Source organism: Centropristis striata, chromosome 6, assembly GCF_030273125.1.
Source record: "Centropristis striata isolate RG_2023a ecotype Rhode Island chromosome 6, C.striata_1.0, whole genome shotgun sequence".
NCBI classification, from domain to species: Eukaryota; Metazoa; Chordata; class Actinopteri; order Perciformes; family Serranidae; genus Centropristis; species Centropristis striata.
Window position 1 is genome coordinate 40,929,705 of NC_081522.1, and position 72,089 is coordinate 41,001,793.

Consider the following 72,089-nt stretch of genomic DNA (forward strand, 5'->3'; position numbering starts at 1 on the left):
GTGTTTGTTTTAAAATAAAAACATTTGTTTTACAAATTTAAAAAGATTTTTTTGCAAATCTCAAACCTTTGTTTACAAATCAAAACATTTTTTTACACACCAAAACTTTTGTTTACAAATACAAATTGTTTGTTTTTAGGAATCAAAAAGGTTTGTTTGCAATTCAAAACAATTATTTGCAAATCAAACTAAACCTACTAAACATCGCTGTAAAGTCCTCCGCTCGTCATGAAGCGTTCAGGGCCGAACGCCGTTTCTGTTCAGAGAAACGTGAAGAAGAAAACAGGAAAAAGTCCCGTCAACGAGCTGCTGGTGCTCATCTCACCTCCGGCCACACGGGGGCGCCAAACTCAACACAGAGAGAAACTTCCTTTAGTAACTTTAAGACAGATGAGAGCTTTTGGACTGTGAAAAGCCATTGTTTGACTCTGAAAAGTGTTTTTATTGTTCCCCGGATCAAATATTTGTCTTCATTTCTGCTCGGGAGCATTAAAGGAGAGGAAGGAGCAGAATGTCCCAACAAGGGTTGCAGCGGGTGAGAACTGTCACATTAAAGTCTAAAAAAATGTTTTCATTGGTTAAACAAACACTTTATTACAATTGAAGCGATTTCGAAAGTTTGTTTTCAAAGTCTCTCTTTTGAAAGTAAAGGAGGATCAGGTCCAGCTAGGAGAAAAAATAATGAGGAGAGGATTTATTCTCATTATGCAGTTTGATAATAAAGTCGAAATAACAAGAATAAAGTCAGATAACAAGAATAAAGTTGAAATAATGAGAATAAAGACGAAATAAGAAGAATGAAGTATAAAGTACGAGAATAAATGATGAGAATAAAGTGGAAATGACGAAAATAAAGTTGAAATAACAAGAATAAAGTCGTATTAACAAGAATAAAGTTGAAATAAGAAGAATAAAGTATAAATTACGAGAATATTTCATTATTTCTACTTTATTCTCTTTATTTATTCTCGTTATTTATTGTCGTCATCTCGACTTTATTCTCGTTATTTATTCTCATTATTTAAAATTTATTCTAGTTATTTCGACTTTATTGTCGTTATTTCAACTTTATTCTCATTATTTCAACTTTATTCTCATTATTTCAACCTTATTCTCATTATTTCAACCTTATTCTCATTATTTCAACTTTATTCTCGTTATTTCAACTTTATTCTCGTTATCTCGACTTTATTTTTGTCATCTCGACTTTATTCTCTTTATTTATTCTCATTATTTATTCTCATTATTTATTCTCGTTATTTCGACTTTATTCTCAAACTACATAATGAGAATAAATCCTCCTCTTATTATTTTTTTGGCCCTGATCCTCTTCCGTAGAACGACTAGAGACTCTATCTGGCTCATTTTTTCCCTCGTGGTCTGATAACCGTTTAACGTTTTCACACGTTTATATAATAATAGTACAACATATATATAGTATATAATATAGTATATAATAATATATAATAATAATAATAAGTCCAGTCGACCGCTGCAACTCTCAAACTCCCAAACCACACGACGACAGCGACAGCAGAGGAAAACGAGACTCTGTGGATATTTTCCAGTTGGATCTGAAGCAGTTTGGAGGTGAATGTGAGTTCTGCATGGTGCCTCCTCTGGTCGTAGCCGTTAGCTGGACGGAGGCTCGCGCCGCCTCTCTTTCAAGAAAAAAAACAGTCACAACACGGTAACTGTCACATTAAAGTCTAAAAAAATATTTTCATTGGTTAAACAAACACTTTATTACAATTGAAGCGATTTCTAAAGTTTGTTTTCAAAGTCTCTCTTTTGAAAGTAAAGGAGGGTCAGGGCCAGCTAGGAGAAAAAATAATGAGGAGAGGATTTATTCTCATTATGCAGTTTGATAATAAAGTCGAAATAACGAGAATAAAGTCGAAATAATAAGAATAAAGTCGAAATAATAAGAATAAAGTCAAAATAAAGAGAATAAAGTCGAAATAACAAGAATAAAGTTGAAATAACAAGAATAAAGTTGAAATAATGAGAATAAAGTCAAAATAAAGAGAATAAAGTCGAAATAACAAGAATAAAGTCGAAATAACGAGATAACGAGAATAAAGTCGAAATAATAAGAATAAAGTCGAAATAACGAGATAATGAGAATAAAGTTGAGATGACAAGAATAAAGTCGAAATAACGAGAATATTTCGTTATTTCGACTTTATTCTCGTTATTTATTCTCGTCATCTCGACTTTATTCTCGTTATTTCAACTTTATTCTCTTTATTTCGACTTTATTTTCAAACTACATAATGAGAATAAATCCTCTTCTCATAATTTTTTTTGGCCCTGATCCTCTTCTGTAGAACTAGAGACTCTATCTGGCTTCATTATTCCCCTCATGCTCCTAGAACCGTTTAACTTTTTGACTCCAGTCGACCGCTGCAACTCTCAAACTCCCAAACCACACGACGACAGCGACAGCAGAGGAAAACGTGACTCTGTGGATATTTTCCAGTTGGATCTGAAGCAGTTTGGAGGTGAATGTGAGTTCTGCATGGTGCCTCCTCTGGTCGTAGCCGTTAGCTGGACGGAGGCTCGCGCCGCCTCTCTTTCAGGAAAAAAAACACTCATCCGTCATTGATTGCGCCTCCCTGGTTGATTTCGTAGCGGTTTCTAGAGCCGGGTTGCTCCGTTTGGATTTGCTTGTGTACTTTGTTAACAGTGAGATTGATACATAATAAAGGTTTTGGTATGTTCAGTTGTATTTATTGTGCTTTTGAAGACAAAAAAAAAAAAAAGAAACATCCAGGTACTCTTATCCAGGTGAAATAATTGCAATTTGTAGCAGTTGTTACAGGGTGGCCAAATCAGATGTAATCAGCATATTAAAAATCATATGACATTGTTCTATTTTTACCATGATTATTGCAATACAAGTTGCATATTTAACTGTGTAAATAGTGTTCCACGTTCTCCTCATTGTCCTGTTTTCCCTCTAAAGTCTGAGAGAAAATCACGTTTTTCATTTAATAGACATCAGACTTCATTTATACAACACTATATTTAACACCAATATTGTTAATGAATTATTATCAAAACACCTCTGGGAATTTAACTTGTGATGTAAAGTATACTAACCCCTTTAAATGGGTTTGCAGTTCCTTTTGTCTTAGATGAATCACCTTGATATTCTAACTAAACACCAGTCACACTCACGTTAGCTTTTAAACTTTAAAGACGTTTCTGCTAGGAAAAAAAACAAAAAGAGGATCATTTCTGATAAAGTTTTACAGTTAAAATAAAAAAAACAATGTGACAGGAGTCTGGTAGACGTCAGAATGTCAAGGTGGCTTTTTATCCGTCTGAGATATTCTCTACAACATTGTGCAATAGTGCCGTTTTGTTGTAACTTCTGAATGTGAATTATCATGTGAAATATCTGCTAACTCTAAAAGCATCATCAGTCTTTAATGCACTGTTGTGATTTTATTTCTTAAGCCGACATTTTCTGGTCCAGTTCTTCTGCATTCCTCTCCTCACGCCGTCCTCAGAGCGATCCAAAAAGAACTCACCTGTGCTCATATAACAGACTGTATTTCCTACTGTGCCAAATAATGAAGCAATATTTTCATTTTACAATCAGCATCTGCATTCAACAAAGCTGTAGCCGACATTCGACCATGCATGAAGTTATTTAGCACTTGATGTGAATGTGCCTCAAGAATACAGTGTATTGTGTGAATGCTGTTTGAAATAAAAGCAATTCAACAGTAAGTCTGTCAGTCACGTGTTTGTCTACAATCTTATTTATACGCTGCAAAAAAAAAAGAAAAGTTGGGTGGCAACAAACTTAGATAAAATTTTAAGTTGGACAATTAAACTAAATATTTTAAGTTTTGTTTTTTAGTTTGCTCAACTCTGAATTCAGATTTTTGTCAACTCAACTGTAAGTTGTACTAACTTATAATTTTACATTGTAATAACTTTTAATCCTTACTTCTGCTAACTTCTGCAATGTGCTGAATTGGCACGATTGTAACGCCGCTATGAAATGTCAGCTAATGTTGCTACCACGATTTTGAGTTAGCATTGATACGCTAATGGCTACTCTTGTAGCCGTAACAAGCAGCGCCGCTAGCATCAGTTAGCCGCTAGCATCAGTTAGTCGCTAGCGTCAGTTAGCCGCTAGCATCAGTTAGCCGCTAGCTTTCGCTAATGATGGAATTTCACCGCTTTCCTGCATTTCCCAACAAAGAAATAAGAGTTATCAGAACTATTGTCCCTTGTTGTGAACCCCAACTTAAAGATATAAGTAACAACAACTCACCAACTTGTTTTTGAGCAGACAACTGGCTTCCTTTGTTGTGCTAACTTACATTATTGCCCTAAATGTCAGTAATTTATATTTCCAAGTTTTACCAACTTAAATCACTGTTTTAGGCCAAAAAATACAAGTTGGCTTTTTTGCAGTGTGGAAACATCGCAGGAGAAAGAACATTTAACCTCTCTGCACTGTATGATACACTGTAAACGATTGTCTTGTAAAATAGGGTTGCCAGTATTCTACTGTTAATTTTACTATTGTTACTGTTATAAAACCACATTCTGAATTACAGTACAATTTTTTTTACAGTAGACTAAAACACACAATAGTGCTGTATGAAGTCACAGTATAGTGCTGAAGCTAGTTGCAATATTGTTGCAGTAAACAATGCAGTCATTTTTTGTAAATAGAGAATATTACTGTCTGAAAGACAATTACTATGAATTAAACACTGTCTTCACTGTAACCTAGTTGATTAAAATACAGCCATTAAAAAAATGTGTACAAGAAGAGACTTAGAAAATATCAATCAGATAACCTTTATTTAAAAATTATCAGTGTCCATTTACTGAATACACCGAAAAGGAACAAACACCTAACAACACTGAACAAATAAGAACCAAAATGACTAACTTATTTGAAATAGAAATCTGCCTTACTGCCAAAAAATAAATAATAAAAAAGCATGCTAAATGTTACTGCTGTAGCTGTCCAGTCACATTAAGAGGACCAGATGAGACTGATTAATGAAACATTTTAATTAAAATAAAATAATAGTATGATAGCAAACAAACATCATCTAACAAATAAAATATAGTTCAACTTACCCTGTGATTTGCTCAAGAAATGCAGGATTAAAATACGGATGTTCCAAGAAAGTGTCATGTATAATATATCTTGTATAGTCAAGTATCTATATGCATATACAGTATAATGCCGGTACATTATATCATGTTATATCATATCTTGTATATATATATATATATATATATATATATATATATATATATAGAGAGAGAGAGAGAGAGAGAGAGAGAGAGAGATACACTGACTATATATGTATATATATATATATATATATACAGATGACTATACAAGATATACATACAATAAATAATATACTAAGAGAATAAGAAATAAGAATATGTGAATAAGTAGAATGTGCAAAAGGACAAGAATATTGTATAAATATGATATATAATATCATATACAGTATAATGCCGGTACATTATATTATGTTACATCATATCTTGTATATACATACATATATATATATATATATTTATATATATACACTTGACTATACAAGATATACATACAATACTAAGAGTATAAGAATATGTAAATAAGTAGAATGTGCAAAAGGACAAGAATATTGTATAAATATGATATATAATATCAATACAATTAATACATATCTCACATATGATGTGTAGTATATGTTCCAGTATTGGAGTGTTTTACAGATGCACAGTGCAGAAAGTGAAAATAGATTTAGTGCAGATCTTTTTGCACAAGAAAGAAAGAAAGAAAGAAAGAAAGAAAGAAAGCTAGCCTGCTGTATGATTGACAGGTCGGTTCTTTGCCCTCCAGTATCAAAACTAGGTCAGATCTGCTCTCAGCCAATCAGAAGAGAGAGGCTCGGTGGGGGGCGGGGCCAGCTGGGTAAAGTCCAGGAAGAGTATTTGAGGATAAAAACGCAGATAACCGATCAGACCGTAACACCTGCCGGACAGTCCGCGCTCCTACCGGCAGAACCAGCACCGTGGCACCGACATGGCCGGGAACAGAGACAGATCCACCGACCAGCTGAAGGACTGGAAGGAGACCAGAGGCTCTCAGGTCTGTCTTTACCCGCAACCAGTCGGTTTACTGGGCCAGGGGTCGTCTGGGGTAACGGGCTAGCAGGGACCCGAGCTAGCTGCAGCTAGCTGCTAGCATTCAGCCTGGCCCTAAAAACACGTTAAATTAACCTTTAAGTCCTGCTAAATGTTCCTTTTATTGGTCTTTTGTGTGTTTATTATTGCAAATGTTTCTCTAGGAAACCTTCCAGCACTTTCTACGCATTTGCTAACGCTACATGCTAAACTAGCTCTAAAACAAATAAAACCAGTTAGCATTAGTGCTAACTGTTATAGATAGATAGACAGACAGACAGACAGACAGACAGACTTTATTTATCCCAAGCTGGGAAATTCCAGTGTAGCAGCAGCATTACACACAGAGACAATAACAACACAATTAAATAAAAACAACAACCTAGGCATACTTCAAGCAATAAAATATAAAAATACAATAAAAATACAATACAAAATAAAGTGTCTAAAGAAGGAGTAGAATAGAATTCCAGTGCAGAATAAATATGAATATACAGTATAAAAATGTTGGTGCTATGAAACAAATAAGGTGCAATGAACAGTGTGCATAAAATACACATAAAGTGCATAGACAGTATGTAATGAACCAGGCTATTATTTGTTATTGTACAGTGTGATGGCATGTGGCAGGAAAGATTGTTAAAGTCCAGTCACAAACAGCTTTAAAGCAGAATAATAACTGTGCTGCTGGTGAACTTTCCCCCTGTGGGCTGATTATATAACCAGAGCACATCAGGACAAACAACACCAACTAAAGGAACCCTGCTGGTGTCCTTCAGCTTAGATTACAGCTTTTACACTGGTCAAATATAATTAAATAGACTTTATTGTCATTATATAGTTCACTATACCAGCTGTTCTCAACCTTGGGGTCAGGACCCCTATTGGGGTCGCAAGATGATTTCTGGGGGTCAACAAATCATTTTAGAAGTCAGCTCTGTCTCCACTGTGTTAAAGTGTTCATGTGTTAATGTGGTTTAGTCTTTTTGGTCACTTAATGTCTTTTTTTGGTCATTTTGTGTCTTTTTTGGTAATTTTGTTTCCTTTTTTTGGTAATTTTGTGTCTTTTATTTGTCATTTTGTGTCTTTTTTGGTAATTTTTTCTCTTTTTTGTGTCATTTTGTATCTTTTTTTGGTCATTTTGAGTCTTTTTTGATCATTTAGTGTCTTCTTGGTCATTTTGTGTCTTTTTGGTCATTTTGTTTCTTTTTTTGGTCATTTTGTTTCTTTTTTGGGTGATCTGAACTGTGTGTGTGAGATTGTGTTCAGTGAGTGGGGGTTGCAGACAACATGCATGTTAAATTGGGGGTCGCGACTCAAAAAGGTTGAGAACTACTGCACTATACAACAACATGTGTGAAGAATTAAAACAATGTTAAAACATTAAACACTTCAAATATAAAAAGACTTCAAATGTAAAAAGACTTCAAATATAAAAAGACTTTAAATATAAAAAGACTTCAAATATAAAAAGACTTCAAATATAAAAAGCATGTCTTCAATGAAATGACTGTAGGTGGTTATTGTTGACATTTTATTTTTTTAAATGTATTATTACTATTTTTCTTTTTTGTGTGTTGTTGTTGTTGTTTGTTTGTTCATTGTTGTCTCATTATGGCTACATGGGTGTATGTGTACTTATGTGTTTGTAAGTTAATAACAAGTTATGTATGTTAACCCTATAAAGCCAGGTGTATCATATTTGATACATACGTTTTTGAGACCTCTACATCATCAGTGTGATATTTTTCCCCCTGAAAAACCTGATGAATACATGAATTGATGATTAAAAAAACTGAGCAACAAATTTCACAAAAATACTAGATGTAATAAAAATGATTTGCTGGTTCCACTGGTGGATCTGTCATTGCTGCGTGAAAACTTCACATCAACAGATGTACGATGTTGTTTTATATGGAAAAAAATATTTTGTATGTTTGAGGAAAATGTAAAAAGGAAAGTCAAAGTTTTATTTGGTTAAAAATATTAGGTTTTATGTGATTATGTTAGTTCAAGAAAAGCAAATTGTGAGCAATCATATATGAAAATTGATATTGAATTTAAAAAAATGTTAGCCGGTTCAACTAACACTCCAGTTTTGAAAATTTAGAATTTTTTGGCAATTATGTCACGGTTCAGGCTTTATAGGGTTAATACTGGTAATAACAAGTTTATAAACTACATTACTATGTGTTATACATACATATATATATATATATATATATATAAATATTATTATTGTTATATAACTGAATATAGTAAATGAACATAGGGAGAAGGGATTTAATAAGCTTTGACTCCTTTTGAACACAAATAAGTGTTGAGTCTTGTTGTTGTTTCATTTTGTGTTGTTGTCTTGTATTTATTGTTGTTCGTTTGTTTTTAAATGTTCCTCTTTTATTTTGTGTTCAAATAAATAATCAATCACATTGAAAGTGCCACTGCATAAGGTGCATAGTTATGAAAAATCATAACACAAAACAACATGAGTAAAACATTTAAAAACACTGAGCTAAACAAGGACAAAACAAGAAGTTACTCAGTGTTTATTTTGGCTTTTTATCAGCTGTGCAGCGTTCAGGGTGTCTCACTGTTATCTTGGTACTCATGTTAAGTTAAGGGCAAGCAGCTGTGAAAATAATAAAAAAAAGGGAACAATTTATTTATTACATTAATGAGATATCAGCACACCCAGTTATGTGTTTCAGGTGCAATCCTGCACACAGCAGCAGCTTCTCTGGGCTTAAGGTTGTCTCATTAATATCTGTAAACACACAGAGGGAGATCTACTAATAGTCCTTGATTTGCACACGTGTTTTACTATCCATTAATACAAATTTCTAATTTGTAACTTGTATTTTGATTTTTACAAATACGTGTGCATTTGGAAATATATTGTGTATTTGTAAATACCCTATTTTCCATTTGTAAAAACAAAAAATGCATTTGTAAAACTGATAATTCTGTTTGAGAAGTGTGACTCTGCATTTGTGAATCATCAATCACACAAAATTACGAATAAAAGACAAAAAATGACAAAAAAAAGACACAAAATGACAAAAAATGACACAAAATGACTAAAAAAAAGACACAAAATTACTGAAAATAGACACAAAATGACTAAAAAAAGACACAAAATGACTAAAAATAGAAACAAAATGACTAAAAAAAGACACAAAATGACTAAAAAAGACACAAAATGACTAAAAAAAGACACAAAATGACTAAAAAAAGACACAAAATGACTAAAAAGACACAAAATTGCAAAAAAAGACAAAATGACCAAAAAAGAGATTGTAAATACCCAATTTTCCATTTGTAAAAACAAAAAATTGCTTTTGTAAAACTGATAATTCTGTTTGAGAAGTGTGACTCTGCATTTGTTAATCATCAATCACACAAAATTACGAATAAAAGACAAAAAATGACACAAAATTACAAAAAAAGACACAAAATGACTAAAAAAAAGACACAAAATTACTGAAAATAGACACAAAATTACTAAAAAAAGACACAAAATTACTAAAAAAAGACACAAAATGACTAAAAAAAGACACAAAATGACTAAAAAAAAGACACAAAATTACTGAAAATAGACACAAAATGACTAAAAAAAGACACAAAATGACTAAAAAAGACACAAAATGACTAAAAAAAGACACAAAATGACTAAAAAGACACAAAATTGCAAAAAAAGACAAAATGACCAAAAAACAGATTGTAAATACCCAATTTTCCATTTGTAAAAACAAAAATGCATTTGTAAAACTGATAATTCTGTTTGAGAAGTGTGACTCTGCATTTGTTAATCATCAGTCACACAAAATTACGAATAAAAGACAAAAAAAGACAAAAAATTACACAAAATGACAAAAAAAGACACAAAATTACTAAAAAAAGACACAAAATTACTAAAAATAGACACAAAATGACTAAAAAAAGACACAAAATGACTAAAAAAGACACAAAATGACTAAAAAAAGACACAAAATGACTAAAAAAGACACAAAATGACTAAAAAGACACAAAATTGCAAAAAAAGACAAAATGACCAAAAAACAGATTGTAAATACCCAATTTTCAATTTGTAAAAACAAAAAAGGCATTTGTAAAACTGATAATTCTGTTTGAGAAGTGTGACTCTGCATTTGTGAATCATCAATCACACAAAATTACGAATAAAAGACAAAAAATGACAAAAAAAGATACAAAATTACAAAAAAAGACACAAAATGACTAAAAAAGACACAAAATGACTAAAAAAAGACACAAAATTACTAAAAATAGACACAAAATGACTAAAAAAAGACACAAAATGACTAAAAATAGACACAAAATGACTAAAAAGACACAAAATTGCAAAAAAAGACAAAATGACCAAAAAAGAGATTGTAAATACCCAATTTTCCATTTGTAAAAACCAAAAAAGGCATTTGTAAAACTGATAATTCTGTTTGAGAAGTGTGACTCTGCATTTGTTAATCATCACACACACACACACACACACACACACACACACACACACACACACACACACACACCTCTTTCCTCAAAGACGCATTTTTGAGACGTTCTTGACCGGATCCACAAACAAACAAACGGCTCCTGATTGGCCCTCCTCAACCAGTGTTGTTGGAAAAATAGTTTTGTTGTTGTTTTTATTGCTGTTTGTTTTAGTTTTTGTTCCTCAGTTGAGGGGAAGTTGGTTGTCTGAGCCACACTGTAAAAAATAATCTGTTTAATTTACGGTGAAATACCGGCAGCTTCAGTTGCCAGAACTTCACCGTAAAAAATACAGTGAGTAGCAAAAACTGTCATTTAGACTGAGTCGTCCCTTTATTTTTAGGGTAATTGTGTCACTCATTCACACATTGTGGTATTTCTCCATATATTTTGCATGAAAATGTTATGTTTTTACAGCAAAACTGTGTGTTTCCTACAGTTTATGACAGAAAAAAGTAAAAGTTTTGTGCTATTCTTTGATTTACGGTAATTAAAAGTGTCTAATACTGACTACTGATATACAATTTTTAATTTTATGCCCTATTTCTGATGTATTTGACAGAGTTTTACTGTTATTTCTACAAACATTTTTTACAGTGCAGTGGCGTCTGGACTTCTCCTGACACGTCTCTCTTTTTTAAACAACTGGATTTTGTTGTTTTATGTGTGCTAAATAATACATAAATAAATAATTTGCAACAAGCTATAAGAAACAAACTAAGTAGATCATCTCCACCATCATCTCCATAACACCAAACATCTCTGTTCTGTCTGCAGGACTAGTGGCAATTTGCTGCAACAAAATTGTCACTTTCATTTATTATGATAGTTTCCATTATGTTTCTCTCACTTTAATTGTTTTTATTGAAGCAAAAATGGGTCAGTGAAGGACACAGACTCACCAACGCTGTCTGTTTGTATTTGAGTCCAACTTAACAGAACCGGACAGATGTTCTGATGTTCTGCAAGTCCACCAGCATCACATCAAGCCAAATAAAACACCTGATAATCAATAAAGCAACTGGTTTTATTAATCTATTACCAAAAAATATAATTTGCATTTGTAATATTGGTCATTTATATACTCAACTCAACTCAACTCAACTTTATTTGTAAAGCACTTTAAAACAACAACAGCCACAACAAAGTGCTGTACATAAACAAACAGAACAAGAGACAATAAAATAAAATAAATAAAACAGGAAATAAACACTAAAATAAATAGATTCATTGCTTTTTAAAAGACAATTTAAAAAACAATCAATAAAAGCAAACCATAAAACACTAAAAACAAGAGCAGAGTCTCATGCTGGTTAAAAGCCAAGGAATAAAAATAGGTTTTAAGATATATATATATAGATAGATACTATAATATGGATAATTGGCATCTGTTTATAGATAAAATATCCTCTATAACTCATCTGTAATAGTGTTGCACTGTGTATGAAAGAACTGCTTCTGTTTAGATTATTAGCTTCAGTTAATAAATCCAAAACTGCAAATATTGGTTGTTAGATGTAGAGATCAGCTGCCTCTTTATAAATATAATATCTGAACGTTGCTCTGTTATCGTGCTGCTATATTTAATTTATTCTGCGTGACCCTGAGTCTGTAATAAAGTTTTGATCGACCTTTGAACTTCTGATTTATCATTAACTAGGACAATGATTTATTTTCTCAGCACAAACTGTTAACATGAACTATGTTTGAGTTACTAAGATACTCTGCATGTATCGGCTCATAATAAATCTTTTTCTGCTATAATAATGGTTTCAGTAGTAGAAGTAGTAGGGTTGTATATATATACTAAAACTTTCAACTGGATACCGATACTCAGGAAAATACTCGATACCATTTTCGATACAGCCAGGATAAAAACAAAGACCCCAAAATTTAACAGAGATATTTTTATCAACAAGAAAAATGCAACATGTAAAAACTAACAGAACCACATGTTAAATATTTATAATAAAAACAGTTGTGCAAAAAGAAACTGCAACTATGATAACAAGCTTCAGAGACTCGATACTTTTGAAAATGAGTATCGTATCCTGATACAACGTTTCAGTATCGATACTTTTTTGACTGTCGATACTTTTGACGACTTTTGAAGAAGTATTAATATCATTCTGGGTGTTTGTGACTCTTCTCTACCAGAGGCCAGACACGCTGACTACAGGTGGAGGGAACCCTGTGGGAGACCACCAGAACGTGCTGACGGCCGGGCCGCGGGGGCCCCTGCTGGTCCAGGATGTGGTCTTCACAGACGAGATGGCCCACTTCGACCGGGAGAGAATCCCCGAGAGAGTGGTGCACGCCAAGGGAGCAGGTGGGCCGCACGCCGTCTGGTGCTGCTGGTTTCAATAACTGGAGATTTCACAGAGATTATTTACAGTGTGTCTTATAAGTTCCTCTGAGTAGATCATCCTCTGTGTAAACACACAGAGGATGATCTACTAATAGTCCTTGATTTAAACACGTGTTTTGCTATCCACAAATACAAATTTCTAATTTTTAACTTGTATTTTGGTTTTTAAAATATGTGTGTATTTGTAAATATATTGTGTATTTGTAAATACACAATTTTTCATTTGTAGAAACAAAAAAGACATTTTTAAAACTGAAGATTCTGTTTGTGAAGTGTGACTCTGCATTTGTGAATCATCAATCACACACACGCATCTGATGAAAAAAAGACACAAAATTCCTAAAAAAAAAAAAAAAGGCACAAAATTACCAAAAAAAGACACAAAATGACTTAAAAAAAAAAACACAAAATTCCTAAAAAAAAGACACAAAATGACCAAAAAAAGACACAAAATGACTTAAAAAAACACAAAATTCCTAAAAAAAAAAAAAAGACACAAAATGACCAAAAAAAGACACAAAATGACTTAAAAAAAAAACACAAAATTCCTAAAAAAAAGACACAAAATGACCAAAAAAAGACACAAAATTCCTAAAAAAAAAGACACAAAATGACCAAAAAAAGACACAAAATGACTAAAAAGGACACAAAATTACTAATCCACGGCTTGTCATTGACGATTGTAACGGGCCAAAAAAACCCCACCTTATTTCCTTTATTCTTCTTCTTCTTCTTTCTTCTTCTTCATTTTCTGCCCGCTACTAATAAAGGGCAATGTGGAGCGCACGGTAAAAACAAAAGGTCAGGAGAGTGACTGAAGTTAACCCTCTATGGTACGCATTATGATGCCAGTTGGGGAAAAAAAGTTTGGAGTGTTTTTTGTCTGAAAATAGACTAAATTAACATATTCTGAAGAAATTTTCTTAAAAAAAATTTGCGGGGGAAGTTTTTGGGGTTTGTTGTACCATAACGGTGCACAAGTGAAAAAGAAAGTTTTTAAAATGAATTTTAACATAATTTATTTAATAAACGTGTAAAATATTCAGTAGCTTCAACAGGGAACAATTCAAAACATTTTAAATTTAAAAAACATTATAAAAGGAACTTTTTTACCCGTTTCTTGTCTGTACCATTGAACCAACGACCCATTGAAATGAATGAATGAACAGTCGAAGTGTATGAAACTATCAAAACAGAAGGTTTACTCACCTATCAGTAGGAATATATTTTTTCCAGATGGAAAAGGGCCAGGAAACGACGTTTGAGTGTTTTTTTGTGGCGCAAAATGGTAAAACTGTTTCCTTTGGAAAAGTCTGCAAAAAAGGGTTTCAATATGGCCGCCTGGAGGTCATGTGACAAATCAAAGCGTTGCTATTGGTTCCCTAGACTCTTCCCTTTTTTTTAAAGTATCGCATCACTCAAAAACATGCATTGTAGAAATCTGACAGGCCAAAAAAGGGGGCAACACCGTACCATAGAGGGTTAAACCATGTGTTTTTATTATAAACAATAAAGAGAGTAATGCTGAAAATAACAATGTCCAAACTGTGTTGCGCCTGGCTGCAGTCAGTGACAGTTTTCCACTGATCTCCCAGCCTACTGATACCTCCTCACCACCTGAGATAGATAGATGGATAGATAGATAGATAGATAGATATACTTTATTTATCCCAAGCTGGGAAATTACAGTGAGGAGGGAGGAGCTGACACAACACAAGTTAGTGGTGCACATAATCGAGCACAAATCAAAAATCATTAAAGAAACTTAAATGCGGCTCCTACAGATATGTTGTTATTATTATTGTGGAGCTACACAGGCTCTTCTGAGTGGAGTTCTCATGTTCTCACCAGGTTCTCCAGCTTCCTCCCACAGTCCAGAAACATGCACTTGCATGCCCTTAAATGCAGAAACGAGATCAAATCAAACCAATCAAATTCAGAACTCCTTTATTTCTCCCCGAGGGTAAGTCCCGTGAGAGTGTTATCTCTGTTAGAATGAGAGGAGAGAATATTAATTATAATAATAATAATGATAATAATAATAATAATAATAGGAGAGAAGGATCTTTTGAATCTCTGCGTCCTGTAACAGAGAGAGAGGAGCCGTCCACTGCTGGGTTTTTTTGGTGATTTTTACATCTTTTTTTGGTAATTTTACATATTTTTGGGTTAATTTTACATCTTTTTGGGGGGTAATTGAAAAAAAAATGCTAATTTAAATAATTTTTTGGGTAATTTTACATATTTTTTTGTAATTTTACGTATTTCGGGGGTCATTTTTCCCTTTTTTGGTAATTTTACATATTTTTGGGGGTCATTTTTCCCTTTTTTTTATTTTACATCTTTTTTTGTAATTTTACATATTTTGGTTTAATTTTAAATCTTTTTGGGGGGTAATTGAAAAAAAAAAAGCTAATTTAAATTCTTTTTTGGGTAATTTTACATATTTTTTTGTAATTTTACATATTTTGGGTTAATTTTACATCTTTTTGGGGGGTATTTGGAAGGAAAAAAAGCTAATTTAAATAAATTTTTGGGTAATTTTACATATTTTTTTGTAATTTTACAGGTCATTTTTACTTATTCTGGTAATTTTACATCTTTTTTGTAATTTTACATATTTTGGGTTAATTTTAAATCTTTTTGGGGGGTATTTGGAAGGAAAAAAATGCTAATTTAAATCATTTTTTGCAGGTAGAATTTGAGGCCCATGATGTAGAGGACAGCATCGTTCATGTGTTGTTTGTATACAAACTGCAGGAGGTTTATTGTAAATATGCAGCAAAACATTATTACAAGTGAAAGTCCTGCATTTAAACATTATTAGTATTAAGATAAACCTAAAGAACCAAAAGTAAAACCTTTCACCAAAAATACACCGTTTATGATTTCATGAAACTGTAAAAACAGAGATTCTTGCCAGACGTTGAGCTTTCTGACGGTCCTTGAATGCATCATATCTGACGAACGATTTAATGGGAAAAAGGAACCAAAACCAAGATTAGAATGTCTTTTCTGTTGTGGTTTTCATTGTTTATTTTGTTGTTTTGGTCATTCTATAACCCTGTGGTGTCTCTAACTTTCATTATCATCTTATAATCTGTTCAGGACTCCTTCAGTTCTTTTGTTCTGTCTGTTCTACTTTCTATCAGACTGTAAAAGTCTCTTTGTAACGCTGTAAACTAAAACCCTCCGATGTGGTTGATGTTAGATACATTTTCATTTTGAGTATAATACTCTGACTTGTTCTTCTTCAGTATTTTTCCACAGTTTGATATTTTAACCAGGTGTTGATGTTGGAAAGGGATCAGAAATATCTGGTGACTTTCTATCCGGCCAAAGTTAAAATAGACAAAAGGTGAACCAGGTCGTTCTCTGAGGATAAACTGCAGATAAATGTTAATCTGTAAGCTTCAGATCAGGGTCCAACACTCCAGCTGGACTCTCTGAAAGTTGAGTGTTTGTTTCTCATAAAAAAATAAAAATAAAAGAAATAAATGGATAAAAAAATAATATATATCTATAAATACAAAATCAAATATAAAAAAAAATTGTGTTGAGTTGTGTTGTTGTTTCATTTGTGTTGTTGACTTGTATTTATTGTTGTTAGTTTGTTTTTTAATGTTCATTTTGTGTTCAAATAAATTCTCAATCAATCAATCAATTATTTTTATTTTATTATTACGATGATCTACTATAAAGGATGTAGAGGGGAACATATGCTGAAAATATCAAGCAGTTCTCTGAAAGTGAACTTTATTAATGGTGTGATGAGAATGATTTGTGGTCTTAAAGGAGCCAGGAGGGTTAAAACTAAAACCCTCATTATTTGATCTGGTCCTGATCCTCTCCTGTTAACATATGAAGAGAACATTGAGGTGTTGTTGTGTTTCAGGAGCGTTTGGCTACTTCGAGGTGACTCATGACATCACTCGCTACTGTAAAGCCAAAGTGTTCGAGCACGTCGGCAAGACCACGCCCATCGCCGTCCGCTTCTCCACCGTCGGTAAGAACATCTTTATTATTATCATATCGGGGAAAAAATGGTGCCAACATGGCCTGGGAAACATTTTAAAAAATCAAATCAACTTTATTTATATTTTTCATTTTATTTTTATATTGTTTATTATCTATTATTACATATTATATTATATATATTATATACTGTACTATTATTATTATTATATACCGTCTAGTCACTATAGCATTGTTGCATCATATCACCATATCTATCTCTCTATCTCTCTATCTCTCTATCTATCTATCTATGAATGATAAATAAAGGTTTTTACAACTGACTTAACCCTTATAACCTCCTCGGGCTTTTTTTTTTTTTTTTTTTTTTGTGAACAACTTTTTTTATTGCTTTTAAAGACAGAACAAGTACAGCAGTCCGATAAAAGTAAAAGGTACATTGCAATCCAATTTTGAAAAATAAATTAAAATAAGAAATAATTAAATAAATAGAGTTTAAAAAAATAAAATATATATATAAATACAAAATCAAATATAAAAAAAATAAAAGTAAAAAAAAAAAATGGATAAAAAAATAAAATATATATATAAATACAAAATCAAATATAAAAAAAATAAAATAAAAAAATAAATGGATAAAAAAATAAAATATATATAAATACAAAATCAAATATAAAAAAATAAAAAAAATAAATGGATAAAAAAATAAAATATATATATAAATACAAAATCAAATATAAAAAAAATAAAAATAAAAAAAGTAAATGGATAAAAAATAAAATATATATATAAATACAAAATCAAATATAAAAAAATAAAAATAAAAAAAATAAATGGATAAAAAAATAATATATATATAAATACAAAATCAAATATAAAAAAATAAAAAAAAATAAATAAATGGATAAAAAAATAATATATATATATAAATACAAAATAAAATATAAAGAAAATAAAAATAAATAAATAAATGGATAAAAAAATAAAATATATATATAAATACAAAATCAAATATAAAAAAATAAAAATAAAAAAAATAAATGGATAAAAAAATAATATATATATATATATATATATATAAATACAAAATCAAATATAAAAATAAAAAAAATAAATGGATAAATAAATAAATACATTTAAAAAAAAGGGCTCCTCAGGGATTTTTGTACATTTTTCTCTCTTTTTTCCATTTGTTTTTTTCTATCAGCTTGAGGCATGAATTTTTGCAGGAAATTTTCTTTTTAGTAACATTTTTGAAATCCCTTGTCATTAACCCTTACATGCCATTTTTTTTTTTTTTTTTTTTTGCCAGTTTTGGCCGAGAGGGTATTACATTTGAGGAGGACATGAGTCATTTAAACAACCCTTGTGTCATCCTCCCGGGTCAAATAAGACCTGATGACATCAGACTGGTTTTAGGACAGGTAGAAAAAATAACTAACTTCTTTTTTCACCCTTTAAGGCAACTGGAGACCAACACATTGACCCATAATATTCATCTTTTATCCAGTATTATTGGTCAGTTGTAGTCAAATATACAAGATGAGGCCTTAAGTTGTGCATCTTTTAGTGTTTTATTCTGGTGATGTTCTGTCTTATAAAGATAACAGCTGATGTGACGACACTTCAGACTTCAGAGTTTACTTCCAAATGATTTAGGATTGGTGGTTGTTGATCAGAAGAGTTTATTTCAGTAGAGGCTGTTATCTCTGCTCAGCAGGTCAAATTGCGAGGGCAGGAACTCCCTCATGCCCTCGCAATTTGGCCTCCTGCCCTCTAAAAACATATCTGCCCCGAGGCCACGGTGGCCTTGATGCCCCGCCCACACTGCCCCAGTCAGGCTCCGTTTCCATGGTGACGGTCTGAACAGAAGACACTAAAAGTGGCGTTGCGTCTTCACTTTTTATTCCTCGTTTAGACCAAGGTTATAATAGTTTTGGATTTTTCATTAGTTTTAGTTTTAATTTCGTTGTGAATTTTTGTTTTCAAATTCAGTTAGTTTTAGTTAGTTTTTAGAGTGAGTTTGCTAGTTTTAGTTTAGTTTTTATTTTTTGAAAATGCTTAGTTTTAGTTTAGTTTTTATTAGTTTTAGTGTTAGTTTTATTTTTTTTGTAATGGGTATGTGCCTTTGTTTCCTTTGGTTTATCATCTCAGCCCCAATAAGGTTATTAACTCTTACAGTTCTGGTGTTTTGTATTTTGGTTCTAGTGTAAACATCCCAGTCTCAGTAAACATATTCACCATGTGTTGCATGTTCAAATAGAAACACTGAATTATGTCTGAAAAAAGTTGACAAAGATGAAAACTAAGGACATTTTCACTATAAATATATTTAGTTAGTTTTAGTTAGTTTTGTAACCACAAAATACAGTTTCAGTTAGTTATCGTTTTTAAAAAAACTCTTGTTTTTATTTTTATTTTAGTTAACAAAAATGTTTTTTCGATTTTAGTTTTCGTTATTTTGTTAGTTTTCGTTAACTATAATAACCTTGGTTTAGACGAGCGTTTTTGGGAGTAAATCTGCTGCATACTGTATTTTATTGATGGGAATGAACAGAGTCGGTTATGTCAACTTTTAGTGAAACTTATGTTTTGAAAACATTGTTTATTTTTAGATGACAGCAACAAAAAAGTAAAATGAGTCACACTCATGGTCCTCCATGATATCAGACTGGTTTTAGGACATGTAGAAAAATATTAAAAACTTTTTTTTTCTTCACCTTTAAGGCAACTCATGACCAACACATTGATATATCAATTTCATATTTTTTTCATTATTATTGGTCAATTTTAGTCAAATATACAAAATTAGGGCCTCATTTTCAGGTTTGACTGTGTGCATGCATTTGTACGTGTGTGTGTGTGTGTGTGTGTCTATATGCATAATGGACAATATGTGACAAAAAAGAGACACAAAATGACTAAAAAAAAGATGTAAAATGATCAAAAAAGAAACAAAATGACCAAAAAGAACACAGAAGAAGACACGAAATGACCAAAAAATACATAAAATAACTAAAAAAGACACAAAAAAGACACAATATGACCAAAAAAGACCTAAAAGACCAAAAAAAAAAGACACAAAATTGATCTTAGTCTATTGTATTGATGCCTGGAGCGGATTAAACTCTGCTGTGTTCAAATCAAAGCATGTTTAGACTTCATCGTGTGTGTGTGTGAGAGAGTGTGTGTGTGAGAGAGTGTGTGAGTGTGTGTGTCTATATGCAGAATGGACAATATGTGCAAAAATACATTTTGACCCAACCTCTTGCTTGCTGTCCTCCTCGAAATGAGGCCTAATTTTGTATATTTGACTAAAATTGACCAATAATAATGAAAAACATATGAAAATTATATATCAATGTGTTGGTCATGAGTTGCCTTAAAAGGTAAATAAAAAAAAGTTGGTAATAATTTTTTCTACATGTCCTAAAACCAGTCAGATGTCATGGGGTCCTTTTAGACCCCTGAAGACCCTGGATGTTTAGTCAATAAAGGTATAAAATATCACAAACAAGAATAAATAATTGAAATGGCATGAAAATTTTGGAATATAGAATAAATAGCGTTGTAGATGTAAAAGGAGGAGAATGAGGAGGAGTAGGAGCATACAGAGGTAATATTATTAGATAATATGAATATAAATATTATAGTGGGTCTATTAACTGTTCTGCTGCCCATAAAATGTCAAAGTTAATCTCTGTAAATATCTTGTGACCAAAAGTCTGAAACACTTTTCATGCAAGATGAGAAAATGATGCTGTTACCTACGAGATATACAGCATTTCTGCTTGAAAAAAGTCTCATTATATACAGTACAGGCCAAAAGTTTGGACACACACCTTCTCATTCAATGCGTTTTTCTTTATTTTCATGACTATTTACATTGTAGATTCTCACTGAAGGCTTCAAAACTATGAATGAACACATATGGAATTATGTACTGAACAAAAAAAGTGTGAAATAACTGAAAACATGTCTTGTATTTTAGATTCCTCAAAGTAACCACCCTTTGCTTACTAGAATATAAGACATGTTTTCAGTTATTTCACACTTTTTTGTTAAGTACATAATTCCACATGTGTTCATTAATAGTTTTGATGAATTTACAATGTAAATAGTCATGAAAATAAAGGAAACACATTGAATGAGAAGGTGTGTCCAAACTTTTGGCCTGTACTGTATATATATATATATATATATATATATATATCTCCTTTATTTAACCAGGTAAAAAGTCTCGTTGAGATTTAAAACATCTCTTTTACAGGAGAGACCTGGCCAAGAAGGCAGCATAAAAGTGACAAGTTGCAACATTTAATACACAATTAACATAATAAACAATTAAATATAAATCCAGCCATCACAATCAGTGAAAGAGCCTCAAATAGAGATTATCAGCAGCATCACACTGACCAAGGGAAATTATTTATTTATCCTTTAGAATCGATTTAAATTCACCAACTGTGATCAACTCAGACTATTTCACATCTTTTTGCAGATTGTTCCATGATAAAGGGGCGTAACTAAATATTATTATCATTAAAACAGTTATTTTTCCGTGATGGGCGTATATTTTTTCCTCCTCCTGCTTCACTCTCTGACCTCCTCCTCCCACTAATGTGTGTGTGATGTGTGTGTGTGTGTTTGTGTGTGTGTGTGTGTGTGTGTGTGTGTGTGTGTGTGTGTGTGTCAGCGGGTGAGTCGGGGTCCTCGGACACGGTGCGGGACCCTCGAGGCTTCGCCGTCAAGTTCTACACCGAGGAGGGAAACTGGGACCTGACGGGCAACAACACGCCCATCTTCTTCATCAAGGACGCCATGCTGGTGAGACAGGGAGCTTTATTCATTATAACTCTGGTGTTATTATTATTATTATTATTATTATTATTATTATTATTATTATTAGTATTATTCTGCACAAAGACTGCTGGAGTTCTTCTGATTGAGCTGCAGGACTTAGAGATTTATACAGATTTTATATATTGTACACTGCAAAAAAGGAGTGTCTAAAACCAGATAAAACAGTAAATCTAAAGGTCTAAAACCAGATCAAACAGTCTAAAACCAGATAAAACAGTAAATCTAAAGGTCTAAAACCAGATCAAACAGTCTAAAACCAGATAAAACAGTAAATCTAAAGGTCTAAAACCAGATCAAACAGTCTAAAACCAGATAAAACAGTAAATCTAAAGGTCTAAAACCAGATCAAACAGTAAATCTAAGGGCGCTTTCACACCTATCTCGTTTGGTCCGGACTTTCGGACTTTTCAGTTTGATCCGAACCTAAATTCCAGGTGTGAAAGGTGCCGCGGACCACGGTCCGGACCAAAGGACCAAAGTTTGGTCCGACCAAAAGAGGTGGTCTCGGTCCGGACCAAACGAACCAAGGTCCGAACCTTTTGCAGTGTGAAAACAACTTTTTTTATAGTTCGGACCTTCGTATCAATGACAGGAAGTTTTCTTCTTCTTCTGCTCTCGAAATACGGTACAGGAAGCTCATTTTGCGAATACCGAGCACTCTCACTATTGCTCATTAAGCTGGTGCTGCTGGTAGCAAAAGACCAGCATAAGTATTTGTTGCGGCGATCTGCCTGCAGGTGTAGCTGCATGTGTGTGACAGCCGTGCTGCTGCATGCACGCTACGGCGTGTGCGTTGCTCCGCGGCGCCTCAGCAAGTGAGCACAATCACTAATCAGGGGCAAGGTAACACAAGGCCAAGGACAAACATTTAATTGTGTGCACAACGGACGCATAACGCATGGGAAAGGGACTCAAAAGGAGTAAAAGGTGGCTGGCTGGATTCATTTTGTGTAAACACGTTAAAGAAGTAACACTGACGTCAGATGCCGGCCGGCCTAACAACGCAGTGTAACCAAAACAAAATGAGCCTCGGAAGTCCACAGGGAGATGACGTGTCCAGTAGAACTTTCTTGTAAAGTCCGCTATTCCTTTTGCAGTGTGAAACCAAAACCAACCGGACCAAATGTATACAATGTAACAGAACACGGACCTTGGTCCGGACCTTGGTTCGGACTTTCAGGTGTGAAAACGCCCTATAGGTCTAAAACCAGATCAAACAGTAAATCTAAAGGTCTAAAACCAGATCAAACAGTAAATCTAAAGGTCTAAAACCAGATCAAACAGTAAATCTAAAGGTCTAAAACCAGATCAAACAGTAAATCTAAAGGTCTAAAACCAGATCAAACAGTAAATCTAAAGGTCTAAAACCAGATCAAACAGTGAATCTAAATGTCTAAAACCAGATGAAACAGTAAATCTAAAGGTCTAAAACCAGATCAAACAGTAAATCTAAAGGTCTAAAACCAGATGAAACAGTAAATCTAAAGGTCTAAAACCAGATCAAACAGTAAATCTAAAGGTCTAAAACCAGATCAAACAGTAAATCTAAAGGTCTAAAACCAGATCAAACAGTAAATCTAAAGGTCTAAAACCAGATCAAACAGTAAATCTAAAGGTCTAAAACCAGATCAAACAGTAAATCTAAAGGTCTAAAACCAGATCAAACAGTAAATCTAAAGGTCTAAAACCAGATCAAACAGTAAATCTAAAGGTCTGAAACCAGATCAAACAGTAAATCTAAAGGTCTGAAACCAGATCAAACAGTAAATCTAAAGGTCTGAAACCAGATCAAACAGTAAATCTAAAGGTCTGAAACCAGATCAAACAGTAAATCTAAAGGTCTAAAACCAGATCAAACAGTAAATCTAAAGGTCTAAAACCAGATCAAACAGTAAATCTAAAGGTCTAAAACCAGATCAAACAGTAAATCTAAAGGTCTAAAACCAGATCAAACAGTAAATCTAAAGGTCTAAAACCAGATCAAACAGTAAATCTAAAGGTCTAAAACCAGATCAAACAGTAAATCTAAAGGTCTAAAACCAGATCAAACAGTAAATCTAAAGGTCTAAAACCAGATCAAACAGTAAATCTAAAGGTCTGAAACCAGATCAAACAGTAAATCTAAAGGTCTGAAACCAGATCAAACAGTAAATCTAAAGGTCTAAAACCAGATCAAACAGTAAATCTAAAGGTCTAAAACCAGATCAAACAGTAAATCTAAAGGTCTAAAACGAGATCAAACAGTAAATCTAAAGGTCTAAAACCAGATCAAACAGTAAATCTAAAGGTCTAAAACCAGATCAAACAGTCTAAAACCAGATCAAACAGTAAATCTAAAGGTCTAAAACCAGATCAAACAGTCTAAAACCAGATCAAACAGTAAATCTAAAGGTCTAAAACTAGATCAAACAGTAAATCTAAAGGTCTAAAACCAGATCAAACAGTAAATCTAAAGGTCTAAAACCAGATGAAACAGTAAATCTAAAGGTCTAAAACCAGATGAAACAGTAAATCTAAAGGTCTAAAACCAGATGAAACAGTAAATCTAAAGGTCTAAAACCAGATCAAACAGTAAATCTAAAGGTCTAAAACCAGATCAAACAGTAAATCTAAAGGTCTAAAACCAGATCAAACAGTAAATCTAAAGGTCTAAAACCAGATCAAACAGTAAATCTAAAGGTCTAAAACCAGATCAAACAGTCTAAAACCAGATCAAACAGTAAATCTAAAGGTCTAAAACCAGATCAAACAGTCTAAAACCAGATCAAACAGTAAATCTAAAGGTCTAAAACCAGATCAAACAGTAAATCTAAAGGTCTAAAACCAGATCAAACAGTAAATCTAAAGGTCTAAAACCAGATCAAACAGTAAATCTAAAGGTCTAAAACCAGATCAAACAGTAAATCTAAAGGTCTAAAACCAGATCAAACAGTAAATCTAAAGGTCTGAAACCAGATCAAACAGTAAATCTAAAGGTCTGAAACCAGATCAAACAGTAAATCTAAAGGTCTAAAACCAGATCAAACAGTAAATCTAAAGGTCTAAAACCAGATCAAACAGTAAATCTAAAGGTCTAAAACCAGATCAAACAGTAAATCTAAAGGTCTAAAACCAGATCAAACAGTAAATCTAAAGGTCTAAAACCAGATCAAACAGTAAATCTAAAGGTCTAAAACCAGATCAAACAGTCTAAAACCAGATCAAACAGTAAATCTAAAGGTCTAAAACCAGATCAAACAGTCTAAAACCAGATCAAACAGTAAATCTAAAGGTCTAAAACCAGATCAAACAGTAAATCTAAAGGTCTAAAACCAGATGAAACAGTAAATCTAAAGGTCTAAAACCAGATGAAACAGTAAATCTAAAGGTCTAAAACCAGATGAAACAGTAAATCTAAAGGTCTAAAACCAGATGAAACAGTAAATCTAAAGGTCTAAAACCAGATCAAACAGTAAATCTAAAGGTCTAAAACCAGATCAAACAGTAAATCTAAAGGTCTAAAACCAGATCAAACAGTAAATCTAAAGGTCTAAAACCAGATCAAACAGTCTAAAACCAGATCAAACAGTAAATCTAAAGGTCTAAAACCAGATCAAACAGTCTAAAACCAGATCAAACAGTAAATCTAAAGGTCTAAAACCAGATCAAACAGTAAATCTAAAGGTCTAAAACCAGATCAAACAGTAAATCTAAAGGTCTAAAACCAGATCAAACAGTAAATCTAAAGGTCTAAAACCAGATCAAACAGTAAATCTAAAGGTCTAAAACCAGATCAAACAGTAAATCTAAAGGTCTGAAACCAGATCAAACAGTAAATCTAAAGGTCTGAAACCAGATCAAACAGTAAATCTAAAGGTCTAAAACCAGATCAAACAGTAAATCTAAAGGTCTAAAACCAGATCAAACAGTAAATCTAAAGGTCTAAAACCAGATGAAACAGTAAATCTAAAGGTCTAAAACCAGATCAAACAGTAAATCTAAAGGTCTAAAACCAGATCAAACAGTAAATCTAAAGGTCTAAAACCAGATCAAACAGTCTAAAACCAGATCAAACAGTAAATCTAAAGGTCTAAAACCAGATCAAACAGTCTAAAACCAGATCAAACAGTAAATCTAAAGGTCTAAAACCAGATCAAACAGTAAATCTAAAGGTCTAAAACCAGATCAAACAGTAAATCTAAAGGTCTAAAACCAGATCAAACAGTAAATCTAAAGGTCTAAAACCAGATCAAACAGTAAATCTAAAGGTCTAAAACCAGATCAAACAGTAAAATCTAAAGGTCTAAAACCAGATCAAACAGTGAATCTAAAGGTCTAAAACCAGATCAAACAGTAAATCTAAAGGTCTAAAACCAGATCAAACAGTAAATCTAAAGGTCTAAAACCAGATCAAACAGTAAATCTAAAGGTCTAAAACCAGATCAAACTGTAAATCTAAAGGTCTAAAACCAGATCAAACAGTAAATCTAAAGGTCTAAAACCAGATCAAACAGTAAATCTAAAGGTCTAAAACCAGATCAAACAGTAAATCTAAAGGTCTAAAACCAGATCAAACAGTAAATCTAAAGGTCTAAAACCAGATCAAACAGTCTAAAACCAGATCAAACAGTAAATCTAAAGGTCTAAAACCAGATCAAACAGTCTAAAACCAGATCAAACAGTAAATCTAAAGGTCTAAAACCAGATCAAACAGTAAATCTAAAGGTCTAAAACCAGATCAAACAGTAAATCTAAAGGTCTAAAACCAGATCAAACAGTAAATCTAAAGGTCTAAAACCAGATCAAACAGTAAATCTAAAGGTCTAAAACTAGATCAAACAGTAAATCTAAAGGTCTAAAACCAGATCAAACAGTAAATCTAAAGGTCTGAAACCAGATCAAACAGTAAATCTAAAGGTCTGAAACCAGATCAAACAGTAAATCTAAAGGTCTGAAACCAGATCAAACAGTAAATCTAAAGGTCTAAAACCAGATCAAACAGTAAATCTAAAGGTCTAATACCAGATCAAACAGTCTAAAACCAGATCAAACAGTAAATCTAAAGGTCTAAAACCAGATCAAACAGTCTAAAACCAGATGAAACAGTAAATCTAAAGGTCTAAAACCAGATCAAACAGTAAATCTAAAGGTCTAAAACCAGATCAAACAGTAAATCTAAAGGTCTAAAACCAGATCAAACAGTAAATCTAAAGGTCTAAAACCAGATCAAACAGTAAATCTAAAGGTCTAAAACCAGATCAAACAGTAAATCTAAAGGTCTAAAACCAGATCAAACAGTAAATCTAAAGGTCTGAAACCAGATCAAACAGTAAATCTAAAGGTCTGAAACCAGATCAAACAGTAAATCTAAAGGTCTGAAACCAGATCAAACAGTAAATCTAAAGGTCTAAAACCAGATCAAACAGTAAATCTAAAGGTCTAAAACCAGATCAAACAGTAAATCTAAAGGTCTAAAACCAGATCAAACAGTAAATCTAAAGGTTGTTATTTTTCAGTTCCCGTCGTTCATCCACACCCAGAAGAGAAACCCCCAGACCCACATGAAGGACCCCGACATGTTCTGGGACTTCATGAGCCTGAGGCCGGAGACTCTGCACCAGGTAGCTGCTGCTCTATCACATCATATACAAACATATTACATATATAACATTATATAATAATAATAATAATATAACATTATTTACCCCTTTGGGGACTGTTACAGATATTTTTTTTGTCATTTTTCACTTTTGTTTTGGCAATAATTGTGGCTGTGATGCTGCAAACGGCATGATTTTTGAAGGTTTTCTTTCTTGATATAATTTAAAATTAAATTTTTTCTAATGTGTCTATAATAATACACTGTGTACATTTACTACCCTTTCAGGACCTTAAAGCTGATATGTCCACTTCCAAAAAAATGCTATAAAAACCTTAGATTAATACTTTTTCTACTTTTTTTCTGCATAAACCTCTTAAACAAAACTACAAAACATTCAAAGATTTTGAGGATGTTTAACCCTTTAAATGCCAGTTTGATTGCACCACATCACTGATGTTTTTAATAAAAGAAATACATAAATGTACTTATTTTCCATATAATATACTTTTTGGCTTGAGCATTTATTTTTATTACAGCCTTGGATATGTGAAAGATTGGCAACAAAATAGATTTTGAAGCATTTTTAGTTTTTGTGTAGAACAAAATATTCATCTTAAGTTTTTATTGCGTTTTTTTGAAAGTGGACATTTTCAGCCTTAAGGTCCTGAAAGGGTTAAAAAAAAAAGGGGTTAAATGCCAAAAACTTTTAAACATTGGTAGTTTTTTAAACATTTGGTAGTTTTGAGCAGGGTGGAAGTTGTTTAAGAGGTTTATGCAGAAAAAAATAGGAAAAATATTAATCTGTAAAGTTTTTATGGCATTTTTTAAATGGACATTTTCAGCGTTAAGGTCCTGAAAGGGTAGTGCATTTTAAATCTGACATTACATAAAAAAAAACTAAAAATGCATCAAAATGAATTGTTCTCAATCTTTGACATATCCAAGGCTGTCATAAAAACGAATGCCCCAGCCAAAAATTATTTATTATATGGAAAATAACTACATTTTTTTTCATTTTTTTCTTTGAAAAACAGTGACATTATGTAATCAAACTGGCATTTAAAGGGTTAAAATCCTGAAAATAATATAATATTTGATCGTTTTTATTAGGACTGAAGTTGACTGAAAGATTTAACCCCAAAAAAGTTGAAAAAATGTTTTTATCAGTAATATTTTTATAGTGTTTTTTTTAAGAAGTGGACATGTCTGCCATCTAGTGGCCATAAAGGGGTTTTTACATTTTTAGAACTGACACTACACACAAAAACTAAAAATGCATCAAAATCAATGTTGTTCTTAATCTTTGACATATCCAAGGCTGTGATAAAAAACAATGCCCCAGCCAAAGATGATTTATTATATGGAAAATAACTACATTTTTGTATTTTTTGGTGCAAAGTGGAGATTGAAGTGGACGTTTTCAGGCTTAAGGTCCTGAAAGGGCCATAAATTAAAGTTCTCTTCTCTTATTGGCTGCTGGTTTCAGTGTCTCGTGTCTCTGTCAGGTTTCCTTCGTGTTCTCTGATCGAGGTTTGCCCGACGGCTTCCGCCACATGAACGGCTACGGCTCGCACACCTTCAAGATGGTCAACGCCGCCGGAGAGCCCGTCTACTGCAAGTTCCACTACAAGGTCAGTTTCCCACAGCTTGTCACATTAAAATAAATAACTACAAAATCCTAAAATGAATGTACAAATAGATGGCCACACAATAACCCTCCTCATACCTACTAACTGTCAGAAATCAACGTAAACAACAACTGGTGTCGTAAATATCTACTCTTTATTTTTATTTTTAAAAATATTTACCTTATTTTCTGTTCAAGTTGTTTGACCTTTTCTTGTTATGTAAATAAAAATAAAGTTGTCCTCCAAAAGTGGGGGGGTGGTGGGCCAAAAAAAAAAAAAAAGAAGAAGATTCAACTTTATTAATCCCACAGCGGGGAAATTTCTTTGTTACAGCAAAACAATTGCACACAATAATTTCCCTTTTAGATAAAGATTTTAAAAAAACAATCTAATTGAAAAAGACATTTAACAACATACAACATACTACATACAATTTAGCGCAAATTAAGTGAAGAATGTGCAGAAAAGATGTCGTCTTGATTACTGTTCAGTTGTTGGTCTGCTGCATCCAACAGTCTTATAAACAGATTATAAGTGGCTCAAAGCAAGACTGAAGACTGATTCTAGGAAAAAGAAATTATATGAAATTAAATGAATTAATTCCTTATGTTTAAATGTTTCTTAATGATTGGTGTAGGCCCAAAGCAATTTGTTTTCTCCAATTGCAAAAATGTGTAGCTTATATACAGCATTAAATAAAAGTTTCAACAACTAAAATGTGCATCATAGCTTACTAAAGTCTACCGCCTGGTGCCTAAACTTCTACATTTTGCCAACTTCATGTCATGTTTTGTGTTTCCCTTTCATTTCTAAAACTCCTGAGACATTTATTTGGTGTCTCGCCTCTCATTTGCACTCGGGTCCTCGCTGCATTCTGACAAAATCGTATTAATAAATGCTCATTAGACCCTATTAGTAATATCGGTAGGCTAATTTAGACTTAGTAGGCTGTTTTATCTTCATTGTAAGGTTTGTGGCTCCATTTCAACATTTTTTTCACTTTTTCTGGCCAACAGTGGCTCTTTTGTTAGTAAAGGTTGCTGACCCCTGTTCTAGGTTGTTCTCCAAGAACTCCTGTTGTAGAAATGCATGAACATCTCACCTGGTTATTAAGAGTCAAGGATAATATATTATATAATAATTTAATTTACCGCTCAAATATTCATTCTTATAAGACTCGAGGGGTTAATAGTGGACTGATTTCTCTACCTGAGACTCTTTGAGGTTGTCTTCAGTCTTCCTGGTTGGTGAAATTAGTGTTTTTAAAAGAAGATTAAGAATGTATCTGATGTCAACACCTTAATTATATCATCATTTTATTTCAGTGTGGTACAAGACTGTATACTGCTTTTCTTCTTTTTATATATTTTTATAATGACTTGAGTATGTAATGCCTGTGGTACTCTGTTAAAATGATTGTCTGGACCCAGGAAGACCAGCTGTCGTATAGGCGTCAGCTAGTGGGGATCCTTTTAAATAAACAAATAAATAAACTTATAAATAAAGATGTGTTGTTCCTCAGACGGATCAGGGGATCAAGAACATGCCGGTGGCGGACGGGGAGCGCCTCGCCTCCACCAGCCCAGATTACGCCATCGGGGACCTGTTCAACGCCATCGCCACGGGGAACTTCCCGTCCTGGACCTTCTACATCCAGGTCATGACCTTCGATCAGGCCGAGAGGCACCAGTTCAACCCCTTCGACCTCACCAAGGTAACACGCCACCTTTAGCCTCTTCCTGTTTGTCTTGTCACGCCTCGTCCATTGTCATCTTCAACAACGACGAGCCTTTAATTGGCCAAAATCACCCGTTTCTAATCAAGTCCCTGATTCATGTTTTCTTTAAAACGTCGCTAAAAACACCTTTATCGCAGAGAGAAACTGTAAAAACAGGCATTATCGTTGAGTTTGAACTTTACGACGGTCCTTGAATGCATCAACAGTTATAAAAAGAGACCGAAACTTGTGTTGACTGTCAGAATCTCTTTATTTTACACGTGTCAGTATTATTGTGGAGTTCCTCAGGGTTCAATTCTAGGACCACTTTCAAATTCTGAACTCTCTGAACCCCACGTGTGTTTTCTTTCTTTTTTAAATCATGAAAAATCTGAGTTTATCGTAGAAAAAAACTGTAAAAACAGACATTATTGTCGAGTTTGAACTTTCCGACGGTCCTTGAACGCATCAACAGTTATAAAAGGAGACCAAAACTTGTGTTGAATGTCAGAATCTCTTTATTTTACATGTGTCAGTTATATTGTGGAGTTCCTCAGGGTTCAATGCTAGGACCACTTTCAAATTCGGAACTCTCTGAACCCCACGTGTGTTCTTTAAAAAATCATGAAAAATCAGAGTTTATCGTTGAAAGAAACTGTAAAAACAGACATTATCGTTGAGTTTGAACTTTCCGACGGTCCTTGAACGCATCAACAGTTATAAAAAGAGACCGAAACTTGTGTTGACTGTCAGAATCTCTTTATTTTACATGTGTCAGCATTATTGTGGAGTTCCTCAGGGTTCAATTCTAGGACCACTTTCAAATTCTGAACTCTCTGAACCCCCCACATGTGTTCTTTAAAAAATCATTAAAAAAATCTGAGTTTATCGTAGAAAAAAACTGTAAAAACAGACATTATCGTCGAGTTTGAAGTTTCCGACCGTCCTTCAACGCATCAACAGTTATAAAAAGAGACCGAAACTTGTGTTGAATGTTGATATTTGTGTCAAAATCTCTTTATTCTACATGTGTCAGTTATATTGTGGAGTTCCTCAGGGTTCAACTCTAGGACCACTTTCAAATTCTGAACTCTCCGAACCCCCCACGTGTGTTTTCTTTTTAAAAAAATCATTAAAAATCTGAGTTTATCGTTGAAAGAAAATGTAAAAACAGACATTATCGTCACTTTGAAATTGTTTGTTATAGAAAGTGACTAAAACTTGTGTTAAATGTTTATGTCAGAATCTCTTTATTCTACAGTAACAATATTTATATATAGTAAAATATATATAATTACTGTGCTGAAGTACAACTTTGAGTATTTCCATTTTCTATAACTTTATACTTCTACTCCAGTAGAGTTATAGCTTTAGTTTGAACAGTATTATATATTATATTATATTATATTGCATATTTGTGTTGTCCAGGTGTGGTCCCATAAGCAGTTCCCTCTGATCCCAGTGGGTAAACTGGTTCTGAACAGGAACCCAGTGAACTACTTCTGTGAGGTGGAGCAGATGGCCTTTGACCCCAGCAACATGCCGCCGGGCATCGAGCCCAGTCCAGACAAGATGCTGCAGGTAAACACACCTGGAGAGACTGCTTTTACATCCAGGACGATTGGAAAGTGTTTATATCTTCAGGGTTCATACGGGGCTTGAAATCCTTGAAAATACTTGAATTTTAATGTTGAATTTCAAGGTTTGAAAAGTGCTTTGATTTTGGATAAAGTGCTTGTAAATGCTTGAAATTCTTCCTGTATTTCTCTTACAATCTGACTACAGATAACCACATGTTCAATGGAAAAAACTATGTAAACTGTCTGAAATCTGAAATGAAGCCTGAACTGAACTGAAGGGAGTTTTTCTAGTTCCTAGTGGATGTGAGGGCTCCTGAAGTATTTGTGGGTCTTTCCTCCTAGTTTGGGTCGTGTTTAGTTTTAGCAAAGTGTTTTAACAAACTACTTTTAGTTGTTAAGAGTGTAATAACATTGCTGGTGGTATGGTGAAGTGAAATTAGCCCTTTTAGTATGGAAGTACTCATCTAAAACATGACATTTACCGCTGAAAGGTCCTGGAAAAGCTTGAAAAAGGACTTTGAAAGTCCCTGAAAAGTGCTTGAATTTGACCACTGAAAAAGTGTACAAACCCTGGAAATATAAATGACATTTTATTACAATTTAAAAAAAAAAATACATATCAAGAAATTTTTCTGATTTCCGTCATTCTGTGTTATTCTGTTTGACTTGTTCCCTCTGTTGACTCCGTAGAGCTGCAGGACTGATAGATGAATGTATATTTTATATATTATTATTATTATTATTATTATTATTATTATTATTATTATTATTATTATTGTTGTTGTTGTTGTCTCCAGGGTCGTCTGTTCTCCTACCCCGACACTCACCGTCACCGTCTGGGGGCAAACTACCTCCAGCTGCCCGTCAACTGTCCGTACCGCGCCCGAGTCTCCAACTACCAGAGAGACGGACCCATGTGCATGTCTGACAACCAGGGTACATATCATATATAATATATATAATATATATATAATATAAAAGTTCAGCTTCTATTCATGTCTGATTAGAATGTTGCAGCAGCACAAATACAGTTTTTATGGGCTGAAATATGAGCCTCCAGAAACTGAATTTGAATTATTTATATTTGAATTTGAATTGCTTAACTTGAATAATTGCATTAAAAAACTTGCAGAATTCAATTTTAATTTTCTGCAACAAACATCCGGCTAGTTGAGGCAGAAAATTTAAATTTAATTTTGCGAACTGAATTTGAATTGTGAGAACTGAATTTTTCAGTTCCAAACTAATAAATTAAATTTCAAAATACAATTCAGATTCAGTTTTTCAATGCAAATGATTCAAATTCAGTTTCTGGTGGCTCATATTTCAGCCCAGATACGTAAAGAAGTTTAACAAAATACAAAGAATGAATAAAAAAAGAGGGAAACACAAACTATTATAACGGTGACAGTGAGGTGGTTATTATACTTATTGTCTTCTGTGGTAATTCAGTAAAATATAATATAGTTTTTGATGATGTTAGATATTATTACATATTAACAAAGTTAAGAGTTGTAAGATGTTTTTTTTTGAAAGCACACTATAAAATACAGACAAAACAAACAGTAAATACATAACATTTTATATCTAAAAGACATTAAAATCAAGTTGTATTTATAATGTAATAATAATAATAATAATAATAATATAGTAATATGTATTAAAGGACATTTTCCCTGAAACCAACATTCTGCAGTACTGAATGTTGACCACCAGAGGGCGCTGCTTCATAAAGAGAACTGACTCAATAATAAATAAATATTTAAATAAATAATTCAATCAATAAACGGATTGACGTTTAAATGTAACAAAAATAAATCTAGGCATTAATTATTGATCAAATCTGACTTAAACTGAGCTTTGTTTCTTTTTTTCCCATAATTTTGACTTTTTATCTCAGAATTTAAAATAAAGATGCAAATTCAAATAGAAATAAAAATGTTTTTTTTTTCATTTAATAATTAATGCCTACATTTATTTTTAACATTAATTTTGGTACATTTTAAGGCATGTTGAATCAATTGTTAGAAAAGTTAGAAAAATTCTTGATTTTGAACCTAATCTGGTGTTTATGTTCACTCGTCATTCACAAATAGATAAAAACATAGAATCAGAGTGAATGTGTTTATAAACACTGATCACTGGCTGTAAACTGTATTTATTTTCACATTGTTTATTATATAATTATTATTATTTATTTATTGAGTGTAGAGAAGTTGTGTTAAGGTGCTCTGAATAGTTTTTTTGAGTCTGGACTTATTGATCCTTATTGGAATCATTATAATAAACACTTTCCACTGCAGGATGTAACTGTTCATGTTCCTGTGTGGTGTTTGTCCTGCAGGTGGCGCTCCCAACTATTACCCCAACAGCTTCAGTGCTGCAGAGGTCCAGCCTCACTGTGTCCAGTCAAAGTTCAAGGTTTCTGCTGACGTAGCTCGCTACAACACCGACGACGACGACAACGTCACCCAGGTAACAACACATTACCTGCTGCTGGTTCAGCTACACCAGGGGAGTCAAACGAGGCAATACCAAATTATTATCTTATTATTGTACTATAAAAGCTGACCCGCTGGTATTATACGGCGCATTTACCGCTAATACTACAAATCCCACAATGCCCTGCTGTTGTTTTGGCTCCTCTGTGACAGTCGTCATAGCAACCTCAAGCTAGAGCTGTCTCCCAGCTACTCCTTCCCAAAAATGGTGAGAAGAAAGGCAGAATTTATTATTAACCTGTTGAAAAAGTTTATTTTGATATTTAAATCAGAAGGATGCAAATAGAAAAGAGGCATACGATTTTTATTTATTTTTTATTTAATAAATTAATGACATTGATGTGTTTTTTTATATGAAATTTGATTTGCATGTCTGCACTATTTAGTTATATATTGTATGTTTATAAGCGTTGCTGGTTCCATATTTAATGTTAAAGCAAAACATGTTTGGTAGATATTAAAAGGTTTATTTGTTCAATGTTGGCCCGCCATTTTATTCAAGTTTTAAATTTTGGCCCATTGTGTATTTGAGTTTGACACCCCTGGTTTACAGTAACTAACATCTGGAGAACATGAAGATCATAAACGCTTCATACACCTGTAATAAACGCTTCATACAGCTGTAATAAACGTTGTGTTTTGGTTAAAACTATTCAGATTCTGAGAGATTGTTCTATGAGTCGTGGAGAGTTATTCTCATGTTAAATAAGGTCTCATAAGTTTTGCAGAAATGTTTCATTTATACCATTTGTTGCACAAGTCTGGTGCTAAATGTAACCAACTGAACATTCAGTTCTCACAATTCAATTTCAATTTTCTGTGACGAACATCTGAACAATCAGCAGCTCTGTTTTCTGAGCTCCATTGTTCTGCCTCAACTAGCCGGATGTTTGTCGCAGAAAATTAAAATTGAATTGAGAGAACTGAATGTTTCAGTTCCAAACTAATAAATTAAATTTCAAATTACAATTCAGATTCAGTTTTTCAATGCAATGATTCAAACTGAACCATACAAATTCAAATGATGTGATTCAAATTCAGTTTTTTAATGCAATTATTTAAGTTCAGCAATTCAAATTCAAATATAAATGATTCAGATTCAGTTTCTGGAGGCTGATATTTCCAGAGGTTTCCTCCAACAGCCCGTCTCTAGTCGGGTCACACTTGTTTTGGTTTAAACGATGCTTTCTTTCAGTGTGAACTTCTCTTACAGACCTGTTTTATTTGTATTTGTATTTGTCTTGTGTTTTCCCGCCAGGTGCGAGCGTTCTACTCTCAGGTCCTGAACGAAGGCGAGCGCCAGCGGCTCTGTGAGAACATGGCCGGGGCCCTGAAGGCAGCACAGCTCTTCATCCAGAAACGCATGGTGAGTTCAGGGACCTCAGAGGTTTTTACTTTACAGAGCCACAGTCCTTTAACGGTGTCACACATATTAAAATCAGGTTTATTTTCTGCTCCTTTTTTAAAGCTAATATGTGAGTAAAGCTGCTCTCAGGTCAATAACATGAATTTATTTATGTTCACATTCTATCAACAGGCAGTTTCTATGGAAGCCGGTTAAAAAAAATAAATATGAAAACTTGTCTTTTTTTTTGTTGTTGCCCAAATGAAGTCGAAATAATGAGATAAAAATCTAATAATTTCGACTTTTTATCTCATAATTTTGACTTAATATGGCCAAAGTTTTTATTTTTATAACTGGCAGACTTTTTATCTCATTATAATTTTTTTAATGTCATTTATGACTTCATCTTATCATTTCGATTTTCTGTCATTTCTTTTTCTCATAATTTTAACTTTTTATCTAATAATTTCGACTTAATATGGGCAAAGAAAGTTTTTATTTTTATAACTGGTGGACTTTTTATCTCATGTTTTTTTTATCTCATAACTTTGACTTTTTATCCCATAATTATAACTTTTTATCTCATAATTTTGACTTTTTATATAATAATTTTGACTTTTTATCTCATAATTTTGACTTTTTATCTAATAATTATGATTTTTATCCCATAATCTCAGGTGGAGAACCTGAAGGCGGTCCATCCAGATTATGCTAACCGTGTTCAGACTCTCCTCAACAAATACAACGCCGAGGCTCAGCAGGTAAACAAACAAACAAACAAACATCATCAATCATCTGTTTCTCTCTTCATACTGTAGATTAATACTGAATATTAAAATAATCTCATTCTGTATCTCCGTCTCGTCCTCAGAACTCGTCTGTGCGTGTTTACAGCCGTCCGGGCGTCTCGGCCGTCGCCGCGTCCTCCAAGATGTGAATCCTGCAGCGTCCAGCGGGGGGCGCCCCCCCCCCCGTCTCCATGCCAACGCACTTATTGATCTCTAATCGCTACGATCAGTCACACGGCAGCGTGTTGGGACCGTCGGAGGGAACAAAGAAGAGAAGAAGAGCTGGAATTTACAAGCTCAGAGTCAGAAATTCATGACAAAAATACCACAAAAACTATGATATTAAAATATTAAAGTGGGCAGTTTTACCACAAAACTTTATACTTCATACATGTTGATTTTTGTCAAAAAATTTCAAATTTTTTAAATGGCTAAAAATGCTTAAAATGGGTCAATTATAGTCTGTTGATACGTATGGTAGTAGTTTTTCAAAAAAAAATTGAGGAAAAACACCATATTATGGGATTTCCAAAAATTGGACAAAAACTAAAAAGTCAATTTAAAGGCATGTCGTTATTTGTCAAAAATGGTAACATTTTAAAATGCCTAAAAATGCTTAAAATGGGCAGATTATAGACTATTACTGGATAATAATGACAGAAAAACACCATATTATGAGATATCCAAAGATGACCCTCCAAAATAAAATTAATATAATAGCATGTTGATTTTTGTCAAAATTATTCAAATTTTAAAAAAGGCCTAAAAATACTTAAAATGGGCAGATTATAGAGAAAATTAGCCTCTAAAAAAAGTCAAACTGTAGCATGTTGTTTTTTGTCAAAAATGGTCAAATTTTAAAATGCTTGAAAATGGATCAATTATAATCCGTTGATATAAAATTTGCTTGGATTAAAGTAGCAAATCAACAAAAAAAAGATACATTTACAAGGAAAAAAACTCCATTCTTTGACAATTTCTACATTTGTTTGTGTGCAAAATCTATGACTTCATTATCTCAGAGTTTAATTTCATGTCAGTTCATGAATTTCTGACTTAAATCTGAGGAAATTCAAATTTTTTTGTTGTTAGAATCTGGCTTCCTTTGTTTCCAACGACAACAGCCCAACACGTTGCCGTGGTGACGAGCTTTGACTTTTCATCAATGAGACTGAAATAGTAACTTTGTCTTGTCAGCAGTTTGAGGTTAATTCATCTTTAAATCACTCTCGAGAGTTTTATTATTAAAGATTTAGATCGTATTAAATCAATGAACCTAAACTGCTGTTGAATCTCTGACATGTTATGATTGTTTCTAATAATTCCTCAGGTTTTGTGTTCTACTATCTTATGATCAAAGTATTCAAAAGGTCTTCAAAAACAAAATATAAATATATATATATATGTAATCCTGACATTCACAGCATGAATCTTCTCTTCAGATGGAAAAACACCTTGATTTGTTTGCAGTTTTTGACCCGAATATTGTGACAAACAATGTTTGTTTTTGTTTTTAATCTTACTATCAGTTGTTTGCTTCTTTATATCTTGTTTCTTGTTCCAACTGATGAAGTTTAAAGATGAATTATTTCCACTAGAGCTGAAATAACAGAACAGTGCCTTTATGTTTCCTTAAACACCAGATTAAACCTTCAACTGGAAGAATGAATTACAACATTAGAGTTAATGAACACTGATTAATAGAGGTGAAATGGTTTTCTGGTATTTTAATATTAATGACATCATGTTTGGTCCACAAAGGTCCCGACAGGATGAAAACAATCAATCTAACGTCCAACATGAATCATTCATCTAACCTGCCTTTGTTTGTTTGTTTGTTTGTTTTATAATCAGAATGTAACAGATTGTCTTCTATTAGTGTTTGAGTTGACATGTATATTTAGAGCCGCTATTAATTGATTTGTAATCAAATAAAAGTCTTTCAGCAGCTTTTATTGGTCTCTGTTTCTTGTTTCCACTGTGTTTGATGCATAAAAAATACAAACTTTATCTTAAAGTTTGTAATCAAAAAACAACAGAAACATAGTGTGTCATCTAAAAATGTCAAAAACGTCACATACGTGTTGATTTTTGTCAAAATTTAAAATGCCTAAAAATGTTTCAAATGGGTAGATTTTAGACTGTTGATACGTAAAGTAGTATAGTTTGACCAAAAATAGCAAAAATACACCATATTATGGAATGTCCAAAAATGACCCTCCAAAAAAAGTCATAAATGGTGAAATTTTAAAATGCATAAAAATTCTACAAATAACTTCATTATAGTCTGTTGATACATATTAGAACATAGTTTGTTAATTAATGACAGAAAAACACCAATTATGGGATTTGCAAAAAATTGACCAAAACTAAAAAGTCATACTATAGCATGTTGTTTTTTGTCAAAAATGCAGATATTTTAAAATGCATAAAAATGCCAAAAATTACTTCATTATAGTCTGTTGATGCACATTAGAACATAGTTTGTCCATAAATGACAGAAAAACACCATATTATGGGATTTCCAAAAATGACCCATTTAAAAAAAAAAAAAAGTCATAACAAAAATGGTGACATTTTAAAATGCATAAAAATTATAAAAATGACTTTAATTTAGTTTGTTGATACATGTTGGAACATAATTTCTCCATAAATGACAGAAAAACACCATATTATGGGATGTCCAAAAATTGGACCAAAACTAAAAAGTCTTACTATAGCATGTCGTTTTTTTTGTCAAAAATGTTGAAATTTTAAAATGCCTAAAATAATAAAAATGACTTTAATATAGTTTGTTGATACATGTTGGAACATAATTTCTCCATAAATGACAGAAAAACACCATATTATGGAATGTCCAAAAATTGGACCAAAACCAAAAAGTCATACTATAGCATGTTGATTTTTGTCAAAAAAATGCTGAAATTTTAAAATGCCTAAAAATTACTTCATTAAAGTCTGTTGATACATATTAGAACATATTTTGTCCATTAATGACAGAAAACACCATATTATGGGATTTCCAAAAATGACCCATTTAAAAAAAAAAGTCATACTATAGTATGTTTTTTGTCAAAAATGCTGAAATTTTAAAATGCATAAAAATGCCAAAAATGACTTTGTTATAGTCTGTTGATACATATTAGAACATAGTTTGTCCATAAATAACAGCAAACACCATATTATGAAATGTCCAAAAATCGCACCAAAACTAAAAAGTCATACTATAGCATGTTGTTTTTTCGTCAAAAATGGTGAAATTTTAAAATGCATAAAAATTCTACAAATAACTTTATTATAGTCTGTTGATACATATTAGAAGATAGTTTGTTAATTAATGACAGAAAAACACCAATTATGGGATTTCAAAAAATGTGTTCATAAATAACAGAAAACCATCATATTTTGACATGTCCAAAATTTGGACCAAAACCAAAATGACAGAAAACACCATATTATGGGATTTCCAAAAATGACCCTCCAAAAAAAGTCATACTTTAGCATGCTGTTTTTTGTCAAAAATGGTGAAATGTTACAGTTTTTCTCAGTCTCTTTGGTGCATTTCTCACGCCACTATGAACATTTGCAGTTAATACATTTCTCTAAAAAATTAGTACAAACTGTAAAACCTGGTTGATCTATCTGACTTTATACTATTTACAGCCATTTAAAACTACAGTAAAGTTACACATGACTGTATTTTTGAGGTAACTGAGAACAACACACTGAATATGGATGCTTCATATTTTTCCTGCATATGCTCTTTGCAGTTCTAATTTGTTTGCAGCATTGTGCAAAAGAAAAAAACATCCTTATTTAGAACAAACAAAGTCTCTTTGGGTCGAGCAACATAAGATATGATAAAGTTATAAAACAGCAGAGAGTTGTATGAAAGTCATTGATGACTGTTGTAATTAGTTTAGCAGTTTCTCCTGATAACTAATTATCAGGAGAAACTGCTGCTATGATGAGAACTAATGACTAAATGTTGTGGAGGTTGAACTAACTGTTGTGTAAATATTAACATTAATGTGAGAAATGAACCAAATCGACTGATAAAAACTGTAATCAGGCTCCAGATTCTCCACAAGGGGAGCTGTTCACTCTACAGCTGTTTCCATCCACCTGTTTTATGCTTTTTTTTCAGGTTTGCATTAAAAAAAACTGCAGAATTTTTTTTTGCAAAAGCCTTGAAATATCATTCAAAGTGGAAATGTTTGTGTTTTGTTAAAAGCTAAATGTGACAAGAGAAACTTTCCTGATGTTCATCCTGCTCTGTGTTCATCTGCTGAACGTCCTCGCTGCAGAGACTCAGAGCTGGATGGAAATCTGCAAAAACATAGAGGCAGAATAAGAATCTCAAATAATCACTCTACTTGATGTTTCCCTTCACAGTTACAGCTTCTTGTTGCAACATCTTCTTCATCAACAGTTTGATGTTTTAGGCGCCACAAACTGCTCATCTCAAAGAAGCCCCTCCTAACAAAATCACAGAACACTCGTAGATAAAAACTAGAAAATTTCCTCTGGGGAAATTCTGAAAGGGCCACGGGGGCTACTGCCGGTGTGTGTACACTATGATGAGATTCTTCAGAGATTTCAAACTATGCCATTTAACCTCAAAATGTGTGTGTGTGTGTGTGTGTGTGTAATTAAAATCACATAAAGTTACGTGTGTGTGTGTGTTTGAAGCATGTGTATGCATTTGTTAGAGCGATCTAAAAAAACTGTTCCATCTTCCCTTTTTCCAAAATCTCCCTGCGTTTTTAATATGGGAGCCAATGAGGCTGTTGGTGGTGTTGGTGGATCATCTGTGCGTCCTACGCCCAAACTATAACTCTGACAGCTTTACCAGAGGATTGTGAGGGAGAAGACTAATTTTCCTACGTTTCTATGTATAAATTATTTCTGTAGAGTGGAATTTGCGGCCTGGAGCGCAGTTTTCAAATTTATTTTTTGACAGTTTTTTCTCTCCCTCTACACTCTGGTGATGATGTCACACACTGTGACACGAACATTCCGTGCAATACACACCCATCATAATCTCAGAATTTCTCCAAAAATGATCATGGTCATTGAACAGGGATTGATAAAAAACTATATGACCTATCGAAACGCAAAGTAATACACCGATACACATGTTGCGAAAAGTTTGTATTCCGTAGAGAAAAGTAATAGCACACCGATCCCGATCAAACCGCACGTTTTGATATATAATTTGTCCTGCAACTCTTCAAGTTGTAGGACTAGTAGCGGGACGAAATTGCGTCCGGAAGAGGAAGAAGAAGAAATCCACAGTATAACAGTAGTGCAGCACTGGTCCCGACAGATATTGCTGGATGGGACCAGTGCTGGGGAGATTGCCCCGAGGCCCTAATAAGTCATTATTTGCATTTGTTTTACAAATTTTCGTGAAATTTGGTTAAAATTTGTCAATCTTTTGGATGTAAAGCTGGATATTGAGTCACTGCCATTTGTTTTTATTTGTAAATAAATGTATTATCTATTTATTTTATTTCAAATATATAAACTGAACTTAACATGAAGGTTTTGGAGCTCAGGACCAATAGACACAATAATAATTTACAACATAAATACAAATACAAATAATGTGAGTTATTTCAGTAAACACTCACACGGTTCAACTAGTAGGACAGAAGCTTCAGTCGTAGCATCAGTCGCCTATTAATGGTACTGTTTCTAAACTGAATCCCCAAAATAAAATATATTTCTTGCATGTAGACCAGGGATGGTCAACATGAGGCCCGGGGGCCACATACGGCCCTCACCCTCACTTGAAGTGGCCCTCAGTACAACTACATGCATTTGAGCATGAAATCTTAAAAGTTCAGTGTAAAAATGCACAAAATGACTTCTTGTAATTAATGTTGGTCTGCTGTTCTTGTGAAAAACAATAAATCACAGTAAGTGGTTATTTTTTATTTGCTTTAAACCTTTTGTATTCCTGTTTATACTGTTAAACATGCATTAGAGCATGAAATATGTTAAGTTACTGCACTGTAAACATATTTAAATGTCAGTTTCATCATATCTGGTTAAGTGCACGCTCCTATATGTGGCCCTGTGGTAGTGAACATGATAAACTGAGGCTCTGCAGTATTTAAGTTACCCATTCCTGATGTAGGTGATGCAGGTTTTGCAGAATTGAAGGTTGAAAACTTTCTAAAGCTGTTATTATAAATCCAGTTGTTTGACTGAGTGCCATTGGCTGAACGAGGCCTCAGCTGCATGCACACACACACACACACACACACACACACATTCTTATAATAGTTTAGAATTGTTCATTAGTTTTAGTTTTAATTTAGTTGTGAATTTTTTGTTTTCAAATTCAGTTAGTCTTAGTTAGTTTTTAGAGTGAGTTTGCTAGTTTTAGTTTAGTATTTTAGTTTTTGAAATGCTTTAGTTGTAGTTTAGTTTTTATTAGTTTTAGTTTAGTTTTTATTAGTTGTAGTGTTTTGTAATGGGGTATTTGTTGGGTGGGAGATTAAAAGAGGTCACAGTCAATTTTTTTTTTTTTTTAAAGATATTTTTTGGGCATTTGTAGCTTTTATTGAGAGTACAGAGTGAAAGGGGGAGACAGAGGGGAAGACATGCGGGAAAGGGCGCCGAGCCGGATTCGAACCCGGGCCGCCCGCTCATGAGGACTGGGCCTCTATGGTACGCGCTCTACCAGGTGCGCCACCGGGAACGCTCCGTCACAGTCAATTATGCCTTTATTTCCTTTGTCTTATCCATCTTCATTATGGATGAAAAAAAGTTGACAAAGATGGCAAAGACCGGCTGAAATGTCCTCACTTTGTAAAAATGTTCTCACTCTGTTGGTTAAAATGTGTTCCGGTCCTCACTATGTAGGAAGTACAAGAACACACACACACACACACACACACACACACACACACACACACACACATATGTCTCCACCCTCCACCAAAGTGGCTGAGAGAAACTGTAAAGCCCAGTAGGGGAATCCAGTGATGTAATGTAACTAAGTACATTTACTCAGTTCTGTTCTTAAGTAGAAATTTGCGGTCAGGGACTAAAGGATCTGAATACTTCTTCCTCCACTGGTGGAGTCCAGTCATGCCGGTTTTCTGTAGACTGTAAAAACATAACAAATCACATTGTTTGGATAGAAAACATCACATAAGGGTCAGTGATAAATCAGGGTTGGCAAGATGTGTCATGAACATTAATGACACTTTGCAGTAACATTAATGCTCATGATACTTGTCATGTCATGTTTATGACAGGCTTGTGTCACTCTTATGTAGACACCTTCAAAATAAAGTGTTGCCATATCTTGCTTAAGTCACAAAGGCATGTTCAAAAAATGGCCTAAGTCATTTATTTCTCTTAAGTTACATAATTTACACACAGTGTTATTACTATGCCAACAGCCATCCTTTGTTACATCCTTTTTGAGTGAAATGATCAATAAATGTCATATGTTACACTTTTGGTGAAGTTTTTTGTTTTTCCTGCAAAACTTGAAAAAATGAGTTAGGTGATTAGTTTAACAGGGTGACGATATCTACTGTGTAATTTAATATATTATTATAATATTATTGTTTTTTTTATCGTTAAACAAACAGCTCAATTTACCTTAACTCACCATTTCAGGGTCAGACATATTTTCTGGATAATGCACTTTGTTTACACTCCAAACTACAAAGTCCAGTTATAAAAAAGAACAGATGTGTTTGTCCACACCCTGAACAATTCATGCATCGCCACTTTATCACCTGACACCTGTTGCTGCTGAGGGACATTCTGGACAAGACACCACAGGTAACACTTCTTCTTTTATGCTTTTGACGAAACATGAAAATGAATAAGCTTTTGTTAATGTACAAAGAAAATCAGTTCCAATGTAATCCAAAATGCGGCCATTTACAAGTTGTTTTTTGCTTCATTGTTGTCAGAGAAAATCAGGTAAAATGAACTCATGAAGGAAAGTAAGGAAAGTTATTAAATGGAATAAAGAGAAAGGGGGAAAAAAGCAGAAGTCTGTGGTTTGCGGTCTGATAAGATCCTGCCTGAACCTGTTTTTCCTGCTGAATGTGATGTTACATTTTCTAGCAGTTTGTTTGAATTAATAACAATGAGAGATAGATATATTTCTCTCATCTGACTGTAAACTGAGTAAGTTTGTAGTCTCTTTAGGAAATATTGCAACACCGTTTATGGCAGATTACTTTATTCATCCCCGAAGGGAAATTCGGTCTTCTGTCACTGTCATAAATCACCTTCCTCTGCAGCTTGAAACCAAATAAACAGCCTGCGGTCAGTGAGCCGTCATTCTCTTCTCCGTAGTCAAACCAGCCGTCCCTATTTACAGTTTTTCTCAGTAACTTTGGTTCATTTCTCACATCAATATTAACATTTACACAACAGTTAGCTGAATCTCCACAACATTTAGTCATTAGTGCTCATCATAGAAACTTTTCTCCTTACGTCTTGCCTGGGCCCAGGACGAGATTATCTTAGATGTCTCTCTCTCTCTGTCACCTGACAGCTGCTGGATCTCTCCTCTCTGTCTCATCCTCTCTGACGGAGCTACCAAACTTTGTTTCTGTCAAAGATAACGTGTTGTGTCAGGCTTTCATACAAGCTAATGGACGTTAACATTAGAGCTTGTTAGGTTACGTTACAAGGCTGTAAACATTGGCTGCGCTGTTTCTTACCTTGCTCTACGTTCACTTTACTAGTCCCAGCTTCACCGTCACCACCTTTTTAAAATATTTGTTCATAAAATCTTTAAGGCCTCTATTTTGTTCTTCTCTTTTCTTTCCGTTTCTGAGCACCGGACTTGTGTTTACCGGACATTTTGAGCGTACTGAACTTCAAATCAAACGGCAACATCAAAGTTTGATCAGTGGCCAAACCATTTTTGTGTTGGGGGTGGGGGGGTTCTTGACCACTAGTTCAAGGACAATTAGGAAGAAAATAAATAAAAAGCTTTTAACTCAAATAAATATTACATATTTTACAAAAATGTTGAACTAGCTGTCAAAATCTGTCGAGCAGATTTAATACATTTTTTAAATCTTTATTTTTTTACTGAAAATGTTTCCAGAATTGAATAATTTCTTTGAGGTGAAGCTCAGCTTTCTCTGGTGAGACTGATGAAGGGCTGTGTGAAGCATTTATTGAACCAATGATAAGCCACTTCTTTACAATCACTCACAGCTGAATCCCATACACCATAAATACTTTACAGCATATATAAACCAGCAGGACATATAATATAATATAATATAATATAATATAATAAAAAAATGTCCTCTGGGTAAATAGTGAAAGGGCCACTACTGCCGGTGTGTCTACACTATGATGAGATTCTTCAGAGATTTATAACAATTAATACTAGTAATGTTATGATACTATATAATATACAAGGAGCACACCTACAACAAGCATTCCTTTACAAGTATTTATTTATACAGCAACCTATGACCTTTAACCTCAAAATGTGTGTTTGTGTGTGTGTGTGTGTGTGTGTGTGTGTGTGTGCATGTGCGTATCTGTAACTGTAATCACATCAAAGCATCAAAGGCTTTGAGGTCGACCAATCAGAGCAGAGCAATCAACAGAATTATCAGCTGTGGAATCTACTGGAACAGTGACAGCAGCCAGAGGTGGACAGACTGGAATTTCTGGCCTCGAACAGAAAGCATTTTTGTCAAAACCATAATACCTATCATTGATCCGACTTCACTTTGAGCGTCCTGAGTTCTTCCTGAACGTCTACATATGTTTTTTTTTAAGAAAAATGAAAAAACAGCTTTGTTAGAGCAATCTCAAAAAACTGTTACATCTCCCTTTTTCAGAAATCTTGCTGCGTTTTTAATATGGGAGCCAATGAGGCTGTTGGTGGTGTTGGTGGCGCATCTGTGCGTCCTACGCCCAAACTATAACTCTGACAGCTTTACCAGAGGATTGTGAGGGAGAAGACTAATTTTCCTACGTTTCTATGTATAAATTATTTCTGTAGAGTGGAATTTGCGGCCTGGAGCGCAGTTTTCAAATTTATTTTTTGACAGTTTTTTCTCTCCCTCTACACTCTGGTGATGATGTCACACACTGTGACACGAACATTCCGTGCAATACACACCCATTATAATCTCAGAATTTCTCCAAAAATGATCATGGTCATTGAACAGGGATTGATAAAAAACTATATGACCTATCGAAACGTGGATTAATACACCGATACACAAGACTTGTGTCTACTGTTTAAAGTTTAAATGGAGTCTCTAGGTGAAACTATGCCGGAGAAGTAGATGTTTAAAAATCTCCAATTATTGTTCTTTTTCGCTCATTTTTTTTCAGCCGTCCCATTCACTTCAATGCAAAATTTTGGGCAGTTTTTCTGTAGAGAAAAGTAATAGCACACCGATCCCGATCAAACCGCACGTTTTGATATATAATTTGTCCTGTGAGTTGCAGGACCAGTGGCGGGACGAAATTTCCGGAAGAGGAAGAAAAAATCCACAGTATAACAGTAGTGCTTGGTGCGATTGCCCCGTGGCCCTAATTATAATAGTGTAAACCATTTCTACAACACTGTGACACTGTCACAGCTCTTCCCAAAGGGACTTTATGTTTGTTGTAAATAAGGGTGTTTTTTTCCCTTTTGCACAATGCTGTAAACAAATGAGAATTGCAAAGAGCATATGCAATAAAAATGCGTCAAAAATAGCGTCACCAAGATTGGACTTTTTATCATTGGAAAACATTTACAGAGTAAACTGTCATAATGAAAACATGACAGAGATATTTGACTATCTTGTTCATAAACATGGTGTCAGGACTTTGGATATAGACTGTACAGTAAAATATTACACTATATTAAAAAAAATGGTAAAATTAAAATGTCTGTTTCCAGTCACTAATTCCACTTCAGGTACATTCTAGAGGACCTCAGGTATCTTCTCACAAACTTACAGGACTTTTCGCTGTGGAAATTCATAATTGAGAATGGACTCAGCTGAGGAGACAGAGAAGTGTCCTGATGGACCTCAGAGGACTACATCCTCCATGAAAAGTGACGACACCATGAATATTAGTCCTGACCTGACACAGGAAGCTGCTCAGAGGTAAGTTAAGTTGTTTTTAAGGTTTTAAATGTCAGTTACAGTAATTGACTTAATTGTATTTTTATAAATTAAGTGTTGTTTGATGCACTCTGGTCAAAATTTAAAAGTGTCATTTATCTTTGCAGCTCAGTTGATTTTCCGGCCTCGACTTGTTTGTCCATGAAAAGTGACGACTCCATGGGTTTTCTTATTAACTTCAAAAAGGAAGCTGCTGAGAGGTAAGTAAATTATTTATTTGTCAGTCATTTTATTTCCCATATATTTTAGAATGTGTAACTGCCCTTCGGTCACTGCCTGATCCTTTTAATGTTTTATAAAGTAAAGGGCTTGACTTGATTGTAGAAATGTGGCTGTAGAGGTTCAAAGGTCGTCAATCAGCGACTCTAAACACTGTTATTTCTTTGTAAAATCTTTATTTGTCTTCGCAGCTCGGTTGATTTTGAGAGTGACAACTCCATGCATGTTCGTAAAAAGTTCAAAAAGGAAGATGCTGAGAGGTAGGCTCGTTTTTATTTGGATGTGTGACGTTGACTCTCAGCACTGAAGTCTTATTTCTTTATCTTTGCGATTGAACTGATAAAATCAAACTTGTGTCCATGAAAAGTGGTGATTCACCAAGAAATATTCTGAGTACATACATGGTGTGTTGTGTGTTTTGCAAAAAAACATTTCTCAATATTTATCTCAAGGGATGAACATGACTGTTCAGAATCCAGGGAGATGGATGGAAATGCCATATTTAAGGTAGGCTACATTTCTGATGTTTGGACATGCATAAAATAACAATATATTATATATTTATAGTATATAATTTTGGGGGGAGCATAAACTAACCTGGCTGTGAATGTACTGTATAAAAGCTTTACTTCTACTTTCTCTGTTGCAGCTGGTGGAAGAACACAGCGTGAACATTTTGCTAAGTGAGCTGAAAAAGTATAAAAAGATGCTCTTTCCACATCTGTCACAATCTGAGAGGGAAAAACAGGATGAAGATAAAACACAAGACACCAGCTGCAGTGACGGGGTGCTGAAGATCGCTCTGCATGTCCTGAAGGAAATGGGCCAAACAGAGCTCGCTAACAAACTGGAGAAAGGTAAGGAATACTCTGCAAGTTGTCGAGGGCCAGAGCAAATAAAACATGAGTGTACCGATTGTTTTAGTTCCCGGGTTAATACTTTACAACACTCTGTTTATGTTTTCTATGTACTACTAGAAATTTACGGTGAGCTTGATGTCTGCCAGCGCAAACTCCGACACAAACTGAAAAAGTTTGAGTACATTTATGAGGGAACTGCGCAGCACGGGACGCAGACACTTCTCAACAAGGTGTACACTGAGCTCTACATCACAGAGGGAGTCAGTGAGACGGTTAATAACGAACACGAGGTGAGGCAGATCGAGGCATCGATCAGAAGAAGTGCAGCTGAAGACAAGCCAATCAAATGTGAAGACATCTTCAAGCCCCTGCTCGGACAAGACCGGTGGATCAGGACCGCGCTGACCACAGGGATCGCTGGCATCGGAAAAACGATCTCCGTGCAGAAGTTTAATCTGGAATGGGCAGAGGGAAGAGTTAACCAGGACATCCAACTCCTTGTTAATCTTCCCTTTCGGGAGCTGAATCTGATGAAGGAGCGACGCTCCACACTGACGCAGCTTCTTCATCACTTTCTCCCAGAGGCGAAGGAATCAGGACTGTCAGATTTTGGCAAGTACAAGCTTGTGCTGATATTTGACGGGTTGGATGAGTGCCGGCTTCCCCTGGACTTTGTCCACAACGAGCCGTGCCGCAGCGCCTCAGAGCCGGCTTCAGTCGATGCTCTGTTGACGAATCTCTTCCAGGGGAACCTGCTGCCCTCTGCACACATCTGGATTACCTCCAGACCTGCAGCTGCACATCACATTCCCGTTGGTCTGGTTGACCGTGTGACAGAGATACGAGGGTTCAACGACCCCCAGAAGGAAGAGTACTTCAGGAAGAAGATCTCTGATCAAGACATGGCCATGGAAGTCATCACACATGTTAAGTCAACCAGGAGCCTCCATATCATGTGTCACATACCCGTGTTCAGCTGGATATCTGCCACCGTTCTGCAGAAGATCTTAGAAAAAATGGGAAGTAAGAAAATGGAGGAGAAAATGCCGAAAACTCTGACTGAAATGTACACAAGCTTCCTCCGATACAACTCCTTGATCAAAACACGGAAGTATGAAAAAGAGTCCCAGGTGAAAATAGACGAAGAGACGATCTTGAAGCTTGGAAAACTGGCCTTCGAGCACCTGCTGAAAGGCAACTTGATCTTCTATGAGAACGATCTGAATGAATGCAACATCAACATCACTGACGCTGCAGTATATTCAGGAGTTTTCACACAGATCTCAAAAAATGATGGTGGACTTCATCTGGAAAGGGTCTACTCCTTTGTGCATCTCAGCATTCAGGAGTTTCTTGCAGCGATGTACGTTTTTCACACGTTCATCTGCTTCAATCAGAACTTGCTGGAACCACAAGAGGCCATCACTGTCCGGGAGGCTCCCAGTGACGCCACCGACCTTCTCAAGAGTGCGGTGGATAAAGCTCTGCAGAGTGACAACGGACACCTGGACCTGTTCCTGCGTTTCCTTCTGGGGCTCACACAGACATCAAACCAGATGTTGCTGAGGAGAGTTCTGCCCACGATGAGGAGCAGCTCACCGAGAAACGAGGAGATTGCCAAGTACATCAAGGAGAAAATAAAGCAAAATCTCTCCCCAGAAAGATCCATCAACCTCTTCCACTGCCTCAGCGAGCTGAATGATCAGTCTCTTTTGGACGAAATCCAGAACTACCTTAGCTCAGGTCGTCTGTCAGAGACGCAGCTGTCTCCCTCACAGTGGTCCGCACTCGTCTTCATGTTGCTCACCTCAAAGGAAGAGTTGGACGAGTTTGACTTGAGGAAATATTCAAGATCAGAAGAAGGTCTTCTGAGACTGTTACCAGTGATCAAAGAATCCAGAGTAGTCTTGTGAGTAAAGAACATCTTCAATAAACAGCTAGCTAAATATGTAAATGTCATTACATTTTTTATTTCTTTATTATTTTAGGCTGAAAGAATGCAACCTCACAGAGAAATGCTGCAAAGCACTTGGAGCAGTTGTAAGCAATTCATGTGTGAAAGAGTTGGACCTGAGTGATAACGACCTGCAGGACTCGGGAGTGGAACTTCTGTCTGCTGGACTGGCGAGTCCAACATGTCAGCTGAAAAAACTGAGGTTTGTAGAGAAATACTGAAGTAGTCATCAAATGGTTGGTTCTAATCTATTTTTAGTGAATGAGATTTTATACTGGCGGAGGCCAGCACCCACTGGGAACGTGTTTGACGTTGTGCGGACACAGCTCTCATTTTGGTTATATAGGGACCGGATAGCTTGTAGTAACGAGCCCAGTACCCCATATTACCCCAGTACCCCCCAATAGACTCCCCAAGGGACACGGTTGTAGGCCTTCTCCAAGTCCACACATGTAGACTGGATGAGTAAACTCCCATGACCCCTCCAGAAATCTCGCAAGGGTAAAGAGCTGGTCCGCTGTTCCATGGCCAGGACGGAAGCCGCATTGTTCCTCCGATTCTGTTTGTGGTCTTCATGGACAGGATCTCAAGGCGCAGCTGGGGGGAGGAAGGGATCCGGTTTGGTGACCTTAGAATTGCAACTCTGCTTTTTGCAGATGATGTGGTTCTTTTGGCTTCATCAGACCGGGACCTCCAGCACTCTTTGGGGCGGTTTGCAGCCAAGTGCGAATCGGTTAGGATGAGAGTCAGCACCTCCAAGTCTGAGGCCATGGTTCTCTGCCTCAAGAGAAGGAGTTCCAGTATCTGGGGGTCTTTTTCAGCAGTGAGGGTAGAACGGAGCGTGAGATGGACAGGCGGTTTGGTGCAGCGTCAGCAGTGATGCGGGCGTTGTACCGGACCGTCGTGGTGAAGAAGGAGCTGAGCCTGAAGGCAAAGCTCTCGATTTACCGCTACATCTACGCTCCAACCCTCACCTATGGTCATGAGCTTTGGATGGTGACCGAAAGAACGAGATTGTGGATACAAGCGGCTAAAATGAGCTTTCTCCGTAGGGTGGCTGGGCTCAGCCTTAGAGATAGGGGGAGGAGCTCAGACATCTGGAGGAAGCTTGGGGTAGAGTCGCTGCTCCTTCTCCTCTAAAGGAGCCAGCTGAGGTGGTTTGGGTATCTGGTAAGGATCCTCCCGGGCGCCTCCCGTTAGAGGAGGTCCAGGTCCAACTGGTAGGAGGCCCCGGGGAAGACCCAGAACACAGTGGAGGGATTATATGTCTCTCCTGGCCTGGGAACACCTCGTGGTCCAGGAGGAGCTGGACATTGTGGCTCATGAGAGGGATGTGCCCTGCTTAGTCTGCTGCCCCCGCGACCCGGCCCCAGATAAGCGGAGGAAAATGGATGGATGGATGGACAGATTTTATACTGCATTTTGCAGATGATAATAAATTAGCTTAACTTTTGAAATTCAGGCTGCCGTTCTGTGGCATCACAGAGATTGGCTGTAACTCTCTGGCTTCAGCTCTGAGGAACAACCCAACCCACCTGAAGGAACTGGACCTGAGTCACAACCACCCAGGACAACCCGGGACGGAGCTGCTGTCCCGTTTACAAGAGGACACTGAATGCCTCACTGTCAGGTACAACCTTGAGATGCCCTGAGTTATATTTTCTGTAAACAAATCTAGCACTTTTTACATTTGAAATGTCATCTCTTCCCCCTAGTTTGAACGACAATGCAGAGTGCTACTTAAAATCTGCTCTGAGAAAATGTAAGTTTTTGTTTTTACAAACAAAGTGATGGCTATTTTAACAGACTGCCAAGCTGTCCATTTTAAACAGGATTATATGGGCAAAACTGAAAATGTCAACACCATTTATTAATGTTTCCGGTTTGTGTTTCATCAGATGCATGTGAGCTCACTTTGGATCCGAACACTGCACATTCACACCTGTCTTTGTCTGAAGACAACAAGAAAATGACGCGAATGGAAACAGCTCAGTCGTATCCTGACAACCCAGAGAGATTTACAGACTGGGGACAAGTTCTTTGTAAAGAGGGTCTGACTGCTCGGAGCTACTGGGAAGTAGAGTGGACTGGGGAAAAGACGGGTATAGGGGTAGCTTATAAAAGAATAGTTAGGGAAGCAAAAGGTAATGATTGTGTTCTCGGCCTCAATAATGTGTCCTGGAGTCTGCGCTACTGTCGCGACAAATACACGGCCTGGCACAATAGTGATGAATGCCAATGTGTCCCCTACTTCAACTCCAAAAGGGTGGGAGTGTTCTTAGACTGGTCAGCTGGCACTCTGTCCTTCTACGCTGTTTCAGCAAACGCCATGACGCATCTGCACACGTTCCACACTGAGTTCTCTGAGCCTGTCTATCCAGGATTCAGGCTGGGCTTTGCAGATATGTCATTAACTCTGTGCAGGCCAGAATACATTTAAATACCTAAACCATTCAGTGACCCCTCATTTACCAAGCACTGAAGCCATAAACCTTAAACCTGCATTCTTCCTAACGGCCAACAGGGGGCGACTCCACTGGCTGCTTAAAAGAAGACAGATTGTGTAGATGTCAGTCGGAAAATTAGCCTACTTCTCACTTAACTTATTACCTAAGCAAACACTTTGTTGATAAGTTCATGTTCTTAATTGACCGTTCTCACAACTCCTCCCTTGAGGGCCCCCGTCCAATTCTACCTTAGCAACCGTTACTAAGAGAAGAAGGTCCATCAGGCTTTGAGCTATGAGCAACAAGGTGAAACGGTCTGACACCAGGTACCCTCAGAGTTAGGAGTCATTTTCCCCCCATTTCGAAAACCCAAAAAGCAAGAGGAGCGTTGTTGGCTGTGGATTAAACCGTGTGGGAGAGCCCACTACCAACTTAATATCTCCAAGTTATGCTGCTAGTAGCTAGCAAACATGAGCTAACTAACGATTGTCTAGCGCTGTTAGATGAGACAACCCAAACTGGATTTAACAGCTATGGTTCCTGTCAACTAGTATGATTACTACTAGTGCAGAACTAGTCCAACAAAGTTATGTTAATGATACCGTCTGTAAAATTAGCATGCTAACATAATACAGGGCTTTACAGTGCTACATGTAGCACATGCTACAAAAAACAAACTGACCCCCTTGACCCCGGCGTGGATTCTGTTGGTTTTTTTCCTACAAACTTATTTTATACAAAATACCAAAACAAGTTAACGTACAGCCCTGTAAAGTATCAATGTTAAACATAACGTCCCAACAGGCCATTATGAACCTATTTTATGTTAATCTTTGTAGCATTTTGTGAATGGGCAGCCTACCTCACGGAGGTGAATCGCTAACTGTCGCTAACACATCGCCGGTCCGCTCCACGGCTGCTGACGGTCCTGGGAGCTTGATGGGCATAGCAACCATAATAAAGGGGGCGGAGCTTTGGAGAACGGTCAATTGTTAGTTTCAACTCAAGCCTTCTTCAATACAGCATGATGTTCATCTTGTAAGTTATGTTGTTTCAAATAAAATAAATAGAGCAGGGTTTAGGGCGTGGCTACTTTGTGATTGACAGGTTGCTACCACACCTTTGACCCTTTCACAGTGGGGTTTTTCCCTTTCACAAAGTTAGTTTAAACTTATAGGCTCCCTAAAACTGTCTTGTTCCACATTTGGTTACACAAAAAGAGACTTTAGAGAATTGGCTTCCAGTTTATTTAAATCTCCTTGCTAACCAAACTAGTTCTTAGTGTTACTAGTGTTAGAGATAACTTGGTGTTCTGTTTCTCAGCTCAACCCTCTTATCCAAATATGGTTACTTCTGGTTCCAAGAAACCAGTACCAACCAACCAATAGTGACGGACAAAATGTCTCATGTGGATGGAGACATAACACTCCCATCAGGATAAAAAGGTTTCATAGGATTCATCAGTCAGAAAATGAAGGTCAACTTTTATCCAAACCACAGAGTGTGGCTTCTGTCTGTATGGAAGCATCTGCTTTCTGTTTTTATCCACTAATTATAATAATAATAATATAATAATTAATTAAACACTTTCCTTTTAATTTGTCATCTGTCTGTAAATATATATACGTGTTTAAATAGACTAAATCAGGGCTGGAATAACTCCTCATTATGCAAACATTATGTGGAGAATGAAGGGATTACAGGTGGTTGTTGTTGAACATCCTTTTCATCTTTATCAACTAAATGTTTCTCTCTAGTTATTTTCTACCAGTTTTTTTTTTATCCTGGATGAGTTTTCTTGCCATTAGGTTTGTTTTTTATGTTCTAGTTTATAGTTTTTTATAGTTTTTATGCTTTGTGTCTATAACTGAGAAACACTTGTTTTACGATTTTGACCTTAAAGGTAAATCACACCAAATAACATGTTTTTGACTAACATTTATTTTCTGTCATGGCTTTACTTTTTCCTGTGCTTTAATTATTAATCATGGTATATTATAAAGCATTTCAGTTGATTGACAGGACCATGAGCATTGTTATGTAGAAGTTGAAGCCAAACAATGTAATAAATACATGATTCATGTTAAAACACTCCCAGTGTCCCAGTGTGTGTGTGTGTGTGAGCATGTTGGTTTTCATTACAATCTTTAATTCACTCATAAAATGAGAGTCTGAACTACAGAACAGCTCACTGCAGATTAAAAAAAAGCAATTCACTCGTGTTATAAATTATACATTGTTGCTTAACTGTGCAGTCTAAGTGTAGAAAACTTGATTCTGTTTCAAAACTGTGAATCAAAACTAAATAAATGTGTCTTGTTCTCACTCGTAAAAAAGAGATTAGTTAAAAATGAACCAGTTAGTTGGCAACAGGTGAGAAATGATTCGTAAACAGCCTCATGATTTGATTTTTGCAGAGATTTTTCTAATTTTGCAGTGTGCATTCAGCATTTTAATGCAATCTGTTGTATTAGCTGTTTTTTTGTGTGTTTTTGTAATTTTTTGTGTGTTTTGAGTGTGTTTTTATGAGGGTTTTTTGTATTTTTTGTGTTTTTCATGTTTTTATGTGTTTTTTGTATTTTTTGGTGTTTCTTGTAATTTTTTGTGGGTTTTTTTTATGTGTTTTTATTTCATTTTTTTAGTATTTTTTTGTGGTTTTCATGTGTTTTTTTATGTGTGTTTTTGTATTTTTTTGTGTTTTTTGTGTTCAAAATGTTAATCCAGTAAATCAAAATGAAAAAAAAAAAAAAAAATAGGTCACATAGGTGAGGTTGTGCTGAAAACAATGATACCAACACGTCATGGTGAAGATGTTTAAGCGGTTTATAAACAGGCAGAATGAAAAGGAGTCAAAAACCGACAAAATAGCCCCAAACTCCAAAGCTCCAAAGTCAAACATTGCTTCATAAGAATCCTGCTGTTTGACTTTGAGCTCAACTTTAATTAAACCAGCGTGAGACAAAGAGAAAATAAAGATTTCCTGTGTTGAGCTGCTAAATATTGCAGCTTTGGAGGGAAGGAGAAGTGAAAATGCATCAATATTATTGTGAATTTCGGGCTCCAAAAATAAAGAAGTGTTCCTCAAGTGTCCACTAGGTGGCAGCAGAGAACATGATAAAACTGGAGGTTTGATGGTTTCTGTCCCATTAAACACACAGAATGACTTCAGATCAGAGAGAGAAATGATAATAAAACAAATATTCAGTGACCTCTGACCTCTCACAGCCTTTACACTTGATATTGTCTCCACTTATTCATAACGATCTGCTTTTAATCGCTGTAGTCGTTCTGGATGTGGTTAAAAAATGAAAAAAGACCATCACATTTAGAAGGAAATCATAGAAAAAACTTCATGACAATATGTTGAAATAACAACAATGCACTGTAAAAAATAAAAATAAAAAACCTGTTGTTTTTACAGTAAAAACCAGCAGCTGTGGTTGTCAGAACTTTACCGTAATAAATACGGTGCAACTTTTTCTAATATTACGGTAAAATGATATTAGCACTGTTTCATGATTTCATGTTTAAGATTGTCATTTTATTCCATATTTTACTGTAAAAAATAAAGTTTTTTCATCAAAATAAAAGCTGTTCTGCCATATAATTGACAAGAAAATACTTTATAAATGCTGCATGAATTAATGATTTTACAGTATATTTCTGTTAGAGATATGCTGTTTAGTACATTTAACAGTTTAAAAAAAGCAAAAATGATGCGTGTATATATATTACAGTACATTTTTGCTACAAACACGGTGCCAGGGTATTTAACAGTGGAGTAATGTATTTAAAAAGATCAAAAATATGTTTAAAAAATACCTGTTTTGGCTGATATATACATTTAAAGGCTCTTCACATTAAATATTTAGTGGTTTTTTCCTGCAGGCGTTCTGGTGTAAACGGGTCTCGGTTTCTTTCTGCATTTTAAGAAGAATTTAGAGTCAGTTGATAAATAATGAGCACACAGACAGAAATTAAAATTAATTTTAATAAGTTTAGATGAGAAGAAACAGAAGGAAGATGAAGAGCAGCAGCTGATCCTCCTCACTGCTTCTGGTTCTGGATAGATTTCAGTTTGTTTTGGGGTTTTTGGTCCCAGATGGGCGGAGTTAACCTCAGAGGACCAATCAGAGCTGCCAGAAGTTTAAACGCTGTTTTTCCTCTGTGATGGTCTGACTGGTTCCCTCCAGACCTCTACTGGTTCACCTGCTGGTCCACCTGCTGGTCCACCTGCTGGTTCACCTGCTGGTTCACCTGCTGGTTCACCTGCTGGTTCACCTTCTGGTTCACGTTTGGCAAACAGACTCTTCAGATTATTTGTTGAGTGTTAAAAGAAGGAGAAGAAGAATAGCCAGGAGGCGGAGCTAAATAAATAGGACACGTCGGACAAAAGTACCACATTTTTTCCCACATGTTCTCCATCATCATAGGTTTATATTATTGATGGGAGCCACTTCATCAAGATTGTGGATCAGACTTGGCAGCCATATAAAGTCTATGAGAACCAATATATCTTTTAAGCCACTTAAAAACGTCTTTGTCATTTTGTATTTATTTATTTATTTGTAATTTTTTGGGTGTTTTTTGTAAGAAAAAAATGTATGTGTTCTCGGTGTATTTTTGTGTGTTTTAACTGTGTTTTTTTTGTAAATTTTTGTGTGTTTTTGGTGTGTTTTATGTGTGTTTTTGTCATTTTTGGGGTGTTTTTTGTAAAAAAAAAAAAAAAAAATGTATGTGTTTTCGGTGGGTTTTAAGTGGGTTTTTATGTTTTATGTGTATGTTTTATGTTTTTAAAAAAAAGTGTTTTTATGTGTGTTTTTTGAAATATTGCGTATGTGTTTTCGGTGTGTTTTTGTGTGTGTTTTTGTGTTGAAAATGTTGAACCAATATATCTTCTAAGCCACTCAGAAGGTCAATTGTAGTGTCAAAATCTACATTTTCTGTCTCAAAGAACCATTTAAAGCTGTTGAGAATATCACTGGATGATTATCTGAGATAATAGAAATGTTAATTTTCACCCAGACTGGTAGGAAACTCTCTTCAAGTGCTGCAGAATCCTGAGCTGAAAATGTTTGGAATCTAATAATTACGTAAACACATGACCAAAATGAACATTTCTAATTGATCAAATAATCATCTAGTGATATTCTCAACAGCTTTAAATGATTCTTTGACCCAGAAAATGTAGATTTTGACACTAAAATTGACCTTCTCAGTGGCTTAGAAGATATATTGGTTCTCATAGATTTTATATGGCTGCCATCTCTGATGTGGCTCCTACCAAAAATGTAAGCTTATGGTGATAGAGAACATGTGGAACAGATTTGGTGCTTTTGTCCAGCGTTTTGTCCCCTTTATTCTAAAATCAGGTCCTAGAAGGAGAAGAAACGGAGCCAGAACCACCAGAGTCCAGATCAAATCTCCTCCTGGTAGTTTCCAGGTTCTGGTTGATCTCCGTCTGATCAGAAACCTTTCTCAGAGTTTTTCTTCATGCAGCTCTTTAATTCAGAGTTCATGAGAAACATTGAGTCCATCAGAGTGAAACAGGACCTGATTGAGTCTCTGAGTCCAGCTGGATCTCTGAGGTCTCCTCTGCAGAAAAAAGAGAAGAAATCAGAGACAATAAAAACACAGCAGCAGCTCCACATGTCCATTAATTATATATTATCATCATATCATTATAAATAATCATTATATCATTATATAGAATCATTATATCATTATATAGAATCATTATATCATTATATATTATCATCATATCATTATATTAGAGTAACAGAAAAGTTATTTGTCTTGTCATAAATTGTGGCTGATATTATAAAGAAGTGGTTCTGTGATTTACAACAAGAGAACTTTTAATAGAAAAACATATTTTTCTCTTTTGGAAAAAAACATTCAATATAATGTTTTTATTATATTTCAAAGGCAGTTTAATGCTCAAAGTATGACAGTTTTACATGCAAAGATAAATGTTAACTTTAATGGAAACCCACACTATTAAAAAATGTGTTTTTATGGTAAAAACCAGCAGCTGTGGTTTCCAGAATAAATACGGTGCAACTTTTTATAATATTACGGTAAAATGATATTAGCACTGTGGTGACCAAAAAAAGACACAAAATGACCAAAAAAGACAAAATGACTAAAAAAAGACACATAATGACAAAATAAGACACAAAATGAACAAAATGCAACTTTTTATAATATTACGGTAAAATGATATTAACACTGTTGATTTCACGTTTAAGATTGAAATTTTATTCCATATTTTACTGTATAAATAAAAGATTTTTCCATCAAAAGAAACTCTGTTCTGCCATATAATTGACAGGAAAATACTTCATAAATGCTGCATAAATTAAAGATTTTACCATTAAATATGACAGTATATTTCTGTTAGAGATATGGTATTTAGTACATTTAACAGTGAGAAAAAGCATTTTTTGCAAAAAATAAAGGCAAAAATTACAGTGATGTCTTGTGTATATATTACAGTATATTTTTGTTGTAAACACGATGCTGCCAGAGTATTTTACAGTGGAGTATTTTTTATTTTATTTTTTAATCTGTAAAAAAAAAACACACATCCAGTCATTACAATGAGTAAAACACTGAATAAAACAGTTTCATGGTGAAAATCAGTGTTTCTCCAATGCAGTTCGGCACTTAATAATAATAATAATAATAATAATAATAATAATAATGAGTTTGAACATTGTTGAAAACCTGTTTTTATTTATGTGTTTATGGAGATTGAAGAGATTAATGTGTCATGAATTTTACATTAAAAGAAAGTGCATTTATTCTTATTTTATCTAACTTTTTTATCTACATATAACTCTGTGATGTAAAATCTTGTCAGAAAAGTGACTTTATAATTTAAATGATCAGGGAGAGAACTGTGATAAATAGAGGTAGAACTAGCAGCGGTCCAGAGGTTTCATTTAAAAGTCTTTGACAAAAGTTTAAATAAATCTATAAAAAAACTCCAACATCAACAAACTATTTGAGTGGTGAGAGAGAGTTAGAGCGTCTGGAGGCCAGAAAACCTTCACAGCAGCCACATTTATAAAGTAAATATACGGTGAATTATATTTAAAGATGCCTCATTTCTCACCTCCATTAATAATAATAATAATAACCACTAGAGTTGGTCAGGTCTTTCAGATCTCTCTGTCTAAAGTTCCATCATGAACTGTAGAAGACCTTAAACCCACCCAGAGTCCAGAGTCCAGAGAGCTGTAGTGAGTTTAATGAGCTGTAGTTGTCCAGTTGTTACCATAATGACATGTTGGGCTGCTGCTGCTGGTTTCAGCCCTCAAACCTTCATCGTTGTGGATTTTGTGCCGTCTGCTGCACTTGCAGAGCGCCTCAGGCCCATCGAGAGGCTCCAGAGCAGAAGTTACAGTTACTGTCTGCTGTTTAGAGCTTTAACCCATTAAAGGCAGGAAGCATTACTGCATTTCTACCATTAAAACCTGTTAGGCGCTGTTGTGTTATTCTACCATTAAAGAGGAAAGAGGATACGTTGTTTTGTAGTATTTGTAGTTTTTTTACACCTGTTTTCTGTCTCTTGGCCAATGAAATGCATCAGAATACATGTGGGAGTGTCGCAATGCATCATGGGACTTTTCCAGAACTTTGAAATCATCACCAAAAAAAGACACAAAAAGACACAAAATTACTAAAAAAAAGACACAACATGACTAAAAAAAGACACAAAATGACAAAAAAGAAACAAAATGACTAAAAAAAGACACAAAATGACCAAAAGAGACAAAAAATGACTAAAAAAAGACACAAAATGACCAAAAAAGACACAAAATGACCAGAAAAGACACAAAAAGACTTAAAAAAAGAAACAATATGACTAAAAAAAGACACAAAATGACCAAAAAAAGACACAAAATGACCAAAAAAGACACAAAATGACTAAAAAAGGCACAAAATGACCAAAAAAGACACCAAATGACTAAAAAAAGACACAAAATGACCAAAAAAGACACAAAATAACTAAAAAAAGACACAAAATGACCAAAAAGACACAAAATGACCAAAAAAAGACAAAAAGACACAAAATGACCAAGAAAAGACACAAAAAGACACAACATGACAAAAAAGAAACAAAATGACTAAAAAAAGAAACAAAGTGACTAAAAAAAGACACAAAATGACCAAAAAAAGACAAAAAGACACAAAATGACCAAGAAAAGACACAAAAAGACACAACATGACAAAAAAGAAACAAAATGACTAAAAAAAGACACAAAATGACCAAAAAAGACACAAAATGACCAAAAAAAGACAAAAAGACACAAAATGACCAAGAAAAGACACAAAAAGACACAACATGACAAAAAAGAAACAAAATGACAAAAAAAAGACACAAAATGACCAAAAAAGACACAAAAAGACTTAAAAAAAGAAACAAAATGACTAAAAAAAGACACAAAATGACCAAAAAAGACACAAAATGACCAAAAAAAGACACAAAATGATCAAAAAAGACACAAAATGAGAATACATGTGGGAGTGTTGCAATGCAACATGGGACTTTTCCAGAACTTTGGAATCATCACCAAAAAAAGGCACAAAAAGACCAAAAAAAGACACAAAATGACCAAAAAAAATACACAAAATGACTAAAAAAAAGACACAAAATGACTAAAAAAAGACAGCTTTTGGACGGGGGATTATCAGAAGGAGGGTTTGCTCCACCTGCTGGCAGGTGAGACGGTCGTTATCAGCCCGTTTAAAACTAACAGAATAAGAGACAGGAGGAGCTCAGCTACTTTACGTGTGCTTTAGATATATATATATATATATATATATATATTTAGATAGATATATTAGATATATAAATATATTAGCTTTAGAAACCTGTAAACTGAACATATTGTTAATGTCACATAACAGACGAGTGTGTCAGAGAGAATATGCTGCAGCGTCTCTGATAAAGTCATCAGCCTGTCCTCCTGTCCTCCATATGCTCAGACATCCAGGACTCGTATGTCCTCCAGGTTTCTGGTGTGTTTCAGCTCAGACTGTCAGTAGCTCGTCTCCATCACTGTGTTACCTGTTATTGAGGCGGCCTCTCGGCGCTGCTGCCGTTACCGGGGCCTCCTTCGTAGTCCAGCTGGCACAGGATCATGTTGTTCTTCAGGAAGAACTTGTCTCCCACGCAAAATCTGCAGAGAGAGAGAGAGAAATAAAGACATGGAGCCGGGTCTCTGTTCTGTGTCTGAGCTGGAGTGAATCATGGCGTCCCACAGGAGTTTTCAGACATATTTACTGCACCGCTATGATCATCAGAAAATTAATCTGGCATGATTGCCGATTGCTGATTAACTCTCCAAGTGATAAACAAAGTTTTTAACCCCTGGAGGTTTGAAGTGCAGTAAACTGCATGTGTGTGTGTGTGTGTGTGTGTCTTGTGTTGTTTATTGTGGTGTGTTATGTCTGATTTATTTTACTGTGGTTGTTTGTGGTAAATCCTACACACTGAACCTTTAATACAGAATATATTATATTATATATAGTATATTCTCAGACACAGACCTGGGCATTAGGCCCGTGTGAAGTTTCCTGGAAATTAGAAATCACTACAACCAAAGTACTTTTATTTATTTCACAAAATCTTTCTTTCACAAAAAGACAAAAAAAGACACAAAATGACTTAAAAAAAAGACACAAAAAGACTTAAAAGAAGAAACAAAATGACCAAAAAAAGACAAAAAAGGAAACAAAATGACCAAAAAAAGACAAAAAAGGAAACAAAATGACCAAAAAAAGACAGAAAAAGACTTAAAAAAAGAAACAAAATGACCAACAAAAGACACACAATGACCAACAAAAGACACAAAAGACAAAAAGACACAAAATTACTAAAAAAAAGACAAAAAAGACACAAAAAGACTTTAAAAAAGAAACAAAATGACCAAAAAAAGACACAAAATGACAAACAAAAGACACAAAAGACACAAAATGACAAACAAAAGACAAAAAAGACACAAAAAGTCTTAAAAAAAAGAAACAAAATGACCCACAACAGACACAAAATGACAGAAAAAGACACAAAATGACTGAAAAAAGACAAAAAAAAAGAGTAAAAAAAAGTACTTTTATTTTATTTTTTATGTGTGTGTGTTCCACAAAAAAAACTGAGTTACCTTGTTACCTCGTCAAAAACATGTTGCTTTTTGCATAAAGTCAATAAATTGCTAGTTTACTGCAACAAAAAACAACTTGATGGCCCTGTGGAATCTGTGATTCCAGTGCATGGCTGCAATGATTCCAGTGCATGGCCCTGTGGTTCCAGTGCATGGCTGCAGTGATTCCAGTGCATGGCTGCTGTGATTCCAGTGCATGGCTGCAGTGATTCCAGTGCATGGCCCTGTGGTTCCAGTGCATGGCTGCAGTGATTCCAGTGCATGGCTGCTGTGATTCCAGTGCATGGCTGCTGTGATTCCAGTGCATGGCTGCAGTGATTCCAGTGCATGGCCCTGTGATTCCATTGCATGGCTGCAGTGATTCCAGTGCATGGCTGCAGTGATCCCAGTGCATGGCCCTGTGATTCCAGTGCATGGCTGCAGTGATCCCAGTGCATGGCCCTGTGATTCCAGTGCATGGCTGCTGTGGTTCCAGTGCATGGCTGCTGTGATTCCAGTGCATGGCTGCAGTGATTCCAGTGCATGGCTGCAGTGATTCCAGTGCATGGCCCTGTGGTTCCAGTGCATGGCCCTGTGATTCCAGTGCATGGCCCTGTGATTCCAGTGCATGGCTGCTGTGATTCCAGTGCATGGCTGCAGTGATTCCAGTGCATGGCCCTGTGATTCCAGTGCATGGCTGCAGTGATTCCAGTGCATGGCCCTGTGATTCCAGTGCATGGCTGCAGTGATTCCAGTGCATGGCCCTGTGATTCCAGTGCATGGCTGCAGTGATTCCAGTGCATGGCTGCAGTGATTCCAGTGCATGGCTGCAGTGATTCCAGTGCATGGCCCTGTGATTCCAGTGCATGGCTGCAGTGATTCCAGTGCATGGCCCTGTGATTCCAGTGCATGGCTGCAGTGATTCCAGTGCATGGCTGCAGTGATTCCAGTGCATGTCCCTGTGATTCCAGTGCATGGCTGCAGTGATTCCAGTGCATGGCCCTGTGATTCCAGTGCATGGCTGCAGTGATTCCAGTGCATGGCTGCTGTGATTCCAGTGCATGGCTGCAGTGATTCCAGTGCATGGCTGCTGTGATTCCAGTGCATGGCTGCAGTGATTCCAGTGCATGGCTGCTGTGATCTGTGATTCCAGTGCATGGCTGCTGCTCTTACTAAATGACAGTCCAGTGAACCTGATCTCTGGCTAACTGCTGCCTGATCTTACCTCTGGCGGCAGAGCTGACAGGCGAAGCAGTCTAGATGGTAGACGTTGTCTCTGGCTCTCATCACCATCTCGAAGGCCGGGATCAGCTTACTGCAGGCGGCACAGTTCCCCGTTACCCCGAACAGCCTGAGAGAGAAGGGACAGACACACTTCAGATAGAGAAACACGCTCATAAAACCAGGACACGCCACCAACCACTTCAACAAGAACCTTTGTTACAGACACACATGTTCCTCGTGGAACAATCACTTGTTTTAAAGTGGTGAACTGCGTTTCCTTCAGATTATTGCTGCTGCAGCTAATGCACAGCTTACATCACAAAATGACCAAAAAAGACACAAAAAGACACAACATGACTAAAAAAAAGACACAAAATGACTAAAAAAGACACAAAATGACCAAAAAAGACACAAAAGACACAAATAGACCAAAAAAAGACACAAAATGACTTAAAAAGACACAAAATGGCCAAAAAAAGACAAAAAAGACACAAAAAGACCAAAAAAAGACACAAAATGACTAAAAAAAGACACAAAATGACCAAAAGAGACAAAAAAGACACAAAAAGACACAAAATGACTTTTAAGAAAAAGACACAAAATGACCAAAAAAAGACACAAAATGACCAAAAAAGACACAAAATGTCCAAAAAAAGACAAAAAGACACAAAATGAGAATACATGTGGGAGTGTCCAGTGCAACATGGGACTCAGATGTTCCTCGTGCACTTTTTGGAAACAATCACTTGTTTTAAAGTGGTGAACTGCGTTTCCTTCAGATTATTGCAGCTTATTGCTGCTGCAGCTAAGGCAGCTTACATCACATTATATGGGTTGTAATTAAGAGCAGCCACGCGGGAGGAAACATTCCCATCAGCCTGCTAGATTTGATTCTGAGGAGCAGAAAACATTCATGATATCTCCCACATGGCAGCAGATCACTGCAACCATCCAGAGACACAATCAAACTCTTGTTGGCAACTAAACGTACATTTATTACAATATTGACAGAAACAGCTAAGCTCATGTTAGACACCAGACTCTGCAGCATGCTGTGTTTAGAAGTCTTTAAGGCATTTTGGACATCAACATCAGGAAAGAAGAGATTAAATAATTATACCAATGTTTTAGTTTTAATAAACCAGCAGTCTGTAGTTCTCTGTGGTCCAAAAATAAAGAAGATTTAAAAAAGGTTCTGGCTCATTTCAAACACGGAAGAATCTTCTCGGCTTCATGCAGGAACCTGCAAAGGACTGAACAGGCCCCGCCTCTAACCCCGCCTACAGAGCTAACTGTTAGCCTGTTAGCACATACACACTGTACTGCTACAGAGCTAACTGTTAGCCTGTTAGCACATACACACTGTACTGCTACAGAGCAAACTGTTAGCCTGTTAGCACATACATACTGTACTGCTACAGAGCTAACTGTTAGCCTGTTAGCACATACACACTGTACTGATACAGAGCTAACTGTTAGCCTGTTAGCACATACATACTGTACTGCTACAGAGCTAACTGTTAGCCTGTTAGCACATACACACTGTACTGCTACAGAGCTAACTGTTAGCCTGTTAGCACATACACACTGTACTGCTACAGAGCTGACTGTTAGCCTGTTAGCACATACACACTGTACTGATACAGAGCTAACTGTTAGCCTGTTAGCACATACACACTGTACTGATACAGAGCTAACTGTTAGCCTGTTAGCACATACACACTGTACCGATACAGAGCTAACTGTTAGCCTGTTAGCACATACACACTGTACTGATACAGAGCTAACTGTTAGCCTGTTAGCACATACACACTGTACTGCAACAGAGCTAACTGTTAGCCTGTTAGCACATACACACTGTACTGCTACAGAGCTAACTGTTAGCCTCAGTTTTTCAATGCAATGATTCAAATTGAACAATACAAATTCAAATGATGTGATTCAAATTCAGGTTTTAATGCAATTATTCAAGTTCAGTAATACAAATTCAAATATAAATAATTCAAATTCAATTTCTGATGGCACATATTTCAGCCCATATTTTAGTGACTAAACTCAAATAAATGGTTTTGTTGCCCTAATATCACCGTTTAAAGCATTAACGTGTTTATAACAGCGGTTGTGAGGATTGGGCATCACGTGTCATATTTTGTAGAATATTATACAAATTGTGCTGCAAATGTTCCTTAGAAAATCACAGCGTTGTCTCTTAAATCGATCAAACCACCATGTTCCACCATAAAGCTGGATTACTGCTTTATATCTCTTCTGATGCAGAAAACCTCAAATGCTTCACTTGTTGTGAACCGTGAGAGTTTCCAAGTCTGAAAACGTTCACAGCTGGGAGGACTGTTGCTTTATCAGCTGCTGGAAAATGGAGATTGGCTGATATGAAAATGTCAAACTTATATGAAAATGTCACTTACTCTGAGTGGCTGATGGATGTTTTTTGGCTCGTGGGACATTACAGGAAGAACTTGAGTGATTGTGAACTCACAATGTATGTGACACGGTTTGAACTGTGTCCTCAGAATACCTGAGAACAAACCCGTGTTGTTTGTAAAGACTCTGGGAATCAGGTCTGACCAGCTGCAGATTGCTTCACCTCTCATTCACCTCTAACAGAAGGAACAAACGCTCCCTGAGAGCCTGACACACATTAAGATAAGTTGCTGATTTCCATATTCCATTAGAGGCCGAATAGAAAAGGAGGTTTGGGAGGAACAGCTATGAAAAACCACATCCAGAAAAAAAAAAAACAGGAGGAAAAAGCGGCGAGCGTGTCTCCCAGAGCTTCGGACGACAAATGAAAAAAAAGCTCCATCAAACGAGTGACCAACAGGAACAAAAGCGAGTCGTAATGAAGTGAATGTTCAGATCTAATGAGCCTGAGTCTTAAACAGGCACCTGGTGGGGTTTTTCCTTCTCCTTAACGAGGCTACGCAGCTCAATGCTAATTCTCTACTAATGGTCCAATTAAAAGAAATCACATGGTTTTAATCCTGCTCTTCAAAGGCTTTCGCTCTGCACCCTCGCAATGATGAGGAAAACAGGAGGCAATCTCGCCAATTTAACTGTCAAAAGGGGTTTTGGTCTCTTAAGTGCAGCGCGGCTAATGAGAGACTTAGCTCCAACCAAATCCAGCTGGATCCTACATGAGACTAACACATGAGCTCAGCAATGTGGCGGAGATATCAGGAGTTCCCCTGCTGACCCGACACCACGTACACGGCCTTATTTCAGCCCGGTGAACTCTCACAGGGGCCGTTCCAGTCCAGGCTGCAGCTTTATTAACATTATATATATCAAGATTCACCGTCACAACACTGGAAGTCTCTTTAAAATGCACATATTCATAAAGTGGTTGCTGCAGGTCGAGTTCAGAAGGAGCTTAAAACATTTCTCTGGATCTGGAGTGTTTGGAACCAGTGCTTTCTAGTCAGCTGTTATAATAAAGGAAGCATTTGTAATATGATGTCAAGTTGTTGGCTGCTTTACTTTTTGTAGGCTCATCACAGTCTCTCTTTGTCTCATTATTGTCTCATTTGGAGATGACAATGAGCCATTAACAAGATAAATGCTTTAAGTCTCAAATAAGACTCCTGTGGCTGTAGTCTAAATTATTTCTCCTAGTGAATTTTAGGAGAAACAAAAAATAAATGAATGAGAAATATTTGAAACTTGAATCAACCTTTTGTCTCCTCAGATGCAAAAGAGAAAGCCTTGAGCAGTAAAATTTTCCTCTGGGTTGAACCTCCTGTCCTGTTACATGGCACTTATTATTATTATTATTATTATTATTATTACATGGCAGGTTCTGTCTGTATATCTACAGCTGACACTTCACTGAGTGTTTCCTTCACTAGGAGAATGAGCTGAAAGCAATATTTGGTCCAAAGTTAAGAAATATGTAGCTGGAGACAGTTTAGCTTAGCTTAGTTTAGCTTAGCATATCTTAGCTTAGCATAAAGACTGGACACAAGGGGAAACGGCTAAACTGGCTCTCTCCAGAGGAAACTAAATGTGCCCAGCAGCTCCTCTAATGCTCACTAATTAGCTGCTAATCTTGTTTGTTTAGAGACTGTTGGAAGTTATTGTTTCCTTAAAGAGGAGACAGACGGAGCCAAGCTAGCTGTTTTACCTCTGTTCACAGTCTGGTGTTGCTAAGCTAAGCTAACTGGCTAAGCTAAGCTAAGCTAACTGGCTGCTGGATACAGTTTAATCTAGTCTAGTCTAACTCTTGGGTTCGGACTAGACACTGTAAACTAGTTCATTATGATCCTTTCTACTGTGAATTTTTGATCCATGAAGGTTTACTGAATTTCCCCTCGGGGATGAATAAAGTAATTTTGATTTGATTTTGATTGATTGTTTTATATTTGAAAAACTTTCTTCCAGCAGAGAAAAAGTGAGTCTGTGGAGGAGAAACGTTATGTTCATATTCAAACAGAGGAAGAACTGGAATGCTAGAATAAATGTTGTTGTAACTTTACAGAAGTCTCTTTTAAAGTGGCCGTCTGTTAGCGAACAACAGTGGATAGAAACCTTCTGGGATTTGTTGTGTAGTAAAGAAACTTTCTGTAACAGAGAAAAAACAGTCATCCACGTTTAGAAAGCTCACTGAGAGCTGCTGCCTCGTTGTTTTCATGCATTTTTCTATTTGTTTATCTGTAAATTATAAATCTGCACTTTCTCCTTATTTAGTTTTTGCTGGGTTTTTTTTTAATGCAGGGGTCTCAATTTACTCAAATTACCTGGGGGCCGCTGGAGGCAGTATCAAATTACTAAAAAAAGACACAAAATGACTGAAAAAACACTAAATTAACTTAAAAAAAGAAACAAAATGACCCAAAAAAGACACAAAATTAGTAAAAAAAGACACAAAAATATTTTAAAAAGACACAAAATTAGTAAAAAAGACACAAAAATATAAAAAAAAAAAAACACAATTATTTTTAAAAAAAAGACTCAAAATTACCAAAAAAGTAATTAAAGGGACCTTCCACACACAACACGGCAAAATGCCATTCACATAAAACTCACATTAAACTTTCATATCAAGGTGGGGGCCACAAAATATCGTCACGAGGGCCGCAATTGGCCCGCGGGCCGCCAGTTTGAGACCCCTGTTTTAATGGGAGCTCTTATTCCCCCCACAGTTTCTCTGATAAGCTTCATTATCAGACTGTTTTATCTTGAGTGGATCTTCAGACCCTTTAACCCCTGCTGTTTCCTGTCCCAGCCCTGATGCACCTGCAGCAGCTCACCTCAGGTAGTCCCTGCGGCACAGGATGAGGTTGGCCCGGGTGTAGAGGCTGGAGCCCACGCGACCCAGCCGGCAGTCGCAGCAGGCACACTTGAGACAGTCCTCGTGCCAGAACCGGTCCAGAGCCTGCAGCATGAAGCGGTCCCGGATCTTCCCGTTGCAGCCGGCGCAGCCCCGAGGCTTCTCTCTGGACTGGAGGGACACCAGGGACACACCTGAGCCAACAACAGGTAACACAGGGACAGAGATCAGGGACACACCTGAGCCAACAACAGGTAACACAGGGACAGAGACAGCTGTTAGAGACCAGGGACACACCTGAGCCAACAACAGGTAACATAGGGACAGAGATCAGGGACACGTGGAGAGCAAAGAATCCTGATTATCATTCTCTATGCAGACGATACAGTCATTTATCGTTCATCTCCTTCACTAGTTCAGACCCTTCAATACCTGCAATCTGCTTTCGATGTGGTTCAATCCCATCTAGCTGAACTCAGGTTGGTATTGAATGCGGAAAAAATCAAAACTTATGATCTCTTCAAATGGTAAAGACTTGACATCCAATTTGCCAAAGATAACGACAGTACAAGGTGATGTAATTGTACGGGTCACAGCTTATAAATACTTATGGATCACCATTGATCAGAAGCTGATCAATCAGAGCCTGAAGAAGTTGGACTGTGTTTATCATTATGCTCTAAATTTCATTACTGGTTTGGGAAATCGTACACATTATTGTACTCTGTATGCCACGACTGAAATGTGTCTCATTGGTTATTTTTTTTTATCTCTCATTGGTTAGTTTTTATCTCTCATTGGTTAGTTTTTATCTCTCATTGGTTAGTTTTTATCTCTCATTGGTTAGTTTTTATCTCTCATTGGTTAGTTTTTATCTGTCATTGGTTAGTTTTTATCTCTCATTAGTTAGTTTTTATCTCATTGGTTAGTTTTTATCTCTCATTGGTTAGTTTTTATCTCATTGGTTAGTTTTTATGCTGCTTTCTTGGCCAGGTCTCTCTTGGGAAAGAGATTTTTTAATCTCAATGAGACTTTTACCTGGTTAAATAAAGGATATAACAACTGAATTTATGAGAATATTGAAACAATAAAAGATGTCCTTAATACAGAGAGTTTTATATATAGATATCACAGGCAATAACGTAGTGAAGAACTATTAAATATCCAGTAAATGTGTTCTCAGATATCATAAAACACAATTTATAATGGGCACAAACTAACTCAAACAACTAGAATCATGTGTAAAGGTTCACCTGGAACCCAAATGTTACTTCAGATTAATTCATTAACAGCATTCATTCAGCTTTCTGTCTGATATGATGAACGTTTAGTATGAGGATGTGCTTTATAATGAATTATAGGCCAATATTAAATTAATTGATGCTTTGAAGGCAAAAAAAAAAATTGCATTGCCAATGAATAAGAGGTTATAAAATACAATATTTGGCCGATTTAACTTTCAGTGTAAACCTTCTGTCCGATACAAACACGTCTTATTTCAGTGCAAAATCGGTTCACAATTCACATAGTAAAGGTCTTTTTTTAGTCTAACTCATAAATTCACGACAAAAATCAGTTGTTATATCGGTACGCAGAGAAAAATCTGTATCGATATTCTCAAAAAACCCATATCTGTCATATCTGTCGTTATTGAGATAAAGTGTTTAAAGCCATCATAAAGTCATTATTAGCTGCATAATTTACTAAACTTCAAGCTCCTTTAAAAAAAACAATGAAACAGACTGAAGTTTGGCATGAGAATCTCTATCTGAATGTTTTCCTCCCCGGT

General features: G+C 35.4%; 3 protein-coding genes across 3 annotated transcripts in view; 2 read left to right on the forward strand and 1 right to left on the reverse strand.

Moving 5' to 3' along the window:
- Positions 1-5,973: 5,973 nt before the first annotated feature.
- cat (catalase) lies at positions 5,974-38,970 on the forward strand. Its single transcript, XM_059334579.1, has 13 exons — positions 5,974-6,133; positions 12,829-13,000; positions 16,935-17,045; positions 21,711-21,841; positions 27,373-27,477; positions 28,964-29,089; positions 30,609-30,800; positions 32,232-32,384; positions 33,181-33,319; positions 34,728-34,858; positions 36,143-36,250; positions 36,907-36,990; positions 37,101-38,970. Exons 1-13 carry the CDS (start codon positions 6,068-6,070, stop codon positions 37,164-37,166), a joined length of 1,584 nt encoding a protein of 527 aa, XP_059190562.1. The 5' UTR covers positions 5,974-6,067; the 3' UTR covers positions 37,167-38,970.
- A 9,051-nt stretch (positions 38,971-48,021) lies between these two features.
- Positions 48,022-59,103, forward strand: LOC131973744 (NLR family CARD domain-containing protein 3-like). Its single transcript, XM_059335805.1, has 12 exons — positions 48,022-48,140; positions 48,266-48,358; positions 48,569-48,637; positions 48,830-48,884; positions 49,027-49,234; positions 49,355-51,146; positions 51,226-51,393; positions 52,654-52,821; positions 52,907-52,953; positions 53,090-53,615; positions 57,832-57,931; positions 59,011-59,103. The coding sequence occupies exons 1-12, from the start codon at positions 48,022-48,024 to the stop codon at positions 59,101-59,103; spliced, it is 3,438 nt and encodes a 1,145-aa protein (XP_059191788.1).
- Positions 58,874-72,089, reverse strand: part of LOC131973403 (rhombotin-1-like) — a 13,961-nt gene continuing 745 nt past the window's right edge. The window contains exons 2-5 of the mRNA XM_059335385.1: positions 70,281-70,494; positions 65,015-65,140; positions 62,718-62,829; positions 58,874-59,233 (exon numbers count right to left, since the gene is read on the reverse strand). Coding sequence (XP_059191368.1) covers positions 62,721-62,829; positions 65,015-65,140; positions 70,281-70,494 — 449 coding nt within the window. The 3' untranslated portion in view covers positions 58,874-59,233; positions 62,718-62,720. The remainder of the gene's footprint in view (positions 59,234-62,717; positions 62,830-65,014; positions 65,141-70,280; positions 70,495-72,089) is intronic.

Coding starts and splice junctions, on each gene's coding strand:
- cat (XM_059334579.1), top strand. CDS start 6,068: ATGGCCGGGAACAGAGACAGATCCACCGACCAGCTGAAGGACTGGAAG. Junction 36,251..36,906: donor TCTTCATCCAGAAACGCATG/GTGAGTTCAGGG, acceptor CCATAATCTCAG/GTGGAGAACCTGAAGGCGGT. Junction 36,991..37,100: donor ACAACGCCGAGGCTCAGCAG/GTAAACAAACAA, acceptor TCTCGTCCTCAG/AACTCGTCTGTGCGTGTTTA.
- LOC131973744 (XM_059335805.1), top strand. CDS start 48,022: ATGGACTCAGCTGAGGAGACAGAGAAGTGTCCTGATGGACCTCAGAGG. Junction 48,638..48,829: donor AAAAAGGAAGATGCTGAGAG/GTAGGCTCGTTT, acceptor ATTTATCTCAAG/GGATGAACATGACTGTTCAG. Junction 49,235..49,354: donor CGCTAACAAACTGGAGAAAG/GTAAGGAATACT, acceptor ATGTACTACTAG/AAATTTACGGTGAGCTTGAT.